We start from the raw sequence: 71,687 nt of genomic DNA, 5'->3' as shown, positions 1-71,687 counted from the left end.
ATCCCCGCTCCTCGTCCTATCCCCGCTCCGCCCCCAGGCCCCGCCCCCTTGCCCCAGTCCGCCCCTGCTCCGCCCCTCGTCCAATCCCCGCTCCGCCCCTGTCTCCTCCCCTTGTCATAGCCCCGCCCCTCGGCCAGCCCCGGCCCCGGCCCCGCCCCCTCGCCCTCTCCCCGCCCCTCGTCCAATCCCCGCTCCTCCGTCGGCCCCGCCCCCCTCGCCGTCGGCCCGCCCCGCCCCTCGTCCAATCCCCGCTCGGCTCTCCGGCCCCTCCCCCTCCTCCTCTCCCCGCCCCTCGTCCAATCGCAGCTCCGCCCCCGGCCCCGGCCCCTCGTCCTATCCCCGGCCCTCGCCCTCTCCCCGCTCCGCCCCCGGCCCCGCCCCCTCGTCCTATCCCCGGCCCTCGTCCTCTCCCCGCTCCGCCCCAGGCCCCGCCCCCTCGTCCTCGCCCCGCCCCGCCCCGCCCCGCCCCTCGTCCTAGCCCCGCCCGCCCCCGGCCCCGGCCCCGGCCCCTCGTCCTATCCCCGCTCCTCGTCCTATGCCCGCTCCGCTCCGGCCCCCCCGCCCTCGCCCTCGCCCGGCCCCTCGTCCTACCCCGCCCTCCCCCGGCCCCGCCCCCTCGCCCTAGCCCCGCCCCGTCGTCCTATCCCCGCCCCGCCCCCGGCCCCGCCCCTCGCCCCATCCCCGCTCCGCCCCCGGCCCCGCCCCCTCGCCCTCGGCCCGCCCCGCGCCCCGTCCAATCCCCGCTCGGCTCTCCGGCCCCGCCCCCTCGCCCTCTCCCCGCCCCTCGCCCAATCGCCGCCCCGCCCCCGGCCCCGCCCCCTCGGCCCGGTCCTCGCCCCGGCTCCCGTCCAATCCCCGGCCGGCCCCGGCCCCGGCCCTCGCCCGGCCCACGTGAGCGGAGCCCTCGGCAGCAGCAGTCGCCGCCTGTCCCGTCGGTCGGTCCTGTCCGTCCGTCCCGCCTGCCCGCCCTCAGCATGCCGCCGCCGCCGCTGCCCTTCTCCGTGTCCAAGGAGGCGGCCGTGGGCGCCGCCGTGCTGGGCGCCGCCTTGGCCGCCGGGGTGGCCCTGGGTAAGGCCCCCGGACCCCGCCCGGCGGGGCAGTGAGAAGAAGAATGACGGCATATCTGTTAAGCGCCTACCACGTGCTAGGCACTGTACTAAGCGCCGCAGCGGGGCTCAGCGCCAAGAGCCCGGGCTTTGGAGTCAGAGGTCGTGGGTTCCAAGCCCGGCTCTGGGCGAGTCACTCATTCAGTCGTATTTATTGAGCGCTTACTGGGTGGCCGCCTCCCACCCAGCTATATATAAATATAGAGACATATATATTATATAAGCGCTTAGTAGATATTATATATAGTATGTATATAGTCTATATGATATAATATGATATATACTATATTCCTCCCTTCCTTCCTCCCTTCAAGGCCCTGCTGAGAGCTCACCTCCTCCAGGAGGCCTTCCCAGACTGAGCCCCCTCCTTCCTCTCCCCCTCGTCTCCCTCTCCTAAATATAGATATAGATACATATATGTTATATAAGCGCTTAGTAGATATATATAGTATGTATATAGTATATATCATATAATATGATATATATTATATTCCTCCCTTCCTTCCTCCCTTCAAGGCCCTGCTGAGAGCTCACCTCCTCCAGGAGGCCTTCCCAGACTGAGCCCCCTCCTTCCTCTCCCCCTCGTCTCCCTCTCCTAAATATATAGATACATATATATTATATAAGCGCTTAGTAGATATTATATATACTATCTATATAGTATATATTATATAATATAGTATATATTATATTCCTCCCTTCCTTCCTCCCTTCAAGGCCCTGCTGAGAGCTCACCTCCTCCAGGAGGCCTTCCTAGACTGAGCCCCCTCCTTCCTCTCCATCCCCCCCATCTTACCTCCTTCCCTTCCCCACAGCACCTGTATATATGTTTGTACATATTTTTTACTCTATTTATTTATTTATTTTATTTGTACATATCTATTCTATTTATTTTATTTTGTTAGTATGTTTGGTTTTGTTCTCTGCCCCCCCCCCCCCCCTTTTAGACTGTGAGCCCACTGTTGGGTAGGGACTGTCTCTAGATGTTGCCAATTTGTACTTCCCAAGCGCTTAGTACAGTGCTGTGCACATAGTAAGTGCTCAATAAATACGATTGATGATGATGATGATGATAAGCGCTTAGTAAAGTGCAAGCGCTTAGTCCAGTGCTCTGCACATAGTAAGCGCTCAATAAATACAATTGATTGATATATTACATACCTGTATATATGTTTGTACGTATTTATTGCTCTGCTTATTTTAGTCGTACATATCCCCCTCCCCATCCCCCCACTTACCTCCTTCATCATCATCATCAGTCGTATTTATTGAGCACTTACTGTGTGCAGAGCACTGGACTAAGCGCTTGGGAAGTCCAAGTTGGCAACATATAGAGACAGTCCCTACCCAACAGTGGGCTCAACCTCCTTCCCTTCCCCTCAGCACCTGTATATATGTATATATGTTTGTACAGATTTATTACTCTATTTATTTTACTTGTACATATCTATTCTATTTATTTTATTTTGTTAGTATGTTTGGTGGTGTTGTCTGTCTCCCCCTTCTAGACTGTGAGCCCACTGTTAGGTAGGGACTGTCCCTATATGTTGCCAATTTGTACTTCCCAAGCGCTTAGTACAGTGTTGTGCACACAGTAAGCGCTCAATAAATACGATTGATTGATTGAAGAGCACCGGACTAAACGCTTGGGAAGTACAAGTTGTCAACATAGAGAGACGGTCGCTACCCAACAGCGGGCTCACAGTCTAGAAGGGGGAGATCTCTTAATTTCTCTGTGCCTCAGTTACCTCATCTCTAAAATGGGGACTAAGACTGTGAGCCCCCCGTGGGACAACCTGATCACCTTGTAATAATAATAATAATAATAACAATGGCATTTGTTAAGCGCTTACTACATGCAAGGCACGGTTCTAAGCGCCGGGGGGATACAAGGTGATCAAGCTGTCCCACGTGGGGCTCACAGCCTTAATCCCCATTTTACAGATGAGGTAACTGAGGCCCAGAGAAGTGAAGTGGCTTGCCCAAAGTCACACAGCTGACAATTGGCGGAGCTGGGATTTGAACCCATGACCTCTGACTCCAAAGCCTGTGCTCTTTCCACTGAGCCACACCGCCACTTGTCAGCCATGTGACTTTGGGCATGTCGCTTAACTTCTCTGTGGCTCAGTTACCTCATCTGTAAAATAGGGATTAAGACTGTGAGCCCCACGTGGGACAGCCTGATCACCTTGTATTATCTAGCTCAGTGCTTCGAACAGTGCATGGCACATAGTAAGCGCTTAACAAATGCCATCATTATTAGTATTATTATTATTATACAAACAAATCGTGTTGGACTCAGTCCCTGTCCCACGTGGGGCTCACAGTCTCAATCCCCATTTTCCAGATGAGGGAACCAAGGCCCAGAGAAGTGAAGTGACCTGCCTAAAGTCACCCAGCTGACAAGTGGCAGAGGCAGGATTAGAACTCTTGACCTTCTGTGGCAGAGGCAGGATTAGAACTCATCACCATATGTGGCAGAGGCAGGATTCGAACTCATGACCTTCTGTGGCAGAGGCAGAATTAGAACTCATGACCTTCTGACCCCCAGGCCTGGGCTCTATCCACTCTGCCATGCTGCCTTTGTGCCCCCGCAAAGGAAGCCCCACATTCCCTCCCCTCCTCTCCCTTTCTTTCCCTTCTCCTCCCTCCCACCTTCATTCATTCATTCATTGTCGTATTTATTGAGCGCTTACTGTGTGCAGAGCACTGTACTAAGCGCTTGGGAAATACAAATTGGCAGCATATAGAGACGGTCCCAACCCAACAACTGGCTCACAGTCGACAAGGGGGAGACAGACAACAAAACCAAACAAGTAGACAGGGGTCAATGCCATCAAAATAAATAGAATTGTAGCTATATACACATCATTAATAAAATATAGTAATAAATATGTACAAATATACAGAAGTACTGTGGGGGGGGGGGTAGGGCAGAGGGAGGGAGTAGGGGCGAGTAGGAAGAGGAGAGGAAAAGGGGGGCTCAGTCTGGGAAGGCCTCCTGGAGGAGGTGAGCTCTCAGGAGGGCTTTGAAGAAAGGAAGGGAGCTAGTTTGGCAGATGTGAGGAGGGAGGACATTCATCAATCGTCATCACCAGTCGTATTTATTGAGCGCTTACTGTGTGCAGAGCACTGTACTAAGCGCTTGGGAAGTCCAAGTCGGCAACATATAGAGACAGTCCCTACCCAACAGTGGGCTCACAGTCTAAAAGGGGGAGACAGAGAACAAAACCAAACATACTAACAAAAGAAAATAAATAGAATAGATATGTACAAGTAAAATAAATAGAGTAATAAATCTGTACAAACATATATACAGGTGCTGTGGGGAAGGGAAGGAGGTAAGATGGGGGGGATGGAGAGGGGGACGAGGGGGAGAGGAAGGAAGGGGCTCAGTCTGGGAAGGCCTCCTGGAGGAGGTGAGCTCTCAGTAGGGCCTTGAAGGGAGGAAGAGAGCTAGCTTGGCGGATGGGCAGAGGGAGGGCATTCCAGGCCAGAGGTAGGATGCGGGCCAGGGGTCGAGAGCGGGGCAGTTGCAGGTGGTCTGCCCACAGGGGAACCTGCCCCCGGCCAGACCTTAGGGGCAATCATGGTCATTCATTCAACCATTCATTCAGTCAGTCATCTTGATTGAGCACTTCCTGTGTGCAGAGCACTGTACTAACCGCTTCATTCAGAGAAGCGGCGTGGCACAGTGGAAAGAACGCGGGCTTTGCACTTGTCTGCTGTGTGACCTTGGGCAAGACGCTTAATAATATAATAATGATGGCATTTATTAAGTGCTTACTATGTGCAAAGCACTCTTCTAAGCACTGGGGAGGTTACAAGCTGATCAGGTTGTCCCATGGGGGGCTCACAGTCTTAATCCCCATTTTACAGATGAGGTACTGAGGCACAGTGAAGTGACTTGCCCAAAGTCACACAGCTGACAGTTGGCAGAGCCAAGGCTTGAACCTATGACCTCTGACTCCAAAGCCCGTGCTCTTTCCTCTGGGCCACTTCACTTCTCTGGGCCTCAGTTACCTCATCCGTAAAATGGGGATTAAAAGTGTGAGTTCCATGTGGGACAACCTGATTACCCCGTTATCTACCCCAGCGCGTTGAACAGTGCTTGGCACACTAGAAAGCAGTTAACCAATGCCATCATTATATAATATTAAGTGGTATTGATTTAGCACTTCCTGTGTGCAGAGCAATCAATCGATCAATCAATCGTATTTATTGAGCGCTTACTGTGTGCAGAGCACTGTACGAAGCGCCTGGGAAGTACAAGTCGGCAACACATAGAGACAGTCATCATCATCATCAGTCATATTTATTGAGCGCTTACTATGTGCAGAGCACTGTACTAAGCGCTTGGGAAGTACAAATTGGCAACATATAGAAACAGTCCCTACCCAACAGTGGGCTCACAGTCTAAAAGGGAGAGACAGAACAAAACCAAACATACTAACAAAATAAAATAAATAGGATAGATATGTACAAGTAAAATAAATAAATAGAGTAATAAATATGTACAGTCCCTACCCAACAGCGGGCTAAGCGCTTGGAAAGCACAGTGCAGCAATACAGAGAGACAATCCCTGCCCACAACGAGCTCACAGTCTAGTGGGGGGAGACAGACGTCAATACAGTGCTCCAGCGCTTAGAACAGTGCTCAGCGCCTAATAAATGCCTAACAGATACCATCATTATCAAAACAAGTAAACAGGCATGAATGTAAATAAATAGAATTATAGATATATATACAAATATACATAAATGTCGTGGGGCGGGGAGAGTGGGAAGAGCAAAGGGAGGGAGTCAGGGTGACGCGGAAGGGAGGGTGAGGTGAGGAAAAGGGGGACTTAGTCTGGGAAGGCCTCTTGGAGGAGGTGAGACTTCAGTAGGGCTTTGAAGCAGGGGGAGAGTGATTTCTGATGGATTTGAGGGGAGAGGGCATTCCAGGCCAGAGGCAGGACATGGGCCAGGGGTCGGCAGCGAGACTGGTGAGATCAGCACTTAGAACAGTGCTTTGCACATAGTAAGCGCTTAATAAATGCCATTATTATTATTATCAAGACCCACTGAGAAGATTAGCACTGGAGGAGGCCTTCCCAGACTGAGCCCCTTCCTTCCTCTCCCCCTCGTCCCCCTCTCCATCCCCCATCTTACCTCCTTCCCTTCCCCACAGCACATGTATATATGTATAGTTGTTTGTACATATTTATTACTCTATTTATTTATTTATTTTACTTGTGCATATCTATTCTATTTTATTTTGTTAGTATGTTTGGTTTTGTTCTCTGTCTCCCCCTTTTAGACTGTGAGCCCACTGTTGGGTAGGGACTGTCTCTATATGTTGCCAATTTGTACTTCCCAAGCGCTTAGTACAGTGCTCTGCATATAGTAAGCGCTCAATAAGTACGATTGATGATGATTAGCACTGGAGGACCAGAGTGTACCAGCTGGGATGTAGATGGACAGAAGGGAGGTGAGGTAGGAGCGGAGCCCTCTCTATATGTTGCCAACTTGTACTTCCCAAGCGCTTAGTACAGTGCTCTGCACACAGTAAGTGCTCAATAAATACGATTGATGATGATGATGATGATGATCTCCCCTCCCTCCTCTCCTACATCCTCCTCACCACCAGGCTGAAATTAGAAGGGCCCTGTGATGCAACTAAAGTTTACGCTCTCTCTTGGCTGATCACTTTTTAGCTATTCGCCTATTCTGTCACCTACTTTTAATTTCAGTCAATCACGTTTATTATTCTGTGTGCGGAATACTGTATTATGCTTAAGGACTTGAGAGAATAATGATGATAATAGTGGTACTTGTTAAGCACTTACTATGTGCCAAGCACCGTTCTAAGTGCTGGGGTTGGTTCAAGTTAATCAGGTTCACGACACAGTCCCTGTCCCACGTGGGGATCCCAGGCTCAATCCTTGGAGAGCTCATTCACTCCCGTGGCTTCACTTACCACTTCTATACAAATGATACCCAAATCTGCATCTCCAGCCCTGATCTCTCTCCCTCTCTCCTGTCTCGCATCTCCTCCTGACTTCAAGACATCTCTACTTGGATGTCCTCCTGTCACCTCAAATTTAACATGTCTGAAACAGCGCTCCTTTTCTTCCCACCCAAACCCTGTCCTCCCCCGACTTTCCCATCATTGTAGACTGTACCACCCTTCCTGTCTCACAAGCCCTTAACCTTGGCATTATCCTTGACTCCTCTGTCTCCCTCAACCCACGTATTCAATCCATCACCAAATCCTGTCAGTCCCACCTTCACAAGATTGCCAAAATTCACCCTTTCCTCTCCATCCCTCCTGCTACCACATTAATACAGTCACTCATCCTATCCCGCCTGGATTACCACGTCAGCCTCCTTGCTGACCTGCCAGCCTCCTGTCTTTCCCCACTCCAGTCCCTACTTAACTCTGCTTCCTGGATCATTTTTCTGTAAAAGCGTTCTGAACACGCCACCCCGCTCCTCAAAAAACTCCAGTGTTGCGTATCCATGTCTGTATCAAACAAGAGCTCTCCATTGTCTTTAAAGCACTCTATCACCTTACCCCCTCCTACCTCACTTCTCTTCTTTCCTTCTACAACCCAGCCCTCACACTTCACACTAGAGGAGTGAATAGTGCTAACCTTCTCACTGTGCATCGGACTCGCTTGTCTCGCTGCCTCCCTCCCTTCTCTAATCCAACAGACAACTACTGTCCCCCACTTCAAAGCCATATTGAAGGCACATCTCCTTCAAGAGGCCTTCCCAGACTAAGCCTCACTTATCCTCATCTCCTACTCCCTTCTGCATTGCCCTGACTTGCTCCCTTTGCTCTTCCCCACCTCCCAGCCCCAAAGCACTTTCTATATATATATATATATATATATATATACATACACATATTTACATATATATACATATATATGTATATATATACATATTTACATATATACATATATACATATATATACATTATATATGTAAATATGTATATATACACATATTTACATATTTACATATATATGTATATATACATGTATATATGTAAATATGTATATATATTTACATATATATGCATATATATATCTGTAATTTTATATATTTGCATTCATGTCTGTCTCCAACTCGACTGTGAGCTCGTGGTGGTCAGGGAACGTCACTGTTTATTGTTGTACTGTACTTTCCCAAGCGCTTAGTGTTCTGCACAGTAAGCGCTCAGTAAATACGATTGAATGAATTCATTGAATGAGTGATTGAATCCCCATTTTACAGATGAGGTAACTGAGGCCCAGAGACGTTAAGTGACTTGCCCAAGATCACACAGCGGACAAGTGGCGGGGCTGGGATTAGCACCCAGGTCCTTCTGACTCCCAGGTTTGAGCTCTATCCACTAAGCCACGCTGGTTTTCCGTACAGTATATGAGTTGGTAGATACATTTCCTGCCCACAAGGAGCTTACAGTCTAGAGGGGGAGACAGACATTAATATACATAAATTACAGATATGTTCATAATAATAATAATGATGGTATTTGTTAAGCTCTTACTATGTTCTAGGCACTGTACTAAGCGCTGGGCTGGATACAAGCAAATTGGGTTGGACTCAGTCCCTGTCCCACATAGGGCACACAGTCTTAGTTCCCATTTTATGGATGAAGTAACCGAGTTACAGAGAAGTGAAGTGACTTCCTCAAGCCCACACAGCAGACTATTAGCAGAAGTGCTGTGGAGCTGAGTGTGGGGTGAATAAAGGGTACAAATCCAAGTACAAGGATAATGCAGAAGCGAGTTGGAGAAGAGGAAATGAGAGCTCAGTTGGGAAAGGCCTCTTGGAGGTGATGTCATTGTAATAAAGCTTTGAAGGTGAGGAAGGTGATCCTCGGTTGAATACGAAGACGAGGGAGCTCCAGACCAGAGGCAGGGCGTAGGGTTGGTGGTGAGATAGACGAGATCAAGGTACAGTAAATAGATTGGCATTAGAGGAGCAAAGTGAGCAAGCTGGGTTGTAGCAGGAAATCAGAAAGATAAAGTAGGAGGGGGCAAGTTGATTGAGGGCTTTAAAGTCTATGGAAAGAAGTTTCCATTTGGATGGACGATTGCTGGAGATTCTTGAGTGGGGAAACATGGACTGAATGTTTCTGTAGAAAAATGATCTGGGCAGTAGTGTGGACTGAGGTGGGGAGAGACAGGAGATAGGAATGTCAGTAAGGAGGCTGATTCAATAATCAAGGCAGGGGAGGATAAGTACTTCAATCAACATGTAACAGTCGTCTACACCTGCTGCCTCGAATTCCTCCACGCCAACTCTCTCCTTGAGCCCCTCCAATCTGGCTTCCATCTCCTATGCTTCACCAAAACTCCCTCTCAAAGTTCTCCAATGACCTCCTTCTTGCCAAATCCAATGGCTCCTACTCCATCCTAACCCTCCTCGACCTCTCAGCTGCCTTCAACACTGTGGACCACCCCCTTCTCCTCAACACGCTATCCAACCTTGGCTTCACAGACTCCGTCCTCTCCTGGTTCTTCTCTTATCTCTCCGGCCGTTCATTCTCAGTCTCCTTTGCGGGCTCCTCCTCCCATCCCTTTACCATAGAGGTTCCTCAAGGGTCAGTTCTTGGTCCCTTTCTATTTTCTATCTACACTCACTCCCTTGGTGAACTCATTCGCTCCCTTGGCTTCAACTATTATCTCTACGCTGATGACACTCAAATCTACATCTCTGCCCCTGCTCTCTCTCCCTCCCTTTAGGCTCGGGTCTCCTCCTGCCTTCAGGACATCTCCATCTGGATGTCTGCCCACCATCTAAAACTCAATATGTCCAAGACTAAACTCCTTATCTTCCCTTCCAAACCCTGCCTTCTCCCTGACTTTCCCATCACTGTAGACGGCACTACCATCCTTCCCATCCCACAAGCCCGCAACCTTAGTTTCATCCTCGACTCTGCTCTCTCGTTCACTTCTCACATCCAATCCTTCACCAAAACCTGTCGGTCTCACCTCCACAACATTGCCGAGACCCGCCTTTTCCTCTCCATCCAAACCGTTACCTTGCTGGTTCAATCTCTCATCCTATCCCAGCTGGATTACTGCATCAGCCTCCTCTCTGATCTCCCATCCTCCTGTCTCTCCCCACTTCAGTCTGTACTTCACGCTGCTACCCGGATCATCTTTGTGCAGAAACGCTCTGGGCATGTCACTCCCCTCCTCAAAAATCTCCGGTGGTTGCCAGTCAACCTACGCATCAAGCAAAAACTCCTCACTCTCGGCTTCAAGGCTCTCCCTCACCTCGCCCCCTCCTACCTCACCTCCCTTCTCTCCTTCTACAGCCCAGACCGCACCCTCTGCTCCTCTGCCACTAACCTCCTCACTGTACCTCATTCTCGCCTGTCCTGCCATCGTTTCCCAGCCCACGTCTTTCCCCTGGCCTGGAATGCCCTCCCTTCACACATCTGCCAAACTAGCTCTCTTCCTCCATTTAAAGCCCTACTGAGAGCTCACCTCCTCCAAGGGGCCTTCCCAGACTGAGCCCCTTTTTTCCTCTTCTCCTCCCCACCCCCTCTGCCCTACCTCCTTCCCCTCCCCACAGCACCTGTATATATGTTTGTACAGATTTATTACTCCATTTATTTTACTTGTACATATTTACTTTTCTATTTTGTTAATAATGTTCATCTAGCTTTATTTCTATTGATTCTGATGACTTGACATCTGTCCATATGTTTTGCTTAATTGTCTGTCTCCCCCTTCTAGACTGTGAGCCTGTTGTTGGGTAGGAACCGTCTCTATGTGTTGCCAACTTGTACTTCCCAAGCACTTAGTACAGTGCTCTGCACACAGTAAGTGCTCAATAAATACGATTGAATGAATGAATGAATGGAGAGTTATGGGTGGATTTTAACAATGGTGTGAAAAAACTCCTCACTGTTGGCTTCAAGGCTCTTGCCCCCTCCTACCTCACCTCCCTTCTCGCCTTCTCCAGCCCAGCCCACACACTCCGCTCCTCTGCCGCTAACCTTCTCACTGTGCCTGTCCCGCCATTGACCCCTGGCCCACATCCTACCTCTGACCTGGAATGCCCTCCCTCCTCAAATCTGCCAAACTAGCACACTTCCTCCCTTCAAAGCCCTAGTTAGAGCTCTGTACTAATGAGTGAGAGCCTCACCTCCTCCAAGAGGCCTTCCCAGACTGAGCCCCACCTTTCCTCTGCTCCTCCTCCCCATCACCCCCACTGGCTCCCTCTGCTCTACCCCCATCCCTGCCCCACAGCACTTGTGTGTGTATATATGTACATATTTATATTTATTTTATTAATGATGTATATATCTATAATTCTATTTATATTGATGCTATTGATGCCTGTTTACTTGTTTTGAGGTCTGTCTCCCCCCTTCTAGACTGTGAGCCCGTTGTGGGCAGGGATTTTCTCTATTTGTTGCTGAAGTATACTTTTTAAGCGCTTAGTACGAGCTCTGCACACAGTAAGCGCTCAGTAAGTTCGATTGAATGAATGAATGAAAGTTGAACCAACAGGATTTGGTGACAGATTGAATATATAGGTTGAATAAGAGAGATGTGTCAAGGATTATGCCAAGGTTACAGGCAGGGAAATTCTGTTTATTGTTGTATTTGTACAAGCACTTAGTATGGTGTCCTGCACATAGTAAGTGCTGTATAATACAATTGATTGGTGTTGTCCACAGTGTTGGGAACAGCATTGAGAGGACATAATTTGGCATTTAGTATCCTTCTAACTCCCCCACTGGATTGCCAGCTGCTTTAGGACAGGGTCCCTGGCTTACTTTTGACAGGTGTAACTGAGAGCCTGTTATAGTACTTTGCACACTATGGGTGTGCAGGAGATACTACAAATGGATGGTGGATATGTCAAGGCGTGGAGATACTCGATCCTGTGCGTTCGGTTAGCCTGTGTCCTCTCCTCAGGGCGAAGGGCCCCTCAGTGGCTGTTTGGACCTCAGAAGAACCTGCTGCCGCCTCGAAAAAGTCCCCTGTGGTGTTACGTCCTGAGTCACTCGCTGAGAGAGCACCCTGTGTTGAAGAAGCTGAGACTGGTCAGTAATGGGGAAGAGGGTGGAGGGCTAGTGTGGAGGTGGAGTGGTGGTCAGGGGAAGAAAAGAAGGGTGGGATTCTCCGCCTTAAGTCCTTTTCCGTCCTAGACATGGAGCGTCAACCCCCTGCCTCTTTGCATCTGGAGAGCCTCTGGCTCCTAGCTGACAGGGCCCTGGAGATGTCACCTCACTAGCTGCTTCTTCTCCTTTCCAAGCCCAGGAAGTGGGTGTGGGGTGACCCTTTTTTTAGAAACATTCCCAGGAGCGGAAACTCCACTGCTTCTTCAGTCGCCATCCCAGTGCCTCCCCCCGTCTCTGTTGGGAGGTTCATCCTTCTGTCTAATCTAAACCTCTCATTGCATTCCCTTTCCTTCGGGAGAGGGAAAGCCACTGAAATCAGTCCTCACAGACCTGAAGCTGGTTAGTGATGGTCTCCTGCCCTCTCTCCTTTGGGGTAGGGAATCTGACTGCAGGGTAAGATTTCGGAGAGGGGGAGGAAAAGCTGCCGTCTGTCTGTCTGTCTGTCTGTCCTCCAGCTCACCCTGGAGCAACCGCAGGGAGAAATGATGGTGACGGCAGAGCAAGCGCAGTTACTGGCCAACCTGGTCCGACTCATCAAAGCCAAGAAAGTCCTTGAGATTGGTGAGGGGATGTGGCGGGATGGATGGCAGGAGAATGGGACGGAGGCTTAACCCTGGCTGGCAGGGCCCTGGTTTTCCTGTGACCTCGGAGCCTCCAAAACTTTCCGGCCAGATTTGCGAAGAGCTTTCCAAAAGCACCAGGCGGAGAAATGCATTTTGTCTCCGCCGTTTCCCGGTATCTTCACATACCCTCCTTCTGCTCTCCAGATCACTGGGCTCACACAACACCAATGTTTCCCAAAGCAGGTAAATTTAGATTACCTGGCCAGGCCAGGGAATCCTGCAGTCAGTCAGTGTGGCATTTTTTGAGTTCTTACTGTGGAAGAGCACTGTCCTTGGGAGGATGTAATAATAATAATAATAATAATAATGGCATTTATTAAGCGCTTACTGTGTGCAAAGCACTGTTCTAAGCACTGGGGAGGTTACAAGGTGATGAGGTTGTCCCAAGGGGGCTCACAGTCATCATCATCATCAATCGTATTTATTGAGCGCTTACTGTGTGCAGAGCACTGTACCAAGCACTTGGGAAGTACAAATTGGCAACATATAGAGACAGTCCCTACCCAACAGTGGGCTCACAGTCTAAAAGGGGGAGACAGAGAACAAAACCAAACATACTAACAAAATAAAATAAATAGAATAGATATGTACAAGTAAAATAGAGTAATAAATATGTACAAACATATATACATATATACAGGTGCTGTGGGGAAGGGAAGGAGGTAAGATGGGGGGGATGGAGAGGGGGACGAGGGGGAGAGGAAGGAAGGGGGGCTCAGTCTGGGAAGTAATTAAGTCTTAAAGTCTTAATCCCCATTTTACAGATGAGGTAACCGCGGCCCAGAAAAGTTAAGTGACTTGCCCAAAGTCACACAGCTGACAAGAGGCGGAGCCGATATTTGAATCCACGACCTCTGACTCCAAAGCCCGTGCTCTTTCCATTGAGCCGCGCTGCTTCTCTAAGGATACAGTACAATGGAGTTGGTAGACGTAGTCGCTGCCCACGAGGAGCTTACAGTGTAGGGGAATAACACAGAAAGAAGTGAGAGGAGGCACAGAGTATATTCGACCGGCCTCCTGATTTCTTCCAAACCCACCTGTACAGTTGGGTTAACCCAGGCACCAGGGAAACACCTCCATCCCCACTGGGCCATGGGTGGAGTCATGGGGAGGCAGTATGGTATAGTGGAAAGAGCATGGAGGTGGGGGGTCACAGTCAAGAGCCCCGGGTTCGAAGCCCAACTCCGCCATTGGCCTGCTGCGGGACCTTGGATAAGTTACTAAACCTTTCTGTGCCTCTATATCCCGATCTGTAAAATGGGGATAAGATTATCTCATTGTGGGCAGAGAAAGTGTCTGTTAATTCTGTTATATTGTGCTCTTCCAAGCGTTTAGTACAGTGCTCTGCACATAGGAAGTGCTCAGGAAATACAACTGACTGACAGTTGCATTCCCTCTAATAATAATAATAATAATAATAATGATGGTATTTATTAATCGCTTACTATGTGCAAAGCACTGTTCTAAGCGCTGGGGCGGTTACAAGGTGATCAGGTTGTCCCACAGGGGGCTCACAGTCTTAATCCTTAATCTTTAATCCTTAATCTTTTATTCATTCATTCAATCGTATTTATTGAGCGCTTACTGTGTGCAGAGCACTGTACTAAGCACTGGGAAAGTACAATTCGGTAACAAATCGTAAACCCTGTAGACCAGACCCGTTAAAACATGTCTTCCCAGTCAGCTCGAGTTTAACCCCCGTTCGTCGACGACCAACTCTTGCTGAATGTTTTCCTGACATTCATTCCTTCAGTCGTATTTATTGAGTGCTTACTGTGTGCAGAACACCGTACTAAGCGCTGGGAAAGTACAATTCGGTAACAAATCGTAAACCCTGTAGACCAGACCTGTTAAAAACGTGTCTTCCCAGTCAGCTCGAGTTTAACCCACGTTCGTCGACGACCAACTCTTGCTGAATGTTTTCCTGACATTCATTCCTTCAGTCGTATTTATTGAGCGCTTACTGTGTGCAGAGCACTGTACTAAGCGCTGGGAAAGTACAAGTCGGTAACAAATTGTAAACCCTGTAGACCAGACCTGTTAAAACGTGTCTTCCCAGTCAGCTCGAGTTTAACCCCCGTTCGTCGACGACCAACTCTTGCTGAATGTTTTCCTGACATTCATTCCTTCAGTCGTATTTATTGAGCGCTTACTGTGTGCAGAACACCGTACTAAGCGCTGGGAAAGTACAATTCGGTAACAAATCGTAAACCCTGTAGACCAGACCTGTTAAAAACGTGTCTTCCCAGTCAGCTCGAGTTCAACCCACGTTCGTCGACGACCAACTCTTGCTGAATGTTTTCCTGACATTCATTCCTTCAGTCGTATTTATTGAGTGCTTTCTGTGTGCAGAGCACTGTACTAAGCGCTGGGAAAGTACAAGTCGGTAACAAATCGTAAACCCTGTAGACCAGACCTGTTAAAAACGTGTCTTCACAGTCAGCTCGAGTTTAACCCCCGTTTGTCGACGACCAACTCTTGCTGAATGTTTTCCTGACATTCATTCCTTCAGTCGTATTTATTGAGCGCTTACTGTGTGCAGAACACAGTACTAAGCGCTGGGAAAGTACAATTTGGTACAATTTGGTAACAAATCGTAAACCCTGTAGACCAGACCTGTTAAAAACGTGTCTTCCCAGTCAGCTCGAGTTTAACCCACGTTCGTCAACGACCAACTCTTGCTTTTAGACTGTGAGCCCACTGTTGGGTAGGGACTGTCTCTAAATGTTGCCAACTTGTACTTCCCAAGCTCTTAGTACGGTGCTCTGCACACAGTAAGCGCTCCATAAACACGATTGATTGATTGATTAATCCCCATTATACAGATGAGGTAATTGAGGCACAGAGAAGTGACTTATCCAAGGTCACAGAGCTGAGAATTGGCGGAGCCGGGATTTGAACCCATGGCCTCTGACTCCAAAGCCTGTGCTCTTTCCACTGAGCCACGCTGCTTCTCTAAGACAGGGAGCCCTGGGTTGGGTGGGGACGGTGCCCTGCTGCGATTATCTCGTGTCTATCCCAGTGCCTAGCACAAGGCTCAGCACAGGGTAAGTGTTTTATTAGATGTCATTATGACAATTACCTGCGTGTCTTTCCCCAGGCACGTTCACAGGGTACAACACGCTGAGCCTGGCCCTGGCCCTGCCTGATGACGGGCGAGTGGTGTCCTGTGAAGTCTGCGCCTCGTTTGCCGAGATCGGCAGACCCCTCTGGAAGGCGGTAAGTTCATCAGTCGTATTTATTGAGCGCTTACCGTGTGCATCCCAGCAACAATTCCTGCACCCAATAGATAAGAATGATATTTGGACTTAATAATCATGATGATTGTGATATTTAAGCGCTGACTGTGTGCCAGGCACTGTACTAAGCGTCGTGGTGGATATAAGCAAATCAGGTGGCACACAGTTACTATAAAGCAGCATGGTTCAGTGGAAAGAGCCCGGGCTTTGGAGTCAGAGGTCAGGGGTTCGAATCCCAGCTCCGCCACAAGTCTGCTGTGTGACTTTGGGCAAGTCACTTAACTTTGTTCTCTGTCTTCCCCTTCTAGACTGTGAGCCCACTGTTGGGTAGGGACTGTCTCTATATGTTGCCAACTTGTACTTCCCAAGCGCTTAGTACAGTGCTCTGCACACAGTAAGCGCTCAATAAATACGATTGATTGATTGATTCTCTGAGCCTCAGTTACCTCATCTGTAAAATGGGGATTGACTGTGAGCCCCACGTGGGACAACTTAATCACCTTGTATCCTCCCCAGCGCTTAGAACAGTGCTTTGCACATAGTAAGCGCTTAACAAATGCCATCATCATTATTATTATTATTATGTGCCAAGCACTGGGGTAGATACAAGATAATCAGGTCAGACACAGTTCCTGTCCCACGTGGGGCTCACAGTGTGAGAAGGAAGGAGAACAGGTATTTAGTCCCCATTTTACAGATGAGGGAACTGAGGCACAGAGAAGTTAAATGACTTCCCCAAGGTCACACAGTAGGCAAGTGACAGAACCAGGAGCGTAGCTCAGTGGAAAGAGCACAGGCTTTGGAATCATTCATTCATTCATTCAATCGTATTTATTGAGCGCTTACTGTGTGCAGAGCACTGTACTAAGTGCTTGGGAAGTACAAGTTGGCAACATATAGAGACGGTCCCTACCCAACAGCGGGCTCACAGTCTAGAAGGGTTAGACAGACAACAAAACAAAACAAATGAACAAAAGAAAATAAATAGAATAAGTATGTACAAATAAAATAGAGTAATAAATACGTACAAACATATACAGGTGCTGTGTGGAAGGGAAGGAGGTAAGGCAGGGGGGATGGGGAGGGGGAGAGGAAGGAGGGGGCTCAGTCTGGGAAGGCCTCCTGGAGGAGGTGAGCTCTCAGTAGGGCTTTGAAGGGAGGAGGAGAGCTAGCTTGGTGGATGTGGGGAGGGAGGGCATTCCAGGCCAAGGGGAGGACGTGGGCTGGGGGTCGACGGCAGGACAGGCAAGAATGAGGCACAGTGAGGAGATTAGCGGCCGAGGAGCGGAGGGTGAGGGCTGGGCTGGAGAAGGAGAGAAGGGAGGTGAGGTAGGAGGGGGTGAGGTGATGGGGAGCCTGGAAGCCGAGGATGAGGCGTTTTTGCCTGATGCGTAGGTTGATTGGTAGCCACTGGAGATTTTTGAGTCAGGGGTCATGGGTTCAAATCCTGGCTCCGCAACTTGTCAGCTGTGTGACTTTGGGCAAGTCACTTAACTTCTCTGTGCCTCAGTCGCCTCATCTGTAAAATGGGGATTAAGACTGTGAGCCCCCTGTGGGACAACCTGATCACTTTGTAACCTCCCCAGTGCTTTGAACAGTGCTTTGCACATAGTAAGCACTTGATAGATGCCATCATTATTTATTATTATTATTTATTTATACCCCAGTCTTGAAGTCAGAGAGGGCTGGCTCTGCCTCTTCCTGCCACCCTTCTGGCTAGGACCTCCTCTGTCCCACCGTGAGCAGATGTCACCCAGGATTCTGTAAGAGTTTCCTCTCTTCCCCTTGCCCGAGTGTGTGTTCACCCTGGCACCAAAAGAGGATTCTGAAGATAATAATAATAATGGTATTTGTTAAGCGCTTACTATGTGCAAAGCACTGTTCTAAGTGCTGGGGAGGTTACCAGGTGATCAGGTTGCCCCAGGAGCGGGGTGGGGGGCTCACAGTTTTAATCCCCATTTTACAGATGAGGTAAAGGAAGCAGCGTGGCTCAGTGGAAAAGAGCCCGGGCTTTGGAGTCAGAGGTTGTGGGTTCAAATCCCAGCTCCGCCAATTGTCAGCTGGGTGACTTTGGGCAAGTCACTTCAGTTCTCTGGGCCTCAGTTACCTCATCTGGAAAATGGGGACTAAGACTGTGAGCCCCACGTGGGACAACCTGATCACCTGGGAACCTCCCCAGCGCTTAGAACAGTGCTTTGCACATAGTAAGCGCTTAATAACTGCCATCATTATTATTATTATTGTTATTATGAGGTAACTGAGGCACAGAGAAGTTAAGTGACTGGCCCAAAGTCACACAGCTGACAAGTGGCGAAGCCGGAATTTGAACCCATGACCTCTGACTCCAAAGCCCGTGCTCTTTCCACTCAGCCACGCTCCTTAAGCTCCGAAAGCTTCCACTGCACACACTCCTTTGCGGTCTCTGCCTCAGACCGGCAGCCCTTTTTCAGTGCCTGAGCTGTCACCTCAGCAAGAGCTCTTGTTTTTAGATTACCTTACTCATCATCATCAATCGTATTTATTGAGCGCTTACTATGTGCAGAGCACTGTACTAAGCACTTGGGAAGTACAAGCTGGCAACATATAGAGACAGTCCCTACCCAACAGTGGGCTCACAGTCTAAAAGCACCTTACTGTGCTTCCCTTTCCAAATGTTCAGAAATCCTCCGAGCCTCACCTTCGTGGTTGGACCATGAGACTCGGGTACCTGCGAGTCCTCCTTTAAGAGGCTCAGATGTACCTGAGGTTAGGGAAGCATCTCTTTTTCCGTTCCCCAACCCCAATGTCACCCTCAGCCTCCCACCCCAGAGCTCCTTCCACTCTGTCTCTTTTTCTGGTTCTAGGCTGGCGAGGAGCAGAAGATCGATCTGCACATTAAACCGGCACTCCAGTTGCTCGGTAAGTGGGAGCCACGTCTGAATGTTGGGGACCCCTTTTAGACTGTGAGCCCCTTTTAGACTGTGAGCCCACTGTTGGGTAGGGACTGTCTCTATATGTTGCCGACTTGTACTTCCCAAGCGCTTAGTACAGTGCTCTGCACACAGTAAGCGCTCAATAAATACGATTGATGATGATGATGATGATGATCCAGGTTGGGCACCGGCCCCTGGCCAGACTGACCACAGCTGAGCTCCGCCTGTTGGACCCCAGACGGAGCCCCCTTTTTCCTCTCCTCCTCCCCATCCCCCCGGCCCTACCTCCATCCCCTCCCCACAGCACCTGTATATCTGTTTGTACAGATTTATTGCTCTATTTTACTTGTACATATTTACTATTCTATTTATTTTGTTAATGATGTGCATTTAGCTTTAATTTGTTCTGACGACTTGACACCTGTCCACATGTTTTGTTTTGTTGTCTGTCTCCCCTTTCTAGCCTGTGAGCCCGTTGCTGGGTAGGGACCGTCTCTATATGTTGCCAGCTTGTACTTCCCGAGCGCTTAGTACAGTGCTGTGCACACAGTAAGCACTCAATAAATGCGACTGAATGAATGAATGGATGGATGGATGGGTGTTCTTTGTTCAGGAGGCTGCTTGCACCTCTGCACGGGTGTACATATTTATTACTCTATTTTACTTGTACATATCTATTCTGTTTATTTTATTTTGTCAATATGTTTGGTTTTGTTCTCTGTCTCCCCCTTCTAGACCGTGAGCCCGTTGTTCGGTAGGGACTGCCTCTATATGTTGCCCACTTGGACTTCCCAAGCGCTTAGTACAGTGCTCTGCACACAGTAAGCGCTCAATAAATTGAGTGATTGATTGGAAAGACTGAAATCAGCAGGGCAGAGGAAACTCCCACGTCCCCTGAGCTGGATGTGGCCAAGGTTGCGGGGTACAGCTCCCCTCCCATCTGCACTTTGTTCTTAGTGGCAGTAGGTAAAGGTGGCAGTGCCAGGCTGAGAGGCATGGCAGCCTAAGATAACAGCCAGTTTGGTCCAAGTTGTGGGCTCACTTTTCAACCTACTGTGCAGCCAGAGTTTGCTTTATGTTTCCGTACTTCAATCAATCAATCAATCAATCGTATTTATTGAGTGCTTACTATGTGCAGAGCACTGTACTAAGCACTTGGGAAGTACAAATTGGCATCACATAGAGACAGTCCCTACCCAACAGTGGGCTCACAGTCTAAAAGGGGGAGACAGAGAACAGAACCAAACATACCAACAAAATAAAATAAGTAGGATAGAAATGTACAGGTAAAATAAATAAATAAATAAATAAATAGAGTAATAAATATGTACAACCATATACACATATATACAGGTGCTGTGGGGAAGGGAAGGAGGTAAGACGGGGGGATGGAGAGGGGGACGAGGGGGAGAGGAAAGAAGGGGCTCAGTCTGGGAAGGCCTCCTGGAGGAGGTGAGCTCTCAGCAGGGCCTTGAAGGGAGGAAGTTTCCCCGCTAACATAACAGTTATAGGAACAAACAAGTAGTAGGCACGCAATACTATTGATTTTAAAATGGCATTTATTAACCACTTGCCACATTTCCATACTGATCTCCCTGCCTCCAGCCTCTTCTCGCTCCAATCCATTTACTCTGCTGTTCGGATGATCTTTCTAAAACATTCTGCACTCGTCTCTCCCCTTAGTCAAATGGTTACAGACTGTGTATTAAGCACTGGGTAGGTATAAGATAATCAGTAGGGATTACTACTGCCCGCCCCTCCCATAGAGCTCATGCTCCGTGGTAGCTATCTTATCTCCATTTTATTGATGAGGAAACAGACACTGATATTGAGTGACTTTCCCAAGGTCACATAGGAGGCCAGTGGCAAGAGCTGGAACCGGATTTCATGGTTCCTAATCCCCTTCTCTTTCCATAAGGCCACGCTGCTCTCTCAGAAACCGCCAATGGACAACATCTGCATTAAACAGAAACTCCTCACCATTAGCTCTGAGACCCTCAGTCAGCTCTCTCTTCCTACCTAACCTCACTAATTTCCTACTGCAACCCCATCCACACACTCCACTCCTCTAACACTAACCTATTCAATCAATCAATCAATCAATCGTATTTATTGAGCGCTTACTGTGTGCAGAGCACTGTACTAAGCGCTTGGGAAGTACAAGTTGGCAACATATAGAGGCAGTCCCTACCCAACAGTGGGCTCACAGTCTAGAAGGGGGAGACAGAGAACAAACCCAAACATACTAACAAAATAAAATAAATAGAATAGATATGTACAAGTAAAATAGAGTAATAAATATGTACAAACACGTACAAGCAACAGAGACAATCCCTACCCAACAACGGGCTGACAGTCTAGAAGGGGGAGACAGACAACAAAACAAGTAGACAGGCATCAATAGAATCAAAATAGATAAATAGAATTATAGATAATAATCATTTTGATATTTGTTAAGGGCTTACTATGTGCAAAGCACCGTTCTAAGCACTGGGGAGGATACAAGGTGATCCGGTTGTCCCATGTGGGGCTCACAATCTTAATCCCCATTTTACAGATGAGGTAACTGAGGCACAGAGAAGTGCCTCTACTATCTACTTCGATCTCATCTATCCCTCCACCACTCCTTGCCCACATCCTCCCTCAGTTCTGGAACTCCCTCCTCCTTCATATCTGACAGTCCACCACTCTCCCACCTTCAAAACCCTCCTAAAATCACGTCTCCTCCAAGAGGCATTCCCAGACTAAATAATCCTTTGATTTCCCCTATCCATTCTCTCTGAGTCGACTGCACTTGGCTGTGTACCTCTTAAGCACTTTGATACCCCAGCCCTGTAAAACTTACGTGAATATTCCTGTATTTTGTTTCCCTTATATCTAATCCATTTTAATGTGTCTCCTCCTGTAGATTGTAAACTTGTGGTCAGGGATTGCATCTACCAAGGCTTTTTTGTACTTTCCCAAGTGCTTAGTACAGTGCTCTGCACACAGTAGGTGCCACTGATTGATGGAGGTAAATATGTGCCATCTATAGAGGCAAATGTTACTTCCAATTTTCGCTTGCTTGCCTGGAACCTAGTTGCAGACATGGAGTAAAGATTCCCCTCCCCACTCTTGCTCTGGGAGGTCTGTGGGACTCTGGTTTTCGAAAAATATAAGAATTTTGGGGAAGGGCCATACCCAGTGGGCAGGAGCCTCCTAGCCAGCCTTGCAGATAGATCAGAACATTTACCAGCCCAAGAAATATCTCCCTAGCCGGATCACTTAAGTATTGAAATCTGCTTCATTATCACTGAGCCTGGGCATTTAGTCTCTGCGTGACTCAATCCATGGATTTTCTCCTGGGGACTGCTGTTTGCCCTGCCCATACTCACCACCATTGAGTGGAGAAGGAAAGGGAGAATGGCTGGAAGCTAATGAACAGAGCCTCCCTGGAGTGGGTCCCACACCCCATGGGTGGGGCGGGCGTCTGCATGTGGAAAGGGCCGTATACCTAAGCGTGTCTGTTTTGGGCAGAGGAGCTCTTGGCTGCAGGAGAGGGCGGCACCTTCGACGTGGCCTTCATTGACGCGGACAAGGATAACTGCACCGACTATTACGAGAAGTGTCTCCGTCTCGTCCGGCCAGGCGGCATCATCGCCATCAACAACGTGAGCTTGGGAAGTTTGGACAGGGGAGGGGCTGAAATCCTCCTGTGGTGTCTCCTTACCTGTTGGTCTCTCTGATCTCCCATCCTCGTGTCTCTCTCCACTTCAATCCATACTTCATGCTGCTGCCCGGATTATCTTTGTCCAGAAACGCTCTGGGCATATTACTCCCCTCCTCAAAAATCTCCAGTGGCTACCAATCAATCTGCGCATCAGGCAGAAACTCCTCACCCTGGGCTTCAAGGCTCTCCATCACCTCGCCCCCTCCTACCTCACCTCCCTCCTCTCCTTCTACTGCCCAGCCCGCACCCTCCGCTCCTCCACCGCTAATCTCCTCACCGTACCTCGTTCTCGCCTGTCCCGCCGTCGACCCCCGGCCCACGTCATCCCCCGGGCCTGGAATGCCCTCCCTCTGCCCCTCCGCCAAGCTAGCTCTCTTCCTCCCTTCAAGGCCCTGCTGAGAGCTCACCTCCTCCAGGAGGCCTTCCCAGACTGAGCCCCCTCCTTCCTCTCCCCCTCGTCCCCCTCTCCATCCCCCCATCTTACCTCCTTCCCTTCCCCACAGCACCTGTATATATGTATATATGGTTGTACATATTTATTACTCTATTTATTTGTTTATTTATTTTACTTGGACATTTCTATCCTATTTATTTTATTTTGTTGGTATGTTTGGTTCTGTTCTCTGTCTTCCTCTTTTAGACTGTGAGCCCACTGTTGGGTAGGGACTGTCTCTATGTGTTGCCAATTTGTACTTCCCAAGCGCTTAGTACAGTACTCTGCACATAGTAAGCGCTCAATAAATACGATTGATTGATTGATTGATTGATTTTGGAGCCAGGTGGCCCAATGAACTCCTGGAGTCTTTCCTCAACCTCTTCCCTTCCTCCTTCCCTCATTCTCTTCTCCTGCCAGGGCCAAGTTCCTAACTTTCCCCGCGACCAGAGGCATCAGCCTCATGCGGACAAGTGAAGCTTCAACTTCCCAGAACAGTTTAAGCGGGGTGGGCAGCTACAGGCCTGCTCAGCCCTTCCCCACCACACCATCCCTTGGAATCAGAAAGAGATGGGTGTTGAGCTGAGATGTTGGCACACTGCTTCTTAGCTCTGCAGTCGGGAGGACGCCGCCACCCTGGCTTTTCCCAACGACTTCAGGCCCCAGTGCCCATTCTCACCCCCGGCTCCCACTCCATTGTTGGTCCCGCTGTGGCAGTTCCAGACTGAGAGGCAGCATGGAACTGTGGCCCCACGGGCTTTATACCAGCTCCATCCATCCCCACCACATCCCCAGAGAATCCTTCAGCCTTCCAAGGAGCAACAGCGGGAGGGAGGTGAGCAGATGACCTTCCCTCTGGAGCCCTAGAGCCCCGGGAGGGCAAGAGAAACAGCGTGTTGGCCCCAGTGAGTTCTCTGTTGTCCTCTCCCCTTCTCCCCCTCCCTCCTCTCCTTGCCCCACATTCCCCTCCAAAACTCAAAGTGAAAATTTGGCACCCCTGCCTAGTCTCAATTTCCCTTGGCAAAATGGAGCCTCTTCCTTACCCTCTGCCCCAGACTGTCTCCCTCACCGTTCTCCCGGCTGTTAGCTTCAGTCAATCAATCAATCAGTCAATCGTATTTATTGAGCGCTTACTGTGTGCAGAGCACCGTACTAAGCGCTTGGGAAGTACAAGTTGGCAACATCTAGAGACAGTCCCTACCCAACAGTGGGCTCACAGTCTAGAAGGGGGAGACAGAGAACAAAACATATTAACAAAATAAAATGAACAGAATAGATATGTACAAGTAAAATAGAGTAATAAATATGTACGAACATATATACAGGTGCTGTGGGGAAGGGAAGGAGGTAAGATGGGGGGATGGAGAGGGGGGTGAGGGGGAGAGGAAGGAGGGGGCTCAGTCTGGGAAGGCCTCCTGGAGGAGGTGAGCTCTCAGTAGGGCCTTGGAGGGAGGAAGAGAGCTAGCTTGGCGGATGTTGGGAGGGAGGGCATTCCAGGCCCGGGGGATGACGTGGGCCGGGGGTCGATGGTGGGACAGGTGAGAATGAGGCATGGTGAGGAGATTAGCGGCAGAGGAGCGGACCTGTGACAGAAAGCGCTGCTGGCACAGAGATTCACCTGTTCAAATGTGCACCCTCCGGAAAACTTGCAAGTGATTTTAAAATCCTGTTTGCGTACCACGTAAGGCTTAAAAAACCCAGAAATCTCCTTCCCGCCCTCACCTTCTCCTTCTTTCAGCTATGTTGGACTTGAGGGAATTTTGCGGCGAAATGATCTTCAGTTAGGTTTCCAGTGGGAGAGTCCGGCTGGCCCGGGGCGGCCCCAGTCATCTATACCGGGAGGAGTCACGAGCTGTCTTGACCTCCCCTCAGGTTCTCTGGCACGGAGAAGTGCTGACGCCAAGGAAGGGTGACCTGGCCACCCAGCGAGTTAATGACCTGAACAAGCGGGTGTTCCGAGACCCCCGAGTCAACATCAGCTTGGTGCCTTTGGGGCCTGGCATGACGTTGGCCTTCAAACTTTAGAGAGGCCGCACGGTGGACCGGACCCCACGGGGGCAGGGAGCAGAGCACCAGGCCAACCAGTCAGCCGCAGGTAATGGGGCTTTAAAGACAGCGCTGGCTGGGGAGAGCTGGGCCTGCCCAGGAGAGTGAGAAAAAGAAAATGGTGACTCATAATGGTCGCAGGCAATTGCAGAAAGATGCTCTAATTTTTTTGTAAAGCAATAAATACCACAATTATTATTATTATTATTATTATTAAAGGGAGAGTCCACCTAGAACTTGTGACCCTGTGTGTGTCTCATCATCTGGGTTTCTGCAGCCCATAATATAAAAATGACGGTGGTATTCAGCGCTTACTATGTGTCATGCACTGTTCTTAAGCGCAGGGGTAGATAACAACCTAATCAGGTTGGACGCAGTCCCCGTCCCTCATGGGGCTCACAGTCAATCAGTCGTATTTATTGAGCGCTTACTGTGTGCAGAGCACTGTACTAAGCGCTTGGGGAGTCCAAGTTGGCAACATATAGAGACAGTCCCTACCCAACAGTGGGCTCACAGTCTAAAAGGGGGAGACAGAGAACGAAACCAAACCTACTAACAAAATAAAATAAATAGAATAGATGATGATGATGATGGCATTTGTTAAGCGCTTACTATGTGCAAAGCACTGTTCTAAGCGCTGGGGGGGATACAGTGTGATCAAGTTGTCCCACGAGGGGCTCACAGTCTTAATCCCCATTTTTACAGATGAGGTAACTTGGGGTGGAGCCGGGATTCGAACCCATGACCTCTGACTCCAAAGCCCGTGCCCTTTCCACTGAGCCACGCTGCTTCACTAATAGATATGTACAAGTAAAATAAATAAATAGAGTAATATTTATTCCCCATTTTACAGGTGAGGTAACTGAAGCCCAGAGAATTTAAGTGACTTGCCCAAGGTCACACAGCAGACAAGCGGCAGAGCCGGCACTAGAACCCATGACCTTCTGAGTCCCAGGCCCATGCTCTATCCCCTACACTGCTTCTCGTACATTGGGAGTGAGGCCAGAGCAGAAGAAACTAAGCAGAGGCTTGGGAGTCAGAAGGTAATGGGTTCTAATCCCTGCTGCACCACTTGTCTGCTGTGTGACCTTGAGCAAGTCACTTCACTTCTCTGTGCCTCAGTTCCCTCCTCTGTAAAATGGGGATTAAGACAGTGAGCTCTAAGTGCGACAGGGACTGTGTCCAATCCAATTTGCTTGTACCCCAGCGCTTAGAACGGTGCTTGGCACATAGTGCTATTATAAATTCAAGTATTAAAGCTTGTTATGGACAAGGAATGTGTCTACCAACTCTATTCAATTGTATTTAGTGAGCGCGTACTGTATTGCACTGTAATAGTAATAGTAATAATGATGGTATTTGTTAAGCGCTTACTATGTGCAAAGCACTCTTCTAAGCACTGGGGCAATACAAGGTGATCAGGTTGTCCCACTTGGGCCTCGCAGTCTTAATCCCCATTTTACAGATGAGGGAACTGAGGAACAGAGAAGTTAAGTGACTTGCCCAAAGTCACACAGCTGACAGTTGGCGGAGCCGGGATTTGAAAGCGTTTAGTACAGTGCTCTGCACACAGTAAGCGTTCAATAAATACCATTGATTGATTCAAGGAAAGGAAGAGGGAGCAGCAGTGTGGTCCTGAGACAGATCCAGCAAGTCACTTAACTTCTCTGTGCCTCAGTTATCTCATCTGTAAAATGGAGATTAAGACTGTGAGCCCTCCCGTGGGACAACCTGATCACCTTGTAACCACCCCAGCACTTAGAACAGTGCTTTGCACATAGTAAGTGCTTAATAAATGCCATTATTATATCCAACAGTGGTTCTGATTGAGTTTCTAAATGCCACATTTATTGTGTTCAGTTTAGATAGGTTAAATGTCTGACATGAAAAGTTGGGGAGCAAATGATTAGACTTGGGAAATAGTTGAAGAGGAAGGGTAAAGGTGATTGTGTGGTGTTGTAGCAGTAATAATATTAAGTACTTAATGTAGAGGACTGTACTAAGCACCTTGCCTCCTCCTCTTACCTCACTACTCTTCTAATAGCCTACTCACTGTAGACCTCTTCCCTACATCCTGCCTCTGGCTTGGAACTCCATCCCTTTTCATATCCAACAATTACTCTCTCCACCTTCAAACCATTATTGCAGGCAAATCTTCCCTAACAGGCCTTCCCTGCTTAACCACTCATTTCCTCGCTTCCCATTCACGGCACTTATATATCTGTAATTTTCATTAATGTCTGTCTCCCCCGCTAGACTGTGAGGTGTGGGCAGGGAGTGTGTCCACCGACTGTTCCATTGGACTCTCCAAAGCGCTCACAGTCCTCTGCACACAGGAAACACTCGATACAATTGATTGAAGGAAGAAAAAAGAGATGTGGCCAACTCACAGCTGTTATTTTTGTGTGTGTTGCTAGCCCTCTATCTCAGCTTGGTCAGGAAGCCACCTTGTTCCCCCTACATGCTTCCAACAGGCAGGCTCCTCACCCAAGCCTGCTTGCACTCGAGATGAACTGTATGTTACTGAGTAGAGTGAGGGCTTGAGAAAGCATAGTAAGGTAAGTAAGTAAAGATGATGACTGTGTTCTAGACAGGCTAGTGAGCTTTCCCAGTAGGGGCCAGGCAGAATGTGGCATTGGCTTTAAAGCGGTCAATCACCTTGCCCATGCCTATCTTACCTTCCTGATTTCCTACTACAATTTAGCTGCTCACTTTGCTCCTCCAACCCTAACCTACTCACTGTATCTCAATCCAATCTATCGTGCTGACCTCTTGGCCATGTCCTGAAACTCCCTCCCTCTTCATATCCTACACACCATCACACTAACTCCCCACCTTTAAAGTCTTATTAAAATTGCATCTCCAAGAGACCTTCCCTGACTAAATCCTCTTTTCTCCTACTCCCTTTCACATTGCCCTGGCACTTGGATCTGTACTCTTTTAAGCACTGGATAATATCCCCACCCTCAGCCCCAGAACCCTGATGTATATATGTGTAACTTATTTTGTCTGTCTCCCCTTCTAGACTGAAAGCTCCTTGTGGGCAGGGAGTGTCTAACTAGTCTGCTGTATTGTCCTCTCACCCTACAGGAACTGAGCCCGAGTAGTTATTTATTGAGCATTTACTGTGTCAGAGCACTGAACTAAGCACTTGGGAGAGTACAATACACAGACCTTCCCTTCCCACATTGAGCTTCCAGTCTAGAGGGGGAGACAGACAAAATAAGTTATGGATAGGCATATAAGTGCTGTGGGGCTTAGGGTAGCACCAGTCAGGAGTCGGGCAGCAAGTAAGAGAACTGGGGTGAGGTAAATATACAAAAGCTTTTATGACTCTGCCATATACAAGTATATCGACTTTATGTTGACGGGGAGTGGGACAGTTTCTACAGCCGCTTGATGACTTCTAGCCATTTTACATACATATACGCTCTGGGTCTATTCACCTTTCTAAATGTTGGAATCCATGGTCAAATTTCTTATGCATCTTTTGCTTCCCTTTGGCATAAACCCATTACTTGGAATACTGTTTAACATTTTTTGTGACACTAAGGAGCAAAGCTTGCTGGTTCTGGAAAAACTTAAGAGTAACAAGTCCAGAGATAGGCTTGTAAAATGTTCATTTGAACCTAGTTAGCATCTTGAACTCTGCAAATACTTGGAGGCATAAGTATAATATATTTGTTTTATTCATAATTTGTACTGTGCTGGGATACCAAAAGAATTTCTAATGATGGTGAGTTAACAAAGTTGTTGTCCCTCATCTCGAAACATCCACGGCTCGGTCTCATTCAATGGCAATATCAAATGTTTAAAGGAACATAAAAACAAACATGCACACAATTGCACAGTTTTCATAAAGGTCTATTTCATTATTGGTGGGTAGCGCATTAACAGTTAAATACATTTAAATAATGTATAAGTGACTGCACTACTGCAGCATTGGGAACTAGATAACCAATTGAACTAGAAACCAGCTAACAAGTAACTGTCTAAATACGTGAAATACAGCTCTTGTTTAGATCATCCCTCTTTGAAAAGAAAAAACCTGCTGGTCACATTGAAAACACCATTTAAGGCCAAATTCTTCTGATATCCCTTCCCTAGAGCTTGGCTGACATTTTAAGCCTCCAGCTCCAGGGCAAGACCAAGTTTGTGGCCTCCAGCATTGATGCTCTTTCCATCTACCAGGGCGGAGAGCGTAAGCTTCACTCCTAGAAGAAAATAAACAAAGAAGTTATACAAAATGCCACTTTTCACGCTTTTCTCCTTCTGTAAATTTTAAGCGTGCCAACGGTAGCCAGCAGAAGGTGCTGCTAGTTTAAAATACCAGCCGCCCTTGATTTGCGGTGGTGCCCAGCAAACACACTTTTACCCTTCTATGTTTGACTTAACACTGAATGGTGGTTATCAGCTCTCAATTTACAAGGCTGTTCCAGTGGGACGGTGCAATTTGGCTCACTACATTACTTTCATAAGTTTGCCTCTACAGTTGAGAAGGGGATCAATTGATCTACAGCGGGCCAATGAATAAATAAAGACTGTTATAACCCAAGGTCTCCACTACCTAATGGTATTCCAGGGAAAATGTAATGCCGTCATGCCAGGTAGCACATTGCCGAAATGCAGGCAGGAGGGACCCAAATGATTCTCAAAGGCTGGAAGAGTGAATGACTATCCTCCCCCCAAATGCTTAACTCTGGGTAGTGGCTGCTGCTGTTGTGATCTCTCAGAGGTATTCTGTTCTGGGAATTCTCTCTCTTCTAGCTGCCTTACACTAAGCATGCGGGGATGAAGTGACAACATGCAAAACACCAGCACTTCTGCAAAAAGCCCTCTGCCAAGTTGCACATGAGCAGTAAGACCTACTTTTCACAATCATTGTTTAAGCCCTGTTCAGCCAAACGGCATGGGACTAGGAAAGGTGCACTGCTGCTCGATAGTTTCATTTCCAAACCCAAGGAACTGTTTGCTAGGACACAGTAAACATGCATGATTTCCACCTGTTTAGCTACAGAGTCGTTAACTATAGGAACAAGTCACTTCAACACTTACCAGGCCTCAGAGTCTGGGTGTATCCCACTCCAATTAAGCTAGAATTGTTGACTTTTGCCTAAAAGGAAAGTAAAATGACCGTTTAAGCAGTGAAATTTTCTACCATCCCTCCATGGGCAGGGATGGGTTCACCAGCAAATGCATTTAAAAGGCAAACCATTGGTTATACAAACATCACTATTCAGAATACACGGCACCAAGGCCAGCCTGAATACATGGACATTCTAGACACAAACTTAATTTTAAAAAATATTACATTTATATATAAAAATGCCACAAGTTAAAGGACTAAAGTATTTAGTTACTTGTGGTCAGTTACTTTATTAGGAGGGAGGTAACGGGCTTTATGTATTGTAGTATTCATTTTCTTGTTCTAGTGATTCCATGTTTTCACATAAAAATGGACATGAGAAAACTAAATGTGTAAATACTTCACTTACCAGAAAAATGCTTGACTAGCTGAGTTTGCAGTGTGGTTTAGGCCGTTCAAAATGTTGAAGTACATACCTCATTTCAGTAATAGCCCAAACTAGAGAATTTTGTTTGCCTACAACACTGTACCTGCCATTCTTGTGAGAAGCCCTTAGGTCAAGTTGCCCTACAACTGTAAACTGTAATTTCGATGTCTCTGTGAAACTATTACTTGAATACCAAAAATTGGCTAGGTGCCATACAGCACATTAGCCTTGGCCTTAGAAAAGGGCATAACAATAGGAAATGAAGGCAGGATGCAGAACCAGGAAATGCACACCCCTCCAATGACTGCCCTTTTCCTTCCACAAACTGCCACCATGCTTTCTAGATGCAAGCCTTCTTTCAAAAGCCAGAAAAGTGGAAGTGAGGTGGTGTCAAAGTGTGGGACAGAAGTGGAGTAGGCTCTTCTTCCAACTCCAACTTCTACTTGAAAATCCATCTGGTCTCAAAACACTATCTTCCCTCCCTCTTGCAAAGAGCCCTAACAGGTTTTGCCTGTCAGTAACTGTACTAAAGCCCTTCCAAAGCTAGTTGGTTTAGTTTTGAGGAGTTAGGGTCTACACAACCCCCGCAGTCTCTGGCATTCTAATAATTATGGTCCTCCTGTTCATTGGCTGTATTCCAAGCTCCTTCTTTTAGCATAACTTTTGCACTTCTGCCACGGGCACTTATTACTCAATGACACTGAAATTAAAAATGCCATGGTCAAGTGTAGGGGAGAGCAGAAAGCAAACGGTGAGACATGCCCTTGCCCTTCTCAGTCTAAAATTTCAGAGTGTACCACACTGAATCTTAGAACTAGAGTCCGACTTACCGCATCTGTTATTTTTGAAGTAAAATAACTTGGTTTGAAATAAAGCACCAAATCACACCAGGAATCAGTAGAGCTTTTTACAGGAAGCAGCGTGGCCTAATGGTTAGCACACTGGGAGTCAGAAGGATCTGGGTTCTAATCCCAGCTCTACCACTTGTCTGCTGCGTGATGTTGGGCAAGTCTCTGGGCCTCAGTTAGCTCATCTGTAAAACTGGGATTACGGCTGTGAGTCCCATGCGGGACAGGGACTGTGTCCAACCTGATTACCTTGTATCTAGCCCCAGTGCTTAGTACCGTGCCTGGCACCTAGTAAGCGCTTAACCAATACCACGATTATTTTTTTGTTGTAAATAACTACACTGTAACTATTTCATTGCCATGGCATTAAGGGTGATTTGTTTTTAATTGCAAATCTATAACAACTAAGAAACCCGTTTGAAAACCGTTACTTACAGAAATGGAAGCAGTAGGATCCAATTGGTATTTTGCCGCAATCCCAAATCGAGTACTGTTGGTGCCTGATGTCCAGGCTAGATTTACAGAAGTGTCAAGATCCTCACATACTTTTTGATAAATTGAACCTCCGAATTCTGTCCCATCATTGCTGTAAAACATTTGCACCGGATTAAAGAATGCGAAAGCCCTCCGACATAGCGCTCCGTGTATTTAAGTTTTTAAAAGTCAAATTTAAAATAGATTTAGCTTGCTCGATTTAAATATCACATGAAAGCCACCCTAACCAGCTTGATTTTCCTACCTTTTGATGGCAAGAGGTATTTGTAAATACATTCAGTTAGTAGATTTTGGTTTATTACACCCACTATCCCAAATATACTTATTCCACATTACCAACTCTTCAAAGTTTGTCAAGATGCAGTTCAAGAGGTATTTGTAAATACATTCAGTTAGTAGATTTTGGTTTATTACACCCATTACCCCAAATATACTTATTCCACATTACAAACTCTTCAAAGTTTGTCAAGATGCAGTTCACGATAACACATTTTAATACTATTAACTTGACAGTCGATCAGTGGTACTAATTGAGCGTTTTCAAAATGCTAAGCAGTAAGCATGGGTGCTAACTCTGCATTTTGAGCACAGATGATTAAAAAAAGGGGCCAAGTTGGGTGAGGATAAGCTCCAGAGATCTAATAAGCCAGAAAGCAGCATGGCCTAGCGGGGAGAGCGTGGGTACGGGAGTCAGAAGGACCTGGGTTCTAATCCTGCCTCTGCCACTTGTTTGCTGTGTGACCTTGGGCAAGTCATTTCACTTCTTTGTGCCTATTTCCTCACCTATAAAATGGCTGTTCACCCTCCTACTTAGACTGTGAGCCCCACGAGGGACAAGGACTGTGCCCAACCTAATTAACTTGTACCTACTCCAGTGCTTAGAACAGTGACACACAGTAAGCGCTTAAATAAAAAAAGGGAGAAAATCTCAGGTCTTGATAGAGTGGAGATGAGCAAATCTGGCAGTCTAGCTCAAAAAGTTGTGGGGGGCAAGCACTCCCATGGAATGGGCACCTATGATATTAAGAAAGCAGGGATCGTGCCAACAAGTACCAAAACACATTCTCCTCAAGGGGCAACAATACGAAAGAAGACATTTTTATAGATAAAGCCAGCAGAAGAACAAGGCAAAACAGACTTACAATTGACTGTACAGATAAAAATCTATAAATGAATAAAAATATATATACTAGTATACGTATCTGTGCTGCAAGTGACCACTGAGTTGCCCCAAGTAGGGTGCAGTGAATAAGGAAAAGCTGCCCAGGAGAGTATTTTTAAGGGACATTTTACAGATGGGTAAAGTCCGGCAGATTTGGGAAAGTGGAAAGTTCCAGACAGGAGAAAACAGCATGAGTAAGGAGCTGGTGTGGGGACAGTGGAGAGCTGGGTGGAAAATGGGAGTTGTGGAGAAGCAAGTGAAGACAGGAATATGTACGATGGAGAGAGCTGGGGATAACTACAGTTACAGCCCCTTGGGTCATATGACCCATGGTTAAGCGCACCTTTAAGCTGTTTTAAAAATTAAACTCCTCAAAATTTAAACTTTAAATGAGTTTTTTTCCAAATTCAGGGCATAAAATATTTTCTGTTTTCATTTGTTTCAAGTCCATGTCCTAATGACTAGCAAAATTTGGAAGTAAGCCAAAACTGAAGCAAATGGCTTCCAGTAAACAGATCATCCGATACTCCTGAGACACCCCCTCAACCAAAAAAAAAAGATAATACCTTTGAAACATAAAAATATTTTTAAGGGGAGGGGGAGATGAAGAGGAAAAGAATAGAAATGAGCGACCAAGGAAGGATAAGTTGGCACTGAATTTTCAATAAGACTTCTCTTTAATCTGAAAATTGAAGTCATATAATCAATCAATCAATCGTATTTATTGAGCGCTTACTACGTGCAGAGCACTGTACTAAGCGCTTGGGAAGTACAAATTGGCAACACATAGAGACAGTCCCTACCCAACAGTGGGCTCACAGTCTAAAAGGGGGATTAGTAGATCTAAAATCTACTCTAATTTTAACATCAAGCAGTTAGATGCTATAAAGTACAAATTCCTCAAATTGACATTTTCTTTTCTTGGGAAGGAGAAAAAACCAAGTCACTTTTGGGAATTCAACTTCTTTTCAGCCATCCTGGCATTTTGTTAACCAGCTGTTTCTCAACACTCTTAACAACAGAGACAACGTGGGCATATAGCAGACGAGAAAAAAAAAAAATCCCAGATGTAATTTAGAACCGTTCCATTTGTTAAGTTAATCTAGAACTGGGATCGGGCCTTTTAGAAATTTTATATTACCCACCCAAACAGGGTTAGGTGTTGTAACTATTAATTAAAATACAAAATATCGCTTTATATTGTGACGCATTTTACTAGCCACAAGGGCATGCTATTTCCTGGCACCAGAATCAATCGTATTTATTGAACGCTTACTGTGTGCAGAGCACCGTACTAAGCGCTTGGGAAGTACAAGTTGGCAACATATAGAGACAGTCCCTACCCAACAGTGGGCTCACAGTCTAGAAGGGGGAGACAGAGAACAAAACCAAACATATTAACAAAATAAATAGAATAGATATGTACAAGTAAAATAGAGTAATAAATATGTACAAACATATATACAGGTGCTGTGGGGAAGGGAAGGAGGCAAGACGGGGGGGGGCAATGGTGTGGGAAGAGACCTGGGGAATTGAAGATTTTTCTCTGCCTTTGAAATAATGAAAAAATCGTGAGTTTCCATAGTTGCAGCCAAAGTATAAATAAAAAACTTGATTAGCCTACAAGCTCAACCATTTCTCTCCTGCCAAGTCAGTCAAAACAATGACCATAGAGAAATACTTACACGTTAGTGTGCAGCTGGAAATCTCCAGTCTTGTAACCCACTGCGAAGTTATTCCTTGTCAGCTTTGATTTGGCACTATCAAAGGTCATCTGGTAACCGGCAAGCCAGCCCTCATAACCGAAAACGGCTGATCCGTGGATAGCAGGGCCAGCAAAATCAAAGTCAACATCACAACCAATGTTTACACATTCCCGCTTGTAAGCAGACTTGATTTTGCCACTTTTCTTTCTGCAACCGAGAACATTCAGTAAGGATTACATTACAGATCCTTCAAAATTACAAGTACGTAGCTAAGATTAGGAAAATAATCAGTGTAGTACTTGATAAGCACTGGGGTAAATACAATCTAATCCCATCAGAAAAAGTCCCTGTTCCACATGGGGTGGGAGACCAAGTATTTAATCCCTGGCGCTTTTTACTCTCCCAGGTGCTTAGCAGAGTGCTCTGCACATTGGTAAACAATAAATACCATCAATCAATCAATCAATCGTATTTATTGAGCGCTTAATGTGTGCAGGGCACTGTACTAAGCGCTTGGGAAGTACAAGCTGGCAACATATAGAGACAGTCCCTACCTAACAGTGGGCTCACAGTCTAGAAATGACTCCACAATGAGGAAACTGAGGCAAAGAAGTGGAGATTTGCCCTCCGTCACATAGCAGCCAAGTGGTGGAGTCAGGATTAAAAACCCAAGTCTTTGGTCTCCCAGACCTGTGTTTTTTCCACTAGGCCTTGGCTACTCCTTAAAAATCAAATTTATGGAGTGTTTACTGTGTGCAGAGCTACTGTGCTAAATACTTAAACAGTCAGTTCTCCTACAATCCTGGAGGTATGTTCTTCTGTATGTTCTGGATACTTACACCTTCACTGATGAAACGCACAAGCACGAAACCATTCTTTCATGCTCTAGACTGTAAGCTCATTATGGGTAGGGAATGTGCCTGTTTATTGTTACAGTGTACTCTCCCAAGAGCTTAGTACAGTGCTCCACCCACAGTAAGCATTCAATAAATACGACTGAGTGAATGCTCTACCCTGACAGACATGCATCTTCAGGACATTTCTTAATTCCACAAGACTTCTATCTAAAACATGTAGTGAAGACACACTACAGAACTATTTCAATGGCCCCAAATCTAACTGATTTGTGAATGAACAGTCAGTATAATCTAAATGAGAAAATATAAGCACAAGTACTATGACGTGTATATTTTCAACAACAGAGTGTCATAACTTTAAAAACAAAAAGAATTGGGCAAAAGTCCACAATACACTAAGAGCTTTCAACACTGAAAAACTGCCCGACACTGAATCTGAGCCAACGACAGAAAATAGTATTGACTTCAGGCATATATGCATTGTTATATCACCTGCTAAACAACCTGAGATTTGCCATGTCCTGTACATTTTTCCAGAGTGAACACTGAAGGAATACTAGATGAATAACAAAAATCAAATTTACCCTGTGTTTGGCGAAAAGGTGGTGTCAAATGTCAGCTTCAAACCTTTGCAAATCTAATTTGGAGAAAAAAAAATTTTTTTTTAAACCAAACTCAAAACTCATGGGCAAAAAAAGAGAAGGAAAATTAAGGGTAAGTAAAAAAGATGCCAGTTGTTACCTGATCTTCAATTGCGATTTCAGTTCCTAGGGTGTTATCAGTATTCCACTTTTCGGTGAAAGTCAGACCATACTCACACCACTTGTATTTGGTCTCCAAGGTCCCATTAACTTTACCAGTATCTGTATTTGATGAACCAGATGTTGTGAACTCCTAAAATGTAAATAAAATGTTCATTAATTTTATTTACTTAGAATTGTCAGAGGTGTCTAGTATTTTGTATTTAAACCATTTTCAGAAGTGAGAAACTGAGTTGATGATTTTCCATCTGCTACAGTTCATTTTACTTATAAAAATTTCCATACGAGATACTCTACTTTTAGTATAGAAAAATGAAAGCAAAATCACTTTTGACTTATGACCATTTCCACATTCAGCAATTTACACAGCAAAAGCTACTACTTAATTTCTGTTAGAAGGACCACCAAATCAATGGAATATATTAACAGCATAATGTATTTACTGGGTAAAGCTAACACTTGAATAACAATTCAATGTAACCAATCATACTGTGCTCCCCTGGTTATAATCAAACTTTAGCATTCAAACTTTCAGTTTTATCAGCATTTGGTTCACTGGGATATGGCCGCTAGCCAAAATGTCGGAAGAGATTTTACACGCTTCCCGTTGTAAGCGTTCAATTCCAAAAAAAAAAAAAACCTCTTTAATTTACAGAACCACATCGGACTTTTGAAAACCCTATGCAAAGGAACCATAAATGCTTATTAAAATAAAAGACACTTCTGAGGCCAAATGACTAACACTTGGGTTAAAAATTTTTATATCGAATGGAAAATTTGGACAATAAATTCATTCAATTGCATTTTATGTATTGTCTCAGAATATACTTCACATTAAAACCCGGATTCCCCAAGGCAGAGCCAGGTACATTGGCCAACTACTCCGGGAATTTTATTAGCAGCAGTTTTGAGTCAATACCCGAAACAGATCAACTGGAAGGCACTGTGCTAATATTTACTAGTACGTTTTTAGTAAAGTCATTTTAGGGTTTCAGTTCTGAATTCCTGTAGTGGGACTATTGTTTCTATATTCCTCTGCTATATTTATCTGGAACAGCCAAGAATGCAATTTAAATGAGCACAGGTCTAAGTTTAACACCACTTTCATCTAAGACGTTAATAGCCTTTAAAAATCAATAGCCACCTTCACCCTATCACTAAAAAGTTGTGGTGGCAAGCATTGGTAGTCCTGCTGCCCGGGTAGAGAAATGTATGGAGCATATGGGAAAATACACTCACAACTACGTTAACAGTTCCTTTGAGGAACTTTTACTACCTCTATCAAAGAGTACTCTCCCATGTGCTTAGTACAGTGCTCTGCACACAGCAATTGCTCAGTAAATATCATTGAAGACATACACAGAACTGCACTAAGTGCTTGGGAGGGTTCACCTGTCTGCCACGTGACCTTGGGCAACTCACTTAACTTCTCTGTGCCTCAGGTTCCTTATCTGCAAAATGGGGGTTCAATAACTCTTCTCCCTCCTACTTAGAGCGTGTGCCCCATCTGAGACAAGGACTGTACCCAACCTGGTTATCTTCTATCTACCACAGCACTTAGTACAATGCATGGCACACAGTAAGTGCCTAATGAATACCATAATTATTATTAGTAGTAGTACAAGAGTTTGACACAACCACGTAAAAAGAAAAGAACTAAGGAAAAACTGTTTTCCAGATGCTGGGACAGGCCTTTCAGAGTTTGAAATAGAGTCTGCTTAGAAACAGAGGCCAAAAATGCCAATCCTTCCTCTGCACCTATCCCAATTTGAAACCTTGTACATTTCACTCCAGCATGGTTAAGTATCTGTTTATTGGCTAAGAAACCTAATCAAGAATGTGACATACCGACAGGAATTTTGTTCAGTTCTCATTTTGCTGTTGAGCTAGTAGAGGAAATCACGTGTGCTTTTAATATACTGAGCCACCAGGATCCACATCAGGAACATTTGGGGCGCGTTTGGACAGTAATAAACTGTGCCATGATGAACAAGGTATGTGTTTAGCTACATATTCCTGAAAACATGCCACTATCAACAGCCAAAAAGCACTTACTGCAATCAATTCACTTCATTAAGAAGCAATTGTGGGCCAAGACTAATTTAGTTAATCAATCAAAATGAGGTTTGGCTATCTCAAACTAATTTTGCTCAGTTAAGCTTCAAAATGTTGCATTAACTAGTCCTTTAGTAAAGGACTAGCAGAAATATGCCCCTCCAGATCAATAATCAATTGTATTTATTGAGGGCTTACTATATGCAGAGCACTGTACTAAGCGCTTAGGAGAGTACAATGTGACAGAGTTGGCAGACATGTTCCCTGCCCACGAGGAGCTTAGTCTGGGATGGGGTGTAGACAAACTACAGACATGTATAAAGTGTTGTGGGGCTGAAGCAGGGGTAAATAAAGGATGCAAATCCAAATGCAAGGGCAACGCAGAAGGGAGTGGAAGGGGAAATGAAGGCTTAGTCAGGAAGGCCTCTTGGAAGAGGTGTGCTTTTTAATAAGGCTTTGAAGGTGGGGTCTCATGTCCTTTTGGGCATCTGGGTGTCTGTAGGTAAGAATGTATCTATGCATCACAGTATGTATGCTTCTACTATATTATACTCTTGCAGGAGTGTGTTTGCATATGTGGTTAACTTGGACAGATTTGAGTAATTAATGTGGAAAAGGTTACACATGTGAGTGAAGAGGGTGCAGGAGAGTCAGCATATACCTGTGAGTGATTGTTGCCATATATAGCTACATACGGTACATATTCATTCATTCAATTCATTCAATCGCATTTACTGAGCACTTACCGTGTGCAGAGCACCGTACAAAGCGCTTGGGAAGTACAAGTTGGCAACACATAGAGACGGTCCCTACCCAACAACAGGCTCACATATGAAGTGGAGTTGTGGTATACATTCACAGATCTGGGGGGTGGAGGGGTGCATGTGTGCACTTCGCACGTGTGGGTTGAGGACAGAACCTGACTTTCACTTTCAGCTTTACAGGAATCACTGAGCATCAACTGCATGGACGGGAAGTCTGGGCTTTTCCAGCAGAGAAGTAACTGGGAGTTTCCAGCCTCAGATGCTGCCAACCGTGAGAGAGGAGATGGTGGAAGATGAGGGAGATTGAGAGACGAGATGGTGGAAGATGAGGGAGATTGGGGGGGGGGGGGGGGGGGTCGGGGGTAACATGGTGGAATGGGATTAAACCCCCAGGAGTAGCAGAGCTCCTGCTGCGACTGTCAAAACAGTGTGCTTTGGAAGGGCAGAAAAATCCATCGGGCCTCATAAGAATCTTTGCAGTGAGGTTGGGAGTGACTGTAAACTCGTTATGGGCAGGAACGTGCCTGTTAATTCTGTTGTACTGTATTCTCCTAAGCTCTTGGTAAAGTGCTCTGCACAGAGTGAGTGCTCAATAAATACGACCAAATGGTCGAGTGGCTCCGCTGCCTGGCTGACCTTACAGAGAGAATGCCTTTTCCTTCCTGTGGGTTCTAGCGGGGCTCCTATCAGGCTCCTTGTGCCAGCCAATTAGTCTGGAAGCCAGCTGCAAGTCAAGCAACTAATCAAAAGGCTACATTCTCAGCATTTAGATGGTAACCCCAAACTCATTTTTGCATTTTAAATAGAGAGCTAATACAATTCCTGGAGGCTGGATGGCCCAAGATAATACTGAAAGCTCCTAATCTTCACGCTCCACTTCAAATTACTCACCAAGCCAGTTTATGTCCCTTCGGCATTTCCATGACACCTAAGCACTTGGATATTTATCTTTTAGACTGTGAGCCCACTGTTGGGTAGGGACTGTCTCTATATGTTGCCAACTTGTACTTCCCAAGCGCTTAGCACAGTGCTCTGCACACAGTAAGCACTCAATAAATACAATTGATTGATTTATCTCCCTCACCCCCCTATAGCACTTATGTACATACTGCTAAATTCTGTTGATTTTTCCTACCAGTAATACATTTTTTAGTGCCTGTCTCGCCTACTACATTGTAATCTCCTAGAGGGCAATGATAAGGTTTACTATCTCCACTGCACTCTCCCAAAGGCTCAGTACTGTGAGTGCTCTGCATAGAGTACGCACTCAATAAAGGGAAACCATGTTCACCAGTTTCTTAGAGTCATGTGACTCAGTAATTGGGGTTTAAAACTCTAAGAAAAGGACTCCACAGGTACTGCACCATGGTAATCCTCTAATATGGCAGAGAGTAGGACAACTGCTAAGCATGCTATAAGAAAGAGAGGCAATAGGCCTGAAAGAAAAACTGCTTCCCTGTTATTCTAATTTTTGGTACGGGTTTCATGGGATACACCCAGTTCTCCCAAAATTACTCATTTTGCATAAATCTCTGGAAGAGTATTAGGGAACGGCCTTCCAACAACATATGCCTTAACAGACTTGATGCAATATTGGAAGGAAGTCGGGGACACTCACTGGCCATCTGTCAAGACACGAGTGTACTCCCCCTCTAGACTACAAGCTTGGAGGGGCAGGGAATGAGCCTCCCAACTCTGCTTTATTGTATTTTCCCCAATAATTTAGTCCAGTGCTCTGCACGTGATAGGCATTCAATAAATGCCACTGATTGTTGGCACGAGATTTCCTCTGCATGAGGTTCATTAGGAATGTAACCTTCATGTTACAGGAAAACTGAGTGCACACATCTATAAGAGCTATGGGAGGTGGTTTACGCAAAAAGAATGATGGTGGATATTTTTGTTACCTAAGCAATAGACTGTTTCAGAATTCAAGGATATAACCAGTAAGAGTCCGAATTTGTTCGGCAAATAAATGAATTAGCCACAAGTATGCTGCGCAAAACATATATTCTTGATCCTTGGGTTGATCAACACACCGACATTTTTTTTTACATCAAAAAAGCAGTATCGGAGAAGACTCACCGTGCATCTACATCTAAGAAAAAATATTCTTATAAATCTCCCAACTCCTCTTTATGCCAAGTGTAAAATGTAAAAGTTTATCAGAATTCATTATCTATATCATACTTACCACTCCACTGGCAGACTTTGTTTTAACATCAAGTTTTACCAGCCCAAAACCTAAACAGAAAATTACAAAATTTTAAACAAATTTAATTCCAAATATTTTACTGAGTTCTATCCAATGATCAAAGTATTAGACAACTACGAAAGTTTTAAAAAAAGAACTATTGAAATGAAGAGATCAGACGATATAAATCCAGTTAAAGAAAACAAATCAAAGCTCTCCCTTATGCAATGTCCTCAAAGTTGGAGCACCTTTTCTACTCAGGGCCTACTGCTATGATGTGCTCTCGGCCCTTGAATGTTTTCCAGCCAACATTTTTTAAAATTATTATTATTAACTAGAACTCGGGAAAATTTCACTGCCCAAGAAAGCAACAAATTACAACTCGATTTTAGCTCTGAACAAATCAGTCATTACAAAATAAATACCTATGCAAATTAGCTTATATAAAACTGCAGAAAAAATATTTAGAAAAACAGAACACGATTCTCACGCCTAAAAGTGTGGTTTTAAAATGAGTCAAATTATTAAAATAAGAATATCGACAAGGGCTTCATTAGTCAACATACTTTTTTTACAGTTGTTATTTTTACGTATCAAGCTCTTACCAAATCCTTTGTTGAAGATATCTCTGGCAGCTTTGCCAAGGTCAGCATATGATGGAGGAATCGCCATTGCTGGTGAGAAGATGTAGCACGGTATTAAGTCTCTTTTTTGCCCTCAGTACTCAATGCAGAATATACGAATGGGATGCCTTAAACACAGCAGCCTGATTTTCTTAAATTGCAAAGAGCAGCCCTTGGAAATTGGCATCTTTAGACAACCCACCTTTTTAGTCAAACACTATTCACTTTGCAATAACGACTTTCAAAGGGCTCAGAAGAGTAATAAGGTCTTAAGTATTAAGATTTTAAATTCACCTACACATCTACAACTAAAACTCCTATACTACCTGACTAGCGATATATTTCTACAAAATCTTAACCCTTCCCTAATCTGCCAGTGGAGTCATAGCTGATTTAGACCAAGATGGATTCAGGCAATTCCAGAAACATCCCTGTTCTAAGACTACAAAAGTCTCTTCCTTATTTCCCCTATACTATGAAGGCCCTAGAACCCACATCTATCACTTTTGAATAGAGGGGAAAAGATTTATTATCCAGCAGGCAATAAAAGCAACCAAACAGCCGATTAGGAGTCAAAAGTACCATAAACCTGCTATTCAGACTCCCCTCATGCAGAACACCAGAGTGGCTAAGGCAAAGTACATATCAAGTAACATTTTAAAGGATATTAACGTGACACTCCCTTCCACGGCTACAGTTTAAGGGCAAGGAATCCGAGCTCAAGTTAGACCAGCCCATTCATTCTTACATAGCTGTTCCACGCCCTGATTCTGAAAGAGCAGTGACCTTGTCCCTTCACAAGGAGAACTGCCAGTAGTTTAAAAAAAAAATCCATTCATTTCCCAATGTAAATTCAACCATTTGTGACAGTTCAAAACGAAATGAGCACTTAAATTTGAGCTTATGTACAGCTTTCAAAAACGTGAATTATGAAAAATTAAAATAACCGCCTTCACAATTGGGGAGTCGGGAAGAAATTTTCAATGCCCACCTTCCTTTAGGCCTAGTAAAAACGGGACCCATTATAAGTACCACCGGAACCACGTACATTTTTACTTTAGATGGGATATTTGATTGTCTGCCAATTGTCAGCTGTGTGACTTTGGACAAGTCACTTAACTTCTCTAGGTCTCAGTTACCTCATCTGTAAAATGGGGATTAAGACTGTGAGCCCCCCGTGGGACAACCTGATCACCTTGTAACCTCTCCAGCGCTTAGAACAGTGCTTTGCACATAGTAAGCGCTTAATAAATACCATCATTATTATTATTATTATTATATTTGCTCCCTGCTTAAGCCCATCCTCGATTTTTGTTTTGACTGCTCTGATACTAAATACCGCCACTCTCCCGAATTTCGGAAACAAGAACCTCAGATAACAAAAGACGGCTAACCTTTTGGAGTTAAGAAATCATTTCGACTCAGTGTTCTGTACTGAAAGTTAACTGTTGTTTTAAACGAGTTCTTTGCGAGCTAAAGTGCCGAGACGGGAGTTGGACTACGGAGGGGCAATTGTCATTTTTAAAACAAAAGGCGCACACAGGCGTCCGATTTTCTCTTCGCCCGCTGGCATTAGAAGCGGCGTCGACATTCGGTCAAGTGGGCCGCTTTCGGATTCTTATCAACCGCGGTCCCCTCGATTACGGGCTCGTGGTGGGCAAGGACTGTCTCTCTTTATGGCCGTATTGTGCCTTCCCAAGCGTTTAGTACAGTGCTCTGCACGTAGGAAGTGCTTGATACGACTGCCCAAAGGTGGGAGTGGCAGGAGTCCCTGAAGCGGTGCCCTCAATGCCCTCGGCCTCACCCCATGCGTCCTGCTGCCAATCGGCCATCATCATCCTTCCGATGGGAAGGCAAGAAAAACCCAAACGGGGTTTAGGATTTTTAGGGAAGCTTTCCAGGCTCGCTGAGGGTAAACCAGCAAGTCCGCCAAGGCCCTACTTAGAGTTCATCTCCTCCAGGAGGCCTTCCCAGACTGAGCCCCCCATCCTCAGCTCCTCCTCCTGCCCTCCCCAACGCCCCCCCTTCCCCTCCCCATGGCACTTGTGTATACTTGTACATACTTATTACCTTTTATTAACGCTATGTATGTAGTTATAATTCTGTTTATTCTGATGGTATTGACACCTGTCTACTTGTTTTGTTGTCTTTCTCCCCCTTCTAGACCGTTGGCCCGTTGCTGGGTCGGGGCCGTCTCTAGATGTTGCTCATTTGTCCTTCGCAAGCGCTTGGTCCAGTGCTCTGCACACACTAAGCGCTCAGTAAATACGAACGGATGAATGTGAGCCCGTTGTTGGGTCGGGGCCGTCTCTAGATCGTCCTGATTTGTCCTCTCCCGAGCGCTTCGTCCAGGGCTCTGCACATAGTAAGCGCTCAATAAATACAATTGAATGAATGTGAGTCCGTTGTTGGGTGGGGATCCTGTCTATATGTGGCCCATCTGTCCTTCCCAAGTGCTTCGTCCAGTGTTCTGCACACAGTAAGCGCTCAATACGATTGAATAAATGAATGAATGAATGAGAGCCAGTTGTTGGGTCGGGACCGTCTCTAGACGCTGCAGATTTGTCCTCTCCCAAGCTCTTCATCCAGTGCTCTGCACACACTAAGCGCTCAATAAATACGATTGAGTGAATGAATGAATGAATGAAAGCCCGTTGTTGGGTGGGGACCCTGTCTAGATGGGGCCCATTTTCCCTTCCCAAGCGCTTAGTACAGTGCTCTGCACACAGTAAGCGCTCAACAAATACGACTGATTGAATGAATGAATGAGAGCCCGTTGTTAGGTCGGGATCGTCTCTGGTGCCTATTTGTCCTCTCAAGCGCTCAGTACACAGCAAGCGCTCAATACACACGACTGAGTGAATGAATGACTGAGAGCCCGCTGTTGGGTGTGGGGACCCTGTCTTGATGGCGCCCATTTGCCCTTCCCAAGCGCTTCATCCAGTGCTCTGCACACAGTAAGCGCTCAATAAATACGATTGAGTGAATGAATGAATGACTAAGAGCCCGTTGTTGGGTGTGGGGACCGTGTCTAGATGGGGCCCATTTGGGGACCGTGTCTAGATGGGGTCCATTTGTCCTCTCCCAAGCGCTTCATCCAGTGCTCTGCACACAGTAAGAGTTCAATAAATACGACTGAGTGAATGAATGAGAACCTGTTGTTGGGTGGGGACCGTGTCTAGATGGTGCCCATCTGTCCTCTCCCAAGCGCTTTGTCCAGTGCTCTGCACACAGGAAGCGCTCAATACGATTGAGTGAGTGAATGAATGAGTGACTGAGAGCCCACACAGTAAGCGCTCAATAAATATGATTGAGTGAATGAATGAGTGAGTGCGAGCCCGTTATTTGGGTGGGGCCCGTGTCTAGATGGTGCCCACTTGTCCCCTCCCAAGCGCTTAGTGCAGTGTTCTGCGCACAGTAAGCGCTCAATAAATTCGATTGAGTGAATGAATGGATGACTGAGAGCCCATTGTTGGGTGGGGACCGTGTCTAAATGGTGCCCATTTGTCCTCTCCCAAGTGCTTAGTGAAGTGTTCTGTGCACAGTAAGCACTCAATAAATACGACTGAGTGAATGAATGGATGGATGACTAAGAACCCGTTGTCAGGTGTGGGGACTGTGTCTAGAAGGGGCCCATTTGTCCTCTCCCAAGCGCTTAGTGCAGTGTTCTGAGCACAATAAGCACTCAATACGACTTAGTGAATGAAGGAGTGAGTGACTGAGAGCCCGTTGTTTGGTGGGGACCATATCTGGATGGGGCCCATTTGTCCTTCCCAACCAATGTGTCCAGTGCTCTGCACACAGTAAGCGCTCAATAAAACGATTGACTGAATGAATGAATGACTGAGAGCCCGCTGTTGGGTGTGGGGCCCGTGTCTAGATGGTGCCCATTTGTCCTTCCCAAGCGCTTCGTCCAGCACTCTGCACACAGTAAGCGCTCAATAAATTCGATTGAGTGAATGAATGAGTGACTGAGAGCCCATTGTTGGGTGGGGACCGTGTCTGGATGGGGCCCATTTGTCCTTTCTCAAGCGCTTAGTGCAGTGTTCTGCGCACAGTAAACGCTCAATAAATTCGAATTGAGTGAATGAATGGATGACTGAGAGCCCACTGTTGGGTGTGGGGAACGTGTCTAGATGGTGCCCATTTGTCCTCTCCCAAGTAATTCATCCAGTGCTCTGCACGCAATAAGCGCTCAATAAATTCGATTGAGTGAATGAATGAGTGACTGAGAGCCCATTGTTGGGGGTGGGGATTGTGTGTAGATGGGGCCCATTTGTCCTTCCCAAGCGCTTCCTCCCATGCTCTGCACGCGGTAAGCGCTCAGTAAATACGATTGAGTAAATGAATGAGTGAGAGCCCGTTGTTGGGTGTGGGGCCCGTGTGTAGAGGGTGCCCATTTGACCTTCCCAAGCTCTTCGTCCGGTGCTCTGCACGCAGTAAGCGCTCAATAAATACTATTGATTGATTGAATAAATATGATTGAATGAATGAATGAGTGAGAGCCCGTTGTTGGGCGTGGGGCCCGTGTCTAGATGGGGCCCATTTTCCCTTCCCAAGCGCTTCGTCCAGGGCTCTGCACGCGGTGAGCGCTCAATAAATACGATTGAGTAAATGAATGAGTGAGAGCCCGTTGTTGGGTGTGGGGCCCGTGTGTAGATGGGGCCCATTTGACCTTCCCAAGCGCTTCGTCCAGTGCTCTGCACGCGGTAAGCGCTCATTACATACGATTGAGTGAATGAATGAATGAGTGAGAGCCCGTTGTTGGGTGTGGGGCCCGTGTGTAGATGGGGCCCATCTGACCTTCCCAAGCGCTTCGTCCAGTGCTCTGCATGTGGTAAGCGCTCAATACGATTGATTGATTGATTGATTGAATAAATACGATCGAGTGAATGAATGAATGAGTGAGAGCCCGTTGTTGGGTGTGGGGCCCGTGTGTAGATGGGGCCCATTTGACCTTCCCAAGCGCTTTGTCCGGTGCTCTGCACGTAGTAAGCGCTCAATACATACGATTGAGTGAATGAATGAATGAGTGAGAGCCCGTTGTTGGGTGTGGGGCCCGTGTCTAGATGGGGCCCATTCGTCCTCTCCCAAGTGCTTCGTTCAGTGCTCTGCACACAGTAAGCGCTCAATAAATACGATTGAGTGAATGAATGAGTGACTGAGAGCCCATTGTTGGGTGTGGGGAACGTGTCTAAATGAGGCCTATTTGACCTTTCCCAAGTGCTTCGTCCAGTGCTCTGCACGCGGTAAGTGCTCAATAAATACGATTGAGTGAATGAATGAATGAATGAGTGAAAGCCCGTGTGTAGATGGGGCCCATTTGACCTTCCCAAGCGCTTCGTCTAGTGCTCTGCACGCAGTAAGCGCTCAATAAATATGATCGAGTGAATGAATGAATGAGTGAGAGCCCGTTGTTGGGTGTGGGGCCCGTGTGCAGATGGGGCCCATCTGACCTTCCCAAGCGCTTTGTCCAGTGCTCTGCGCTCAGTAAATATGATTGAGTGAATGAATGAATGAGTGAGAGCCCATTGTTGGGTGTGGGGGCCGTGTCTAGACGGGGCCCATTTGACCTTCCCAAGCGCTTCGTCCAGTGCTCTGCACGCGGTGAGCGCTCAATAAATACGATTGATTGATTGACTGAATAAATACGATCGAGTGAATGAATGAATGAGTGAGAGCCCGTTGTTGGGTGTGGGGCCCGTGTCTAGACGGGGCCCATTTGACCTCCCCAAGCGCTTCGTCCAGTGCTCTGCACGCGGTAAGCGCTCAATAAATACGATTGAGTGAATGAATGACTGAGTGAGAGCCCGTTGTTGGGTGTTGGGCCTGTGTCCAGAGGGGGCCCATTTGACCTTCCCAAGCGCTTCGTCCGGTGCTCTGCACGCGGTAAGCGCTCAATAAATACGATTGAGTAAGTGAATGAATGAATGAGTGAAAGCCCATGTGTAGATGGGGCCCACTTGACCTTCCCAAGCGCTTCGTCCAGTGGTCTGCACGCGGTAAGCGCTCAGTAAATACGATTGAGCGAATGAATGAATGACTGAGAGCCCGTTGTTGGGTGTGGGGCTCGTGTGTAGATGGGGCCCATTTGACCTTCCCAAGCGCTTCGTCCGGTGCTCTGCACACGGTAAGCGCTCAATAAATACGATTGAGTGAGTGAATGGATGTGTGAGAGCCCGTTGTTGGGTGTGGGGCCCGTGTCTAGATGGGGCCCATTCGCCCTCTCCCAAGCGCTTCGTCCGGTGCTCTGCACGCGGTAAGCGCTCAGTAAATACGATTGAGTGAATGAATGAATGAGTGAGAGCCCGTTGTTGGGTGTGGGGCCCGTGTGTAGATGGGGCCCATTTGACCTTCCCAAGCGCTTCGTCCAGGGCTCTGCGCTCAATAAATACGATTGAGTGAATGAATGAGTGAGTGAGGGCCCGTTGTTGGGTGTGGGGCTCGTGTGTACACGGGGCCCATCTGACCTTCCCAAGCGCTTCGTCCAGTGCTCTGCACGCGGTGAGCGCTCAATAAATACGATTGATTGATTGATTAAATACGATCGAGTGAATGAATGAATGAATGAGAGCTCGTTGTTGGGTGTGGGGCCCGTGTGTAGACGGGGCCCATTTGACCTCCCCAAGCGCTTCGTCCGGTGCTCTGCACGCGGTAAGCGCTCAATAAATACGATTGAGTGAATGAATGACTGATTTCTATCCTACTTATTTTATTTTGTTGGTATGTTTGGTTCTGTTCTCTGTCTCCCCCTTTTAGACTGTGAGCCCACTATCGGGTAGGGACTGTCTCTATGTGATGCCAATTTGTACTTCCCAAGCGCTTAGTACAGTGCTCTGCACATAGTAAGCGCTCAATAAATACGATTGATTGATTGATTGATTGATTGATTGAGAGCCCGTTGTTGGGTGTTGGGCCTGTGTCCCGAGGGGGCCCATTTGACCTTCCCAAGTGCTTCGTCCGGTGCTCTGCACGCGGTAAGCGCTCATTACATACGATTGAGTGAGTGAATGAATGAATGAGTGAAAGCCCGTGTGTAGATGGGGCCCATCTGACCTTCCCAAGCGCTTCGTCCAGTGCTCTGCACGCGGTAAGCGCTCAGTAAATACGATTGAGCGAATGAATGAAGCCCGTTGTTGGGTGTGGGGCCCGTGTGTAGATGGGGCCCATTTGACCTTCCCAAGCGCTTCGTCCAGGGCTCTGCGCTCAATAAATATGATTGAGTGAATGAATAAATGAGTGAGAGCCCGTTGTTGGGTGTGGGGCCCGTGTGTAGACGGGGCCCATTTGTCCTTCCCAAGCGCTTCGTCCAGTGCTCTGCACGCGGTAAGCGCTCAGTAAGTACGACTGAATGAATGAGTGAGAGCCCGTTGTTGGGTGTGGGGCCCGTGTCTAGATGGGGCCCGTTTGACCTTCCCAAGTGCTTCGTCCAGTGCTCTGCACGCGGTAAGCGCTCAATAAATACGATTGACTGATTGGCTGACTGAATAAATACGATCGAGTGAACGAATGAATGAGTGAGAGCCCGTTGTTGGGTGTGGGGCCCGTGTCTAGATGGGGCCCATCTGATCTTCCCAAGCGCTTCGTCCGGTGCTCTGCACACAGTAAGCGCTCAATAAATACGATTGATTGATTGATTGAATAAATACGATCGAGTGAATGAATGAATGAGTGAGAGCCCGTTGTTGGGTGTGGGGCCCGTGTCTAGATGGGGCCCGTTTGACCTTCCCAAGTGCTTCGTCCAGTGCTCTGCACGCGGTAAGCGCTCAATAAATACGATTGACTGATTGACTGACTGAATAAATACGATCGAGTGAATGAATGAATGAGTGAGAGCCCGTTGTTGGGTGTGGGGCCCGTGTCTAGATGGGGCCCATCTGATCTTCCCAAGCGCTTCGTCCGGTGCTCTGCACACAGTAAGCGCTCAATAAATACGATTGATTGATTGATTGACTGACTGAATAAACACGATTGAGTGAATGAGTGAGTGAGTGAGAGCCCGTTGTTGGGTGTGGGGCCCGTGTGTAGACGGGGCCCGTTTGACCTTCCCAAGCGCTTCGTCCGGTGCTCCGCGCTCGACAAAAACGACTGAACGAGTGATCGCGTGACTGACTGACTGACCGACCGACTGCGGCCCGTCCATCGTCCCCACTTACGGGTCGGGCAGGTCCCGGACTGCGCATAGACCGCCATGGCGAGGCCGCGGGCCCACGATCTGCGGGGAGGACAGGGAGGGCGCCGTCAGGGCTAACGGGGCCCGACGCCCCAGCGCGGGCGCGCGGGCGGCCATTTTAGGCCGGAGCGCGGGGCCGGCCCCCTCAGCCTCGGCCTCCCGACGCGCGCCCTCCCCCCCCACACCCCCCACCGGACCGGACCGAACCGCCCGGTACCTGCCGCCGCTGCGCCGGCCGCCTCCCCTCAAGCTGGCGGAGCGCGAGCCTGGAGGGCGAAGTGAAGGAGACGCCGCTCGGCTCCGCCCCCCGGGGCTGCCCAAACGGTCGCCCGCCCCGAGCGCGCCCCGCCTCCCCCTCCCCCTCCCCCCCCCTCACGGGTCCGACCTTCCGGCTGCCCCTTCCCCCTCGAAACCGCCCCTCCCTCACCAGGCCGGGGCGCCGAGAAACAGTCAGGCGGAGCCGAGGGCAGCCCCGCGGGAGGGGGAGGGGCAGAAGCCCCCCGCTGGGCGGGATGGCGCTGACGCGGGAGGCCCCCCGAGGCGCATGCGCGGGGGCCCCGGCCGCGGCGCAGGAGGGCGGCGCGCCTGCGCAGAGGCCCGGGCTGCGGCGCGCGGTCCCCTCGGCGCGCATGCGCAGAGGCGCGGTCCGCGGCGCGCGCTCGCCTCAGGCCTGGGCCCGCCCAAACGGCGGCATTTTCTCCCCTCGCGCCGACAATCGACCCCACACCTTTTTTTTTTTTTGGTACTTATTAAGCGCCTACTGTGTGCCAAGCACTGTGCTAAACGCTGGGGAGGGTACAAGGCGGTCAGGTTGTCCCATGCGAGGCTCACAGTCTTCATCCCCATTTTACAGATTCATAATAATAATAATAATAATAATGATGGTAGCATTTATTAAGCGCCTACTATGTGCCAAGCACTGTTCTAAACGCTGGGGAGGATACAAGGCGGTCAGGTTGTCCCATGCGAGGCTCACAGTCTTAATCCCCATTTTACAGATTCATTAATAATAATAATAATAATAATAATAATGGTATTTATTAAGCGCTTACTAGGTGCAAAGCACTGTTCTAAACTCTGGGGAGGATACAAGGTCAGGTTGTCCCATGTGAGGCACACAGTCTTAATCCCCATTTTATAGATTCATTCATAATAATAATGATGGCATTCATTAAGCGCCTACTAGGTGCCAAGCACTGTTCTAAACACTGGGGAGGATACAAGGCGGTCAGGTTGTCCCATGCGAGGCTCACAGTCTTAATCCCCATTTTACAGATTCATTCATAATAATAATAATAATAATAATAATGGTATTTATTAAGCACATACTAGGTGCAAAGCACTGTTCTAAACGCTGAGGAGGACACAAGGCGGTCAGGTTGTCCCATGCGAGGCTCACAGTCTTCATCCCCATTTTACAGATTCATTCATAATAATAATAATAATGGCATTTATTAAGCGCCTACTAGGTGCCAAGCACTGTGCTAAACGCTGGGGAGGACACAAGGCGGTCAGGTTGTCCCATGCGAGGCTCACAGTCTTAATCCCCATTTTACAAATTCATAATAATAATAATGATGATGGCATTTATTAAGCGCCTACTATGTGCCAAGCACTGTGCTAAACACTGGGGAGGGTACAAGGCGGTCAGGTTGTCCCATGCGAGGCTCACAGTCTTAATCCCCATTTTACAAATTCATTCATAATAATAATAATGATGATGGCATTTATTAAGCGCCTACTATGTGCCAAGCACTGTGCTAAACACTGGGGAGGGTACAAGGCGGTCAGGTTGTCCCATGCGAGGCTCACAGTCTTAATCCCCATTTTACAGATTCATTCATAATAATAATAATAATGATGGCATTTTTTAAGCGCTTACTAGGTGCCAAGCACTGTGCTAAACGCTGGGGAGGGTACAAGGCGGTCAGGTTGTCCCATGCGAGGCTCACACTCTTAATCTTCATTTGACAAATTCATTCATAATAATAATGATGGTGGCATTTATTAAGCGCCTACTATGTGCCAAGCACTGTTCTAAACACTGGGGAGGGTACAAGGCGGTCAGGTTGTCCCATGCGAGGCTCACGGTCTTAATCCCCATTTTACAGATTCATTCATAATAATAATGACGGCATTCATTAAACGCTTACGAGGTGCCAAGCACTGTTCTAAACGCTGGGGAGGATACAAGGCGGTCAGGTTGTCCCATGCGAGGCTCACAGTCTTAATCCCCATTTTACAGATTCATTCATTCATAATAATAATAATAATAATAAAGGCATTTATTAAGCACTTACTAGGTGCAAAGCACTGTTCTAAACGCTGGGGAGGATACAAGGAGGTCAGGTTGTCCCATGCGAGGCTCACAGTCTTAATCCCCATTTTACAGATTCATTCATAATAATAATGATGATGGCATGTATTAAGCGCTTACTAGGTGCCAAGCACTGTTCTAAACGCTGGGGAGGATACAAGGCGGTCAGGTTGTCCCATGCGAGGCTCACAGTCTTAATCCCCATTTTACAGATTCATTCATAATAATAATAATAATAATAATGGCATTCATTAAGCGCTTACTAGGTGCAAAGCACTGTTCTAAACGCTGGGGAGGATACAAGGCGGTCAGGTTGTCCCATGTGAGGCACACAGTCTTAATCCCCATTTTACAGATTCATTCATAATAATAATAATAACGATGACATTTCTTAAGCGCTTACTAGGTGCCAAGCACTTCTAAACGCTGGGGAGTATACAAGGCGGTCAGGTTGTCCCATGCGAGGCTCGCAGTCTTAATCCCCATTTTACAGATTCATAATAATAATAATGATGGCATTCATTAAGCGCTTACTAGGTGCCAAGCACTGTTCTAAACGCTGGGGAGGTTACAAGGCGGTCAGGTTGTCCCATGCGAGGCTCACAGTCTTAATCCCCATTTTACAGATTCATTCATAATAATAATAATGATAGCATTTATTAAGCGCTTACTAGGTGCAAAGCACTGTTCTAAATGCTGGGGAGGATACCAGGCGGTCAGGTTGTCCCATGCGAGGCTCACAGTCTTAATCCCCATTTTACAGATTCATTCATAATAATAATAATAATAATGATGGCATTTATTAAGCGCTTACTAGGTGCAAAGCACCGTTCCAAACGCTGGGGAGGATACAAGGCGGTCAGGTTGTCCCATGCGAGGCTCACAATCTTAATCCCCATTTTACAGATGAGGGAACTGAGGCCCAGAGAAGTTAAGTGACTTGCCCAAAGTCACACAGCTGACAATTGGCAGAGCTGGGACTTGAACCCATGACCTCTGACTCCAAAGCCCGTGCTCTTTCCAATGAGCCACGCTGCTTCTCATTCATTCATTCATTCAATAGTATTTATTCATTCATTCATTCAATCGTATTTATTCATTCATTCAATCATTTATTCATTCATTCATTAAATCGTATTTATTAATTCAATCATATTCATTCATTCATTTAATCGTATTTATTGATTATAGAGAAGCAGCATGACTCAGAGGAAAGAGCACAGGCCTTGGAGTCAGAGGTCATGGGTTCAAATTCCAGCTCCGCCAATTGTCAGCTGTGTGACTTTGGGCCAGTCACTTCACTTCTCTGGGCCTCAGTTACCTCATCCGTAAAATGGGTGTTAAGACTGTGAGCCCCCCGTGGGATAACCTGATCACCTTGTAACCTCCCCAGCGCTTAGAACAGTGCTTTGCACATAGTAAGTGCTTAATAAATGCCATCATTATTATTAGTATTATTATTGAGTGCTTACTGTGTGCAGAGCACTGTACTAAGCGCTTGGGAAGTACAAGTTGGCAACATATAGAGACGGTCCCTACCCAGCAGCGGGCTCACGGTCTAGGAGGGGGAGACGGACAACAAAACAAAACTTATTAACAAAATGAAATAAATGGAATAAATATGTACAAGTAAAATAGAGTAATAAAAATGTACAAACATATATACATATATACAGGTGCTGTGGGGAACAAAATAAAATAAAATAAATACGTACAAGTAAAATAGAGTAATAAATCTGTACAAACATATATACAGGTGCTGTGGGGAGGGGAAGGAGGTAGGGCAGGGGGCATGGGGAGGGGGAGGGGGAGAGGAAAAAGGGGGCTTAGTCTGGGAAGGCCTCCTGGAGGAGGTGAGCTCTCAGTAGGGCTTTGAAGGGAGGAAGAGAGTTAGTTTGGCAGATGTGGGGAGGGAGGGCATTCCAGGCCAGGGGGAGGACGTGGGCCGGGGGTCGATGGCGGGACAGGCGAGAACGAGGCCTAACGGTGAGGAGATTAGCGGCGGAGGAGCGGAGGGTGCGGGCTGGGCTGGAGAAGGAGGGAAGGGAGGTGAGGTAGGAGGGGGCGAGGTGATGGACAGCCTTGAAGTCGAGGGTGAGGAGTTTTTGCCTCCCTAAGATGAGGGAGCTGAGGCCCAGACAAGTGAAGTGACTTGCCCAAAGTCACATGGCTGACAAGAAGCAGCGTGGCTCAGTGGAAAGAGCGCAGGCCTTGGAGTCAGAGGCCATGGGTTCAAACTCTGGCTCAGCCAACTGTCAGCTGTGTGACTTTGGGCAAGTCACTTAACTTCTCTGTGCCTCAGTTACCTCATCTGTAAAATGGGGATGAAGACTGTGAGCCCCCCGAGGGACAACCTGATCACCTTGTAACCTTCCCCAGTGCTTAGAACAGTGCTTTGCACATAGTAAGCACTTCATAAATGCCATCATTATTAGTAAGTGGTGGAGTCCGGATTAGAACCCATGACCTCTGACTCCCAAGCCTGGGCTCTTTCCACTGAGCCTCGCTGTTTCTCTATATATAGATATGTAGGTCTGAATAGATATACATATATAGATCTATATGCTATGATCTAGATATAATAATAATAATAATAATAATAATAATGGCATTTATTAAGGGCTTGTTACGTTCAAAGCACCTTTCTAAGTGCTGGGGAGGATACAAGGTGATCAGGTTGTCCCAAGTGGGTCTCCCAGTCTTAACCCCCATTTTACAGATGAGGGAACTGAGGCCCAGAGAAGTGAAGTGACTTGCCCAAAGTCACACAGCTAAGTGGCAGAGTCGGGATTAGAACCCATGACCTCTGACTCCCAAGCCCTGGCTCTTTCCACTGAGCCCCGCTGCTTCACTTCCCTCAGCCCCAGAGCAACGACCCTCAAATGACTTTCCCTCTCCGCTGCCCACCCGCCACAGGGTGGAAAACCAAAAAGAACTAAAAGTGCCAGGCCCACACACGCACAAACCCCATTCCTCCTGTTGATCCAACGTGTCAATTCATTCAGTCGTATTTATTGAACGCTTACTGTTTGCAGAACACTGTACTAAGCGCTTGGGAAGTACAAATCGGCAACATATAGAGACGGCCCTGCCCAACAACAGGCTCACAGTCTTGTTTCTCAGGGAGATATAGATAGATGGATAAATAGATGATAGATAGAATAGATAGATAGATAGGATATAGATAGATAGATGATAGATTAGATAGATAGATAGATGATAGATAGGTAGGTAGATGATAGATTAGATAGATAGATAGATATTAGATAGATAGATAGATAGATATAGATAGATAGATAGATGATAGATAGATGATAGATAGATAGATAGATTAGATAGATAGATGATAGATTAGATAGGTAGGTAGGTAGATGATAGATTAGATAGATAGATAGATAGATAGATAGATAGATAGATATAGATAGATAGATGATAGATAGGTAGATAGATATAGATAGATAGATAGATGATAGATAGATAGATAGATAGATGATAGATAGATAGATAGGTGATAGATTAGATAGATAGATTAGATAGATAGATAGATAGATAGATAGATGATAGATAGGTAGGTAGGTAGATGATAGATTAGATAGATAGATAATTAGATAGATAGATATTGATAGATAGATAGATGATAGATAGATAGATAGATATAGATAGATAGATAGATGATAGATTAGATAGATAGATAGATGATAGATTAGATAGATAGATTAGATAGATAGATGATAGATAGGTAGGTAGGTAGGTAGATGATAGATAGATAGATAGATATTAGATAGATAGATAGATAGATAGATAGGTAGGTAGGTAGATAGATAGATAGATATTAGATAGATAGATATAGATAGATAGATGATAGATAGATAGATAGATAGATGATAGATAGATAGATAGAGAATAATAATGGCATTTGTAAAGCACTTACTATGTGCGAAGCACTGTTCTAAGCCCTGTGGGGATACAAGGTGATCAGGTTGTCCCACGTGGGGCTCACAGTCTTCATCCCCATCTTACAGATGAGGGAACTGAGGCGCGGAGAGGTGAAGTAACTTGCCCAAAGTCACACAGCTGACAAGTGGTGGAGCTGAGATTAGAACCCACGACCTCTGACTCCCAAACCCGGGCTCTTTCCACTGAGCCACGCTGCTTCTCTAGCTATCTATTTATATATGAGGAGTAGCGTGGCTTACTGGCAACAGCTCAGGCTTGGGAGTCAGAGGACGTGGTTCTAATCCCGGCCCCGCCGCCACTCATCTGCTGCTTGACCTTGGGCAAGCCGCTTAACTTCTCTGTGCCTCAGTGACCTCATCTGTCAAATGGGGATGAAGACTGCGAACGCCACGTGGGACAACCTGATTACCTTGTATCTACCCCAGTGCTTAGAACCGTGGATGGCACATAGTAAGCGCTTAACAAATACCATACCGTAATTATTATATATATTTAATATATATATATATATATAATATAGTAGTTTTTACTATAGGAGTAGTTGTGCCTAGCACGGTTCTGAGCACTGGGGTATATACAAGCTAAGCAGGTTGGACACTGTCCCTTATAATTAGGATTTAATCCCCATTTGACAGATGAGGTTACAGGCACCCAGAAGTGATTTGCCATCAATTTTAATAAATCCCCATATTTTAATAAACGCCATTATTATTATTATTATTATTATATTTGTTTATTGTTTATTTGTTTTTTATTTTATTTATTTTATTATTTTATTTTATTATTTTATTTATTTTTATTTTATTTTATTATTTTATTTTTATTTTATTTTATTATTATTATTATTATTATTTGCCCAAGATCACACAGCAGATAAGTGGCAGAGCAAAGATTAGAACCCAGGTCCTCTGACCCCCCAACTAGGCCACACTCCCCCCCAAATCTGTCAGGCTTCAGCACTTCCTACATTCATCACCCTTCTAAATATCCCACCTCCTGCAAATCTTCCCTTCTGTATCACACTTGCTCTTGGATTGGAACACTTTATTCACCCCACCCTCAGTCCCACGGCACTTACGTCCGTAACCATAATTTATTCCTTTATATTAATGCCTGTCTCCCCCTCTAGACTGTAAACTCCTTGTGGGCAAGGAATGTGTCTACCAACTTTGTTACATTCATTCATTCATTCAATCGTTCCTTCATTCCATCATATTGATTGAGTGCTTACTGTGAACTAAGTTCTTGCGAAAGTACAATGTAGCAATAAACAGTGACATTCCCTGCCCACAACGAGCTTACATTGAGCACTTACTGTGTGCAGAGCACTGTATTAAGCGCTTGGGAGAGTACAATGCAACAACGAGCCCCACAACGAGTTTACAGTCTAAAGAGGTGGAGGCAGACATTAATATAAAGAAAATTACAGATATGTTCATAAGTGCTGTGAGGCTGGGAGTGGGGGATGAACAAAGGGAGCAAGTCAGGGCAACGCAAAGGGAGTGGAAGAAGAGGAAAGGAGGGCTTAGTCCGGGAAGGCCTCATGGTGGAGATGTGCCTTCAATAAGGCTTTGAAAGGGAGGAGTGTAATAGATATGAAGAGGGAGGGTGCTTCAAGCCAGAGGCAGGACGCGGGCCAGGGGTCAGCGGTAAAACAGATAAGTTTGAGGCACAGTGAGAAGGTTAACAGAGTAACAAATTATGTGGGCTGGGTTATAGTAGTAGAGTAGCAAGTTGAGGTAGGAGGGGATGGGGTGCTTTAAAGTGCTTTAAAGCCAATGGTGAGGAGTTTTTGTTTGATGCAGAGGTGGGTGGGCAACCGCTGAGGTTTGCTGAGGAGTGGGGAAACATGTCCTGAACAATAATACTACAAAATACAATACAAAATAATACAAAATAACAATAATAATAATTACATGTCCAAGACTGAACTCCTTGTCTTCCCTCCCAAACCCTGCCCTCTCCCTGACTTTCCCATCTCTGTTGACGGCACTACCATCCTTCCCGTCTCACAAGCCCGCAACCTTGGTGTCATCCTCGACTCTGCTCTCTCATTCACCCCTCACATCCGAGCCGTCACCAAAACCTGCCGGTCTCAGCTCCGCAACATTGCCAAGATCTGCCCTTTCCTCTCCATCCAAACCGCTCCCCTGCTCGTTCAAACTCTCATCCTATCCCGTCTGGTCTACTGCATCAGCCTCCTCTCTGATCTCCCCTCCTCGTGTCTCTCCCCACTTCAATCCATACTTCATGCTGCTGCCCGGATTGCCTTTGTCCAGAAACGCTCTGGGCATGTTACTCCCCTCCTCAAAAATCTCCAGTGGCTACCAATCAACCCATGCATCAGGCAGAAACTCCTCACCCTGGGCTTCCAGGCTGTCCATCCCCTCGCCCCCTCCTACCTCACCTCCCTTCTCTCCTTCTCCAGCCCAGCCCGCACCCTCCGCTCCTCTGCCGCTAATCTCCTCACCGTTAGGCCTCGTTCTCGCCTGTCCTGCCATCGACCCCCGGCCCACGTCATCCCCCTGGCCTGGAAAGCCCTTCCTCTGCCCATCCGCCAAGCTAGCTCTCTTCCTCCCTTCAAGGCCCTGCTGAGAGCTCACCTCCTCCAGGAGGCCTTCCCAGACTGAGCCCCTTCCTTCCTCTCCCCCTCCTCCCCCTCTCCATCCCCCCATCTTACCTCCTTCCCTTCCCCACAGCACCTGTATATATGTATATATGTTTGATCATATTTATTACTCTATTTATTTATTTATTTATTTTACCTGTACTTGTCTATTCTATTTATTTTATTTTGTTAGTATGTTTGGCTTTGTTCTCTGTCTCCCCCTTTTAGACTGTGAGCCCACTGTTGGGTAGGGACTGTCTCTAGATGTTGCCAACTTGTACTTCCCAAGCGCTTAGTACAGTGCTCTGCACACAGTAAGCGCTCAATAAATACGATTGATTGATTGATTGATTAATACCAGTGTAAAACCCAAGACCCCAAAGAAGAAGCCACTCCCTAATCCTGCTGGAGGTGCAGGTTGGCCTAGTGGAAAAGGCAGGGGTCTGGGACTCAAGGACCTAGGTTCTAATCCTGGCTTGGCCACTTGTCTGCTCTGTGACCCTGGGCAAGTCACTTTAGTTCTCTGTGTCTCATCTGTAAAATGGGGATTTAGGCTGTGAGCCCCATGTGCGACATAGACTGTGTTCAAGCTGATTAGCTTGTATCTACCCCAGCGCTTAACACAGTGCCTGGCACATACCAAGCGCTTAACAAATACCATAAAAAACCTTACAATTCTCTACTGATTAAGTGGTCAGCAACAGCATTCCATAAAACTGGACCCCCACACACCACTAGATTACATGCCTTCACACACATGCTACACCAGTGTGTAACATAATGTGATAATAGCACACGACCACCATTTTGCCTAAATCCTTTTGATTTAACCCAAGTCTTCCCAAACTTAGAGCATTTTTCCAGGGCACCCTGGCCCTCCCAATTGCTCCAAAGACTTTGTGTTTCCCCTTCCGGAGCCATGCGAAGTCTAGTGTGGTAACTGAACCACAAAACGTGGAGGCAGGTGCAGTGGCCGAGGAAGGCCCAAAACCCAAAGTTTTTCAATCAGATATTAATGCTGGAACTGAACAGGGAATCTAACCAATAGAAGTAATAATAATACTAATAATAATATTTATTAAGTGCTTACTATGTGCAAAATAAAGTTACCTAATTGGATGGCTGGCTATCTTGGGTATTGACTGAGCCTGGGCCAGCACAGTACCAAGGTAAGGGTTGTCAGTTCAGACAAGAGCCGTTGAGTTCCACCGTCCAGGGAGAGGGAAGAAGGGCACTGGAAGACTAAGGCTGATTAATCAATCAATCAATCAATCGTATTTATTGAGCGCTTACTGTGTGCAGAGCACTGTACTAAGCGCTTGGGAAGTACAAGCTGGCAACATATAGAGACAGTCCCTACCCAACAGTGGGCTCACAGTCTAAAAGGGGGTGACAGAGAACAAAACCAAACATACTAACAAAATAAAATAAATAGAATAGATATGTTGCCGACTTGTACTTCCCAAGCGCTTAGTACAGTGCTCTGCACACAGTAAGCGCTCAATAAATATGAATGAATGAGTGTACAAGTAAAATAAATAGAGTAATAAATATGTCCAAACATATATACAGGTGCTGTGGGGAAGGGAAGGAGGTAAGATGGGGGGATGGAGAGGGGGACGAGGGGGAGAGGAAGGAAGGGGATTAAAATAAATTAAATAATTAAATGATTAATTAAATGATTAAAATAAATGATCTGTCAAACACCTTCTTCCTCTGGCTCTTTTCATCAAGACAGCTGGCAGGCGTCGCTGACCACGCAGCGAGAGGAAGGGCAGAATGCATTTTCTGTGCACAGACCCCTGCCTTTTAGACTGTGAGCCCACTGTTGGGTAGGGACTGTCTCTATATGTTGTCGATTTGTACTTCCCAAGCGCTTAGTACAGTGCTCTGCACACAGTAAGCGCTCAATAAATACGATTGATTGATTGATTGATTGAAGAGAAAGTGGAGAAAGACTCTTGTATATGATTTGTGTAGTCGCTGAGGCTGGCAGCCAGAGCGAGTCTCGGTAGGCCTCTTGGCGTGGCTAAGGGAACGGAGCTAAACTGGGGAAAACACAAGGGCAGCCTGGGACTCAAGCAAGAAAGAAATCGCAAAATGAAGCCAAACCTAAGGCCCGGTTGCTGACTGGAAGCAACGGGGCAATCAATCAATCAATCAATCGTATTTATTGAGTGCTTACTGTGTGCAGAGCACTGGACTAAGCGCTTGGGAAGTACAAATTGGCAACATATAGAGACAGTCCCTACCCAACAGTGGGCTCACAGTCTAAAAGGGAAGAAAGGCCGGTGAAAGAGGAGCTGAGGATGAAGCTCTTTCTCCCTTGCTGACTCAGAACATCTGGGGAAGGCCTGCCTTTGTTACAGGTTGCTTCCTTTCCCTCCTCTTTCCCCTCCCACAGTGTCACTGCTCGAAATTTGGGCTGTGGGATAGCTAATGTGGTTCCCCAGCTTCCTGGCTCCTCCCGGATCGGGAAGCGGCTTATCCCACAGCCCCAGGAAAAGCAATTCTGGGTAAAATGGGGCATTAGGACTAATCCCAAATGAGGAAGATTAAGGAGATAATAATAATAATAATAATGGCATTTGTTAAGCGCTTACTCTGTGCAAAGCAGTGTTCTAAGCGCTGAAAACACTGTTCTAAGCTCTGGGGGGATACAAGGTGATCAGGTTGCCCCACGTGGGGCTCACAGTGTTAATCCCCATTTTACAGATGAGGGAACAGGCACAGAGAAGTGACTTGCCCAAAGTCACACGGCTGACAATTGGCGGAGTTGGGATTCGAACCCATGACCTCTGACTCCAAAGCCCGTGCTTTTTGCACTGAGCCGGAGATCTACTTCCCCTGATGCAGGCCACCATGCTGTGGCTTCTGGAAGCTTTAGGCAGAAGGTCCCTGCTTTATGCCCAAGTTCCTAATGCTTTTCATTAAAAACCCCAACTGGAAGACAGGCTTACACCGTTAGTCCTGCTGGATAATAATGCCAGTATTTGTTAAGCGCTTACTAGGTGCCAAGCATTGTTCTGAGTTCTGGGGTAGGTACAAGGTAATCAGGTTGTCCCACGCGGGGCTCACAGTCTTCATCCCCATTTTACAGATGAGGTAACTGAGGCACTGAGAAGTTGTCACACAGCTGACAAGTGGCAGAGGCAGGATTAGAACCCATGACCTCTGACTCCCAAGCCTGTGCTCTTTCATTCATTCATTCATACATTCAATCGCATTTATCGAGCGCTTACTGTGTGCAGAGCACTGTACTAAGTGCTTGGGAAGTACAAGTTGGCAACATATAGAGTATATTAATCTCCGTCTCCCCCTCTAGACTATAAGCTCGTTGTGGGTAGGGATTGTGTCTGCTTATCATTTTAGTGTACCCTCCGAAGCGCTTAGGACAGCTTATCTGTATATATGTTTGTACATATTTATTACTCTATTTTATTTGTACATATTTATTCTATTTATTTTATTTTGTTAATATGTTTTGTTTTGTTCTCTGTCTCCCCCTTCTAGACTGTGAGCCCGCTGTTGGGTAGGGACCGTCTCTATATGTTGCCAACTTGGACTTCCCAAGCGCTTAGTACAGTGCTCTGCACACAGTAAGCGCTCAATAAATACGATTGAATGGAGATGGTCCCTACCCAACAACGGGCTCACAGTCTATAAGGGGAAGACAGACAACAAAACAAAACGTGGACAGGTGTCAAGTCGTCAGAATAAATAGAATTAAAGCTAAACGCGCATCATTAACAAAATAAATAGAATAGTAAATATGTACAAGTAAAATAAAGTATTAAAACTGTACACACATATATACAGGTGCTGTGGGGAGGGGAAGGAGGTAGGGCGGGGGCGATGGGGAGGAGGAGGAGAGGAAAAAGGGGGCTCAGTCTGGGAAGGCCTACTGGAGGAGGTGAGCTCTCAGTAGGGCTTTGAAGGGAGGAAGAGAGCTAGCTTGGCGGATGTGTGGAGGGAGGGCATTCCAGGCCCGGGGAAAGATGTGGGCCGGGGGTCGATGGCGGGACAGGTGAGAACGAGGTACAGTGAGGAGGTTAGCGGCAGAGGAGTGGAGGGTGGGGCTTTAAACTAAGCCACGCTACTTCTCAGCAGCCTGAACATTTAAACACAAATTAAATGAACATTTAAGCCTGAACAGCTTCCCCTGAGCCATCTTGCTGAAGGAGCTGTCTCCCTCCAGTGACCAGTCTCCCCTTCCCTTTCCTGCACCTTAGCAGGAAACCCTTAGTGATCGTTACAGAAACTCATAAAAGAGCTGCCACTCACTCCTCTAAGCTGTATAGAAAAAAGCTCCATACACTTTCAATTACAGGGCGACGCTGCTTGCTTGCAGGGAGCCTGCTGAGAAAGTGGAGGGTGCCGGAACAAAGACCCGCATGTTGAATTCTCCGATCCTCCCAGAGTCCTGAAATTGGTAAATTCTCTTTTACCTGCAGAAGAAGGTAGCAGTGATAGTATGTAAGGTGCTTACTGTGTGCAGAACACTGTACTAAGAGTTGGGAGAAAATTCACAGGTGGTCATTAGACTTACTCCCCGTCTCTCAGGGGCTCACATCTTGGAGGCCTTCCCAGACTGAGCCCCTTCCTTCCTCTCCCCCTCGTCCCCCTCTCCATCCCCCCCATCTTACCTCCTTCCCTTCCCCACAGCACCTGTATATATGTATATATGTTTGTACATATTTATTACTCTATTTATTTTACTTGTACATATCTATTCTATTTATTTTATTTTGTTAGTATGTTTGGTTTTGTTCTCTGTCTCCCCCTTTTAGACTGTGAGCCCACTGTTGGGTAGGGACTGTCTCTAGATGTTGCCAATTTGTACTTCCCAAGCGCTTAGTACAGTGCTCTGCACATAGTAAGCGCTCAATAAATACGATTGATGATGATGAGGAGGAGGAGGAGTATAAGTGGAGAGAAGGAACTGAACACAGATGGAGCAGCAATGATGAGACATTAAACCACAACACAAACACAATCAATAGGTTGCTGTGACTAGAGAAGGAGGATTTCAGCAGGATTCAAGTGCTTAGTACAATTGTCTGCACACAGTAAGTGCTCAATAAATACCATTGATTGACTTATTGATTTCAGGCTCCTCGTGGCTCAGAGTCCAAGGCACGCCTGTGGCCATAGCAACCATCACAGCAGCTCCCTGTCTTCCCGGGGTTTTGATAAGACCTTATACTGTGGGTGTTTTCTCTGATAATAATAATAATAATAATAGTGGCATTTATTAAGCGCTTACTATGTGCAAAGCACTGTTCTAAGCGCTGGGGAGTTTACAAGGTGATCAGGTTGTCCCACGTGGGGCTCACAGCTTAATCCCCATTTTACAGATGAGGTAACTGAGGCCCAGAGAAGTTAAGTGACTTGCCCATAGTCGCACAGCTGACAAGTGGCGGAGCCGGGATTTGAACCCATGACCTCTGACTCCAAAGCCCGGGCTCATTCCACTTGAGCCACGCTGCTTCTCTCTTTACCTCTGGGGTGGTGAAAAGTGAGTGGAAACCTCGATGGTGTTGAGTTGTGTCGGTCCTGGTCCCCGGGGAGGCAACATGGCACTTCATCATCATCATCAATCGTATTTATTGAGTGCTTACTATGTGCAGAGCACTGTACTAAGCACTTGGGAAGTACAAATTGGCAACATATAGAGACAGTCCCTACCCAACAGTGGGCTCACAGTCTAAAAGGGGGAGACAGAGAACAAAACCAAACATACTAACAAAATAAAATGAATAGAATAGATATGTACAAATAAATTAAATAAATAAATAGAGTAAAAAAAAGGCACTTGAGACATTCGGGTTGACATGGAACAAAAACCAAACTTTTTTAAAAAAAAAAACTTCACCCAAAACTTCTGTGGAACCCGGGAGAATTAGGGCAACTTATTAAACACTTAGTCTGCGCTGCTAAGCACGAGGGTAGCTGCCAGGTCATCAAATCAGACAATCCCGTGGTAAACCATTTCTAAAACGCTGCCAGGTTTACTTACTCACTAAAGTTTCCAGCCAGTTCCCAGCCAGCTCCGCAGGAGTCAGCTCTTAGCAAATCCCAGGGAAGGGTCAGGTAATCCAGGTGTCACCTTGTATCTTGGATAAAATCCGGACACTTGGTCCATTCATTTTTTTCCCTTTCCTTCTGTGTAGGGAATGATGGGACGGCCGGACTCAAACCACCCTGGAGACTCAGCCAAGCAGTAGAAGCAGCATGATGTAGCGGACACAACATGAGCCTGGGAATCAGAAGGTCATGGGTTCTAATCCTGTCTCCTCCACTTAATAATAATAATAATAATAATAATGTTGGTATTTGTTAAGCGCTTACTATGTGCAAAGCACTGCTCTAAGCGCTTGGGGGGATACAAAGTGATCAGGTTGTCCCACGTGGGGCTCACAGTCTTAATCCCCGTTTTACAGACGAGGTAACTGAGGCTCAGAGAAGTTAAGTGACTTGCCCAAGGTCACACAGCAGACATGTGGCGGAGTCGGGATACGAACCCATGACCTCTGACTCCAAAGCCCGTGCTCTTTCCACTGAGCCACGCTGCTTCTCTAATAATGATAATAATGGCATTTGTTGAGCGCTTACTATGTGCGACGCACTGTTCTAAGCGCCGTGGGGGATACAATGTGATCAGGCTGCCCCACGTGGGGCTCACAGTCAGTCCCAATTTTACAGATGAGTTAACTGAAGCTCAGAGAAGCTAAGTGACTTGCCCAAGGTCACACAGCAGACGTGGCGGAGCCGGGATTCGAACCCATGGCCTCTGACTCCAAAGCCCGTGCTCTTTCCACTGAGCCACGCTGCTTCTCTTCTCTTGTCCGCCGTGTGATCTTGGGCAAGTCACTTCACTTCTCTGGGCCTCAGTTACTTCATTGGTAAAATGGGGATCGAGACTGTGAGCCCCATGTGGGACAGGGACTGTGTCCAACCCGATCTGCTTGTATCCACTCCAGCACTTAGTACATGCCTGGTACATAGTGAAGCGCTTAACAAATACCATTATTATAATTTGTTGATCACCTACTGAGGGTGAAGCACTGAACTGAGCGCTTGGGAGAGCATAACAGAAGACACACACTCTGACCTCCAGGTGCTTACAATCTAATAGGAAAAGACAGGAAAATACCTTTCTGCAAAATGGAAGGACTGCTTGTCCAAGCGCTTAGTACAGTGCTCTGCACATAGTAAGCGCTCAATAAATATGATTGATTGATTGCTTGTTATGCTGGAGAATGGGGAGAAGGAAAGAGAGAAGGTCAAGTTAGCTGGGCAGTGAGCAAATGAACAGCTTGTGAGGAAGCAGTGAACATAAAGCAGAGTGAAAGATTCATCCAGGAAATGTCCAGGAGGCTTAACAAACCCCAAGGCTGTGGATGGTGGTCTGTGATAGTTCTTACCAAGACTGCAAAGAGATTTAAATTCATTCATTCATTCATTCAATCGTATTTATTGAGCGCTGACTGTGTGCAGAGCACTGTACTAAGAGCTTGGGAAGTACAAGTTGGCAACATATAGAGACGGTCCCTACCCAACAAACGGGCTCACAGGCTAGAAGGGGGAGACAGATCACCAAACAAAACATATGGAGAGGTGTCAAGTCAGCAGAATAAATACAAATAAAGCTAGATGCACATCATTAACAAAATAAATAGAAGAGTAAATATGTACAAGTAAAATAAATAGAGTAATAAATCTGTACAAACATATATACAGGTGCTGTGGGGAGGGGAAGGTGGTAGGGCGGGGGGGGAATAGGGAGGAGGAGAGGAAAAAGAGGAAAATCAATCTCGTGGCTCATTCTCCATTTAGAATACATTTTTTTTTTAAAGGCAGATACCTGCAATCCTATTTGCAAATATCTAGGCACTGATATGAGCGAATGACTCATCAATTCCCCAAGGAGAACTTGTATCCAAAAGCAGCAGGCATAGAGTCTAGACTCCGACGCACAGAAACAGTTTCAGGAACAACAGAGAATGAAGTCGTCGGGAAGATGGGAAAAACATCTAAGGTTACTTTAAGGACCTAAGTCTGGTTCTGAATTTATAACACAGAGAGAAACTTCTCTGACATAACCTACTATTGAAATGCTTACTCATTTATATATCCATTTTTCTTTTCTCTTCCGGTCACCTTCTGGCTGGACTTTGCTGATCTCCCTGCCTCCAGTTTCTCCCCTCTCCAGTCTATGCTTCACTATTGCCCAAATCACTTTTCTAAAATAAAGTTTTGCACCTACCTCCTCGTTCCTCTAGACCGTGAGCTCTCTGTGGGCAGAGAACGTGTCTACCAACTCTGTAATATTGTACTCCCTCAAGCAGTTAGTACAGTGTTCTTCACACAGGCAGGGAATGGGTCTGTTTATTGTAATATTGTACTCTCCCGAGCACTAAGTGGAATGCTCTGCACACAGTAAGTGCTCAATAAATACGATTGAATGAATGAATACTATTGATTGAATAAATGAATCCTAAACTACCTCCAGTAATTGCCCATTCCTCTCCACATCAAGTGGAAACTCCTGACCTTTGGCTTCAAAGCACTTAATCATTCTTCTCCCAGCTTCTCCCACTATACCCCAACCTGCACTCAGCACAGTGACTAGGTTGGCTTTAAGAGAAGTGAAGTATAAGAACTGGGGAATAGTGGGAGAGGAGTGATGATAAGAGGGGAAAAGAAATGGTTAGGAGTTTCTGCTTAATGTGGGCAGAAATTCATTCATTCAATCAATCACATTTATTGATTGCTTACTGTGTGCAGAACACTGCTCTAAGCGCTTGGGAAGTACAATCCGGCAACATATAGAGAAGGTCCCTATCCAACAACGGGCTCACAGTCTAGAAGGGGGAGACAGACAACAAAACAAAACATGTAGACAGGTGTCAAAATCATCAGAACAAATAGAATTATAGCTACATGCACACCATTAACAAAATAAATAGAATAGTAAATATGTACAAGTAAAATAGAGTAATCGAATGCCTGGAATGCCCTCCCTCTGCCCATCCGCCAAGCTAGCTCTCTTCCTCCTTTCAAGGCCCTGCTGAGAGCTCACCTCCTCCAGGAGGCCTTCCCAGACTGAGCCCCTTCCTTCCTCTCCCCCTCGTCCCCCTCTCCATCCCCCCATCTTACCTCCTTCCCTTCCCCACAGCACCTGTATATATGTATATATGGTTGTACATATTTATTACTCTATTTATTTATTTATTTATTTATTTTACTTGTACATTTCTATCCTATTTATTTTATTTTGTTGGTATGCTTGGTTCTCTTCTCTGTCTCCCCCTTTTAGACTGTGAGCCCACTGTTGGGTAGGGACTGTCTCTATGTGTTGCCAATTTGTACTTCCCAAGTGCTTAGTACAGTGCTCTGCACATAGTAAGCGCTCAATAAATACGATTGATTGATTGATTGATTAATGAATCTGTACAAATATATACAAGTGCTGTGGGGAGGGGATGGAAGTAGGGCCGGGGGGATGGGGAGGAGGAGAAAGGGGGCTCCGTCTGGGAAGGCCTCCTGTAGGAGGTGAGCTCTCAGTAGGGCTTTGAAGGGAGGAAGAGAGCTAGTTTGGCGGATGGGTTGGGGGACGGCATTCCAGGCCAGGAGAAGGACATGGGCTGGGATTCGACGGCGGGACAGGAGAGAACAAGGCACAGTGAGAAGGTTAGCAGCAGAGGAGCGGAGGGTGCGGGCTGGGTTGTAGAAGGAGAGAAGGGAGGTGAGGTAGGAGGGGGTGAGGTGATGGAGAACCTTGAAGCTGAGAGTGAGGAGTTTTTGTTTGAAATGAGAAATCATTGGAGGTTTTTGAGGAGTGGGAAGGTGTGCTCCCCCGTCCACCTTCCTTCCCCATTCCTTGCCCCCAGTAACCTGGCCATCTACTTTACGAAGAAAATTAACACCATTAGGTCTACACCTCCTAAAATCTCTCCTGCCCCTCCTCAGGGCCCTCCCCCTTCTGGCCTCCTCTTCAACTCTCCCATTTCCCAGAAATATTTCTAGAAGAGATCTCCTGCCTCCTCTCAAATGCCATCCCCTCCACATGTGCATCCGAACCCATTCCTTCGTAACTTATCAAAACTGTCGCCCGCTCCCTCCTTCCCTCCCTAACAACCACCTTCAACTGTTTGCTCTCTGATGGCTTCATCCCCACTGCCTTCAAACATACCCATGTCTCCCCTATCCTAAAAAGCCCTCTCTTGACCCCATGGCTCCCTCCAGTTATTGCCCCAACTCCCTCCTACCATTCCTCTTCAAACAGCTTGAGCGAGTCATCTACACCCACTACCTCAAAATCCTCTCCTCCAATTCTCTCCTGGACCCCCTTCAAGTTGGCTTCCGTGCCCTTCACTCCACAGAAACCGCCCTCTCAAAGGTCACCCATGACCTTTGAGACCTCCTACCTCCCTCCTACCTCCCTCCTACCTCCCTCCTACCTCACCTCCCTTCTCTCCTTCTCCAGCCCAGCCCGCACCCTCCGCTCCTCTGCCGCTAATCTCCTCACCGTACCTCGTTCTCGCCTGTCCCGCCATCGACCCCCGGCCCACGTCCTCCCCCGGGCCTGGAATGCCCTCCCTCTGCCCATCCGCCAAGCTAGCTCTCTTCCTCCCTTCAAGGCCCTGCTGAGAGCTCACCTCCTCCAGGAGGCCTTCCTGGACTGAGCCCCTTCCTTCCTCTCCCCCTCGTCCCCCTCTCCATCCCCCCCATCTTACCTCCTTCCCTTCCCCACAGCACCTGTATATAAGTATATATGGTTGTACTTATTTATTACTCTATTTATCTATTTTACTTGTACATATCTATCCCATTTATTTTCTTTCGTTAGTATGTTTGGTTTTGTTCTCTGTCTCCCCCTTTTAGACTGTGAGCCCACTGTTGGGTAGGGACTGTCTCTATATGTTGCCAATTTGTACTTTCCAAGCGCTTAGTACAGTGCTCTGCACATAGTAAGCGCTCAATAAATACGATTGATGATGATGATGATGATGATGATCTCCTTCTTCACAAATCCAATGGCATCTACTCCATCCTAATTCTCCTCGACTTCTCCACTGCCTTCAACACTGTGGACCACCCCCTTCTCCGGGAAATGTTACCCAACCTTGACTTTACTGACTCTGTCCTCTCCTGGTTCTTCTCTTATCCCCTCTGGCTGTTCATTCTCAGTCTCCTTCACGGACTCCTCCTCTGCCTCCTAACCCCTAACTGTAGGGGTCCCTCAAGGTTCAATTCCCCTTCTATTCTCCATCTACACTCACTTCCTTGGAGAACTCTTTCACTCCCATGGCTTCAACTGCCATCTCTATGCAGAGGATATCCAAATCTATATAATAATGATGGCATTTATTAAGCACTTACTATGTGCAAAGCACTGTTCTAAGCGCTGGGGAGGTTACAAGGTGATCAGGTTGTCCCACGGGGGGCTCACAGTCTTAATCCCAATTTTACAGATGAGGTAACTGAGGCCCAGAGAAGTCTATACTGTGAGCCCGCTGTTGGGTAGGGACTGTCTCTATGTGTTGCCGACTTGTACTTCCCAAGCGCTTAGTATAGTGCTCTGCACACAGTAAACGCTCAATAAATACAATTGATTGATTGATTGATTAGGTGACTTGCCCAAAGTCACACAGCTGACTAGTGGCAGAGCCGGGATTTGAACCCATGACCTCTGACTCCAAAGCCCGTGCTCTTTCCACTGAGCCACGCTGCTATATCCCCTCCCCTGATCTGTCTCCCTCTCTCCAGGCTTGCATCTCCTCCTGCTTTCAAGACATCACTATTTGGATTTCCTCCCATCACCTCAAACTTAACATGTCCATAACAGAGCTCCTTATCTTCCCACCCAGACCGTACCCTCCCTCTGACTTTCCCATCACTGTAGACAGCACCACCATCCTTCCCATCCCACAAGCCCGTAACCTTGGCATTATCCTTGACTCTTCTCTCTTTCAACCCACATATTCAGTCTGTCACCAAATCCTATCAGTCCCACCTTCATAACATCATTAAAACCCACGATTTCCTCTCCATCCAAACTGCTACCACATTAATACAATCGCTCATTCTATCCCGCCTAGTTTACTGCATTAGCCTCCTTGCTGACCTCCCACCCTTTTGTCTCTCCCCACCCCAGTCCATACTTCACTCTGCTGCCCAGATCATCTTTCTGCAAAAACGTTCAGGGCACATCACCCCGCTCCTCAAAAATCTCCAGTGGTTACCCATCCACCTCCATATCAAACAAAAAACTTCTCAATAATTGGCTTTAAATAACTCCATCACCTTGCCCCCTCCTACCTCACTTTGCTTCTCTCTTTCTACAATCCAGCTTACATACTTTGCTCCCCTAGTGCTAACCTTCTCACTGTGCCCCAATCTCACCTGCCTCACAGCCGACCCTTGGCCACATGTCCTGC

General features: G+C 46.6%; 2 protein-coding genes across 2 annotated transcripts; one reads left to right on the top strand and one right to left on the bottom strand.

The window, feature by feature from the left end:
* The first annotated feature begins 896 nt into the window (after positions 1 to 896).
* On the top strand, positions 897 to 25,406 carry COMTD1 (catechol-O-methyltransferase domain containing 1). The gene is made up of 7 exons (XM_038744433.1): positions 897 to 1,068; positions 12,041 to 12,168; positions 12,702 to 12,807; positions 15,970 to 16,088; positions 18,952 to 19,006; positions 22,537 to 22,670; positions 25,035 to 25,406. The coding sequence occupies exons 1-7, from the start codon at positions 975 to 977 to the stop codon at positions 25,185 to 25,187; spliced, it is 789 nt and encodes a 262-aa protein (XP_038600361.1). The 5' UTR covers positions 897 to 974; the 3' UTR covers positions 25,188 to 25,406.
* A 3,473-nt stretch (positions 25,407 to 28,879) lies between these two features.
* On the bottom strand, positions 28,880 to 50,625 carry VDAC2 (voltage dependent anion channel 2). Its single transcript, XM_038744431.1, has 10 exons — positions 50,577 to 50,625; positions 50,343 to 50,401; positions 42,169 to 42,237; positions 41,564 to 41,613; positions 36,531 to 36,683; positions 36,374 to 36,426; positions 34,912 to 35,139; positions 32,005 to 32,155; positions 30,264 to 30,321; positions 28,880 to 29,422 (listed from the first exon to the last, which is right to left on the bottom strand). The coding sequence occupies exons 2-10, from the start codon at positions 50,377 to 50,379 to the stop codon at positions 29,331 to 29,333; spliced, it is 891 nt and encodes a 296-aa protein (XP_038600359.1). The 5' UTR covers positions 50,380 to 50,401; positions 50,577 to 50,625; the 3' UTR covers positions 28,880 to 29,330.
* Positions 50,626 to 71,687: the final 21,062 nt, after the last annotated feature.

Source organism: Tachyglossus aculeatus, chromosome 3 (genome assembly GCF_015852505.1).
Source record: "Tachyglossus aculeatus isolate mTacAcu1 chromosome 3, mTacAcu1.pri, whole genome shotgun sequence".
Classification (NCBI taxonomy): Eukaryota; Metazoa; Chordata; class Mammalia; order Monotremata; family Tachyglossidae; genus Tachyglossus; species Tachyglossus aculeatus.
This window is presented reverse-complemented; position numbering and strand designations above follow the sequence as displayed.

What these genes read in the sequence shown, in the direction of transcription:
- VDAC2 (XM_038744431.1), bottom strand. Translation starts at nt 50,379, where the DNA reads ATGGCGGTCTATGCGCAGTCCGGGACCTGCCCGACCC. An exon ending in GTCCGGGACCTGCCCGACCC is followed by an intron (nt 42,238 to 50,342) that starts GTAAGTGGGGAC and finishes TCTTCTCACCAG; the next exon opens with CAATGGCGATTCCTCCATCA. An exon ending in CACCCAGACTCTGAGGCCTG is followed by an intron (nt 29,423 to 30,263) that starts GTAAGTGTTGAA and finishes ATTTTCTTCTAG; the next exon opens with GAGTGAAGCTTACGCTCTCC.
- COMTD1 (XM_038744433.1), top strand. Translation starts at nt 975, where the DNA reads ATGCCGCCGCCGCCGCTGCCCTTCTCCGTGTCCAAGGAGGCGGCCGTG. An exon ending in GCAGACCCCTCTGGAAGGCG is followed by an intron (nt 16,089 to 18,951) that starts GTAAGTTCATCA and finishes TTCTGGTTCTAG; the next exon opens with GCTGGCGAGGAGCAGAAGAT. An exon ending in GCATCATCGCCATCAACAAC is followed by an intron (nt 22,671 to 25,034) that starts GTGAGCTTGGGA and finishes ACCTCCCCTCAG; the next exon opens with GTTCTCTGGCACGGAGAAGT.